Raw genomic sequence first — 51,786 nt, 5'->3', positions numbered from 1 at the left:
AAATACACTGTGTACTCCAGACTTAAATGCTACCATGTTCCAATCCATGTAGATGCACCACAGCTGTGAGTCCTGACGAGCTGCACGTGATCAGCCTCAGGTGATCAGGGTGAGGTCCTGATAAACTCAGCTACACAGCCACTCAGTCCCAAATGTGCACCACCTGGAAGGAAAAACAAAGACAGGACAAAAGACAGAAACAAAAAGGCAGCCAGGCCCCCCCAGCCATACAACACAAGAACCACGAAAAAAAACCAAACAAAAACAAAAAGCAAAATCCCAGGCGAGCGAGCAGAAATGTAATGCAATGTCATTCTGTTGAGCCACTGACACTTTAATACCAGTAGGGGGGGCAGCCAAAAATAGCTCTGAGGAGTGAATGACAGATTTTCAAATCCAAAATCTTTGAGATTATGTTGGACAATTACAGACACAATCAAAACATCTGGGTCAAGTTACAGGGGGTCCTGGAACACTTGATCATTCCTCATCTTGTTTGCCTGGATCAAACTTAGTAAGTCTGGCCTTACTATATTGAATTCTATGTAGTACTTAATATATTGAGCTGAGTCTGGCACAGCTGGAGGAGGAATAAACAGATATACAGGCTCCCTTCCAGAAGTCAGTCTGCAGCTCACCCTCCCAGCTGGCATATATTTATTAATGACTGGGTCAGATGGTGAAAGATGAAGAGATGGGTCAGAGATGAAAGGTTACAAAAGAAAGTCATGTGTCTCTTACATAAAGGCTCAGCTTTAATGATTAAGTCTACTCCTCATGGGGTTGAAATTTTAGGAAATAAAGAAGAGTGAGTCCTCACAAAGTCACGTAGCTGAAAAGGAAATCTGAGATAATCAAATGAGGTGAGCGCATAATTGTCCAAAACTAGCAAATGTCTCATCCACATACATGTCCTACAAATAGTGAAGGCTGTTTTACTCAAAACACCAGCACATCTTCAAAACACAAGTAAAGCAAAATCAAACATAACTCGAACACCCAATCCTAACATACCAACCACAGGCTCTATGAGACAATAATAATAATAATAATAATAAACTAGAAGCACTCGGAGAGTGCAAACCTCTGCCAAGGCCATAGGGTCACTGACGTCACATGGAATACCCTTTGGCAAAGAGACTTATTCCACGTTGTTTCACACATCTACCGTCATGTTTCAGATTCAGTGGTTAACCCTCTGGGGTCTGAGGGCATTTTTTGGACAGTTCACTTGCCTGGCATAAATGTTTTGTTATTGCTGTTAACAGCTCTTCCTCCATCTCACAATCAAGTTTTATGTCTCTTTTTTTCAGGACAACCTGTACTTTCAAAATATATCTGCTATAGTTGTGTTTTATAAGTGTAATAAAGGTTTACAATCAGAAATATAAAGGAAAAAGTAAAGCGGAAATTACTTTCCACACACATTTATTCAAAACACACAGCAAACTATAATAAACTAGTAACACATCACTCCTAAAAACAATCTTTGGTGTGTCACGTGAGGTGAATCTGCCCTACGATTGGATTTTGGAAAACCATGTGATGGTGAACCAATTCCGATTGGACACTCACATTGCTCACGTCATCACACAGCTTCTATGAGGAGTACAAAGATGGTGGATGGTGGCTCGAAAGTCAGCGGAGTTAACTTTTCAGCAAAAACTAAGTTTCTATCTCATATCATTAAAAAGTTATTTATAACTTAGTAAAGCTTGGTTTCAGCCGACAGCATCAGCTCCAAGGGTTAAACTTTTAGGTCTTCAGCAAAAGTATTTATAAAGAGAAACTGCATGAACTACATGTTTTTTTTTTCTAATAAGTTTATTCAATGAGGAGAAACAAATGCTAAATTATTGTTGTGTCATAACTTAATTTTTGTTCAGCCTTTGTGACCCGTCTTCATGAAATTAGATGCAAAAATGTTGAAACTGGCCCTATCCTGCAATGATAAAGAATCCTTAAAAAAATGACTGGATCCAAATCGTGTTCCGGATCTTTACCAGAATTTAATGACTTCTAAGTGAGGCCAGGATACACCCCTGGTAAAAAATTTCATTGAAATACATTGAGAATTTTTTGAGTAATCCTGCTAACAATTCAACCAACCAACCAACAAACAAACGGACGCGACCGAAAACATAACCTCCTGTGTGGAGGTAAAAATACACACACACAACTCTCCCATGACAATCAGTCCAAAAGTTTTCAATGATCAAAGATAATCGATAAAAGGTTGTCACAGTTTTAGAAACCCATCAACCCTCACTCTGACTCTAAACTTGATTTTTTTTTTCCAAGTTAAAAATGAGATCTTTCAACCATAAATAAATAGCTGGGGAATGTGCAGTCTTCCAGGATAATATTCTGAGTCGTGCTAGCAATGAGGTAAAGGCGATTACATCCACCTGCGAGTTAGTAAAGGACACAGTGGGACTCTGGGAAATCAAAAAAATAGCGATCAGTGGACAAGACCCGAGCCTGACCCCAAGAACACAAGACAAAACATCAAAATGTGAAATCCAAAATGGCTGAAGTTTGTATAATTTGGACTTTGACAAATGCAGCCTGTGTACTACTTTAAACTGAAATAGGGAAAGTCTTGCACATGATGATGACATATGAATTCTGTCAACTGGTTTATCCCAGAAACCTTCCCCAAATTCCAGACCCAAATCTTCTTCCCAATTACAGAGAGCTTTATTGACTGGATGATTGTCCATTGAAAAAGAGTCCTCCCACGTATGTTTTGGGGCTGAGAGGGGAACTCTGGAAAAATAGTAGATGCACAATGTTTAATTTGAAAAGACTAAATTGAGATGAGTGCAGGCCATATAAGGAAAACATATCAGCAAAATTAAGAAAGATATTATCCTTATAAAGGTCACGGAAACTTTGAATACCCTTCTTACCCCATAGATAAAATGCAGTGTCCTAGAAGGAGGGAGGAAAGAGGTGATTACTACATAATGGCCCAAGAGCAGAAGCAGAAACACATGTGAAGTCAAAATTGATACCATATTTTAAGAGAGGCAAGTACAACAGGATTATCTGTGTAAGGAGACAGGGACACAGGCAGGTATGAAAAAGAGGCAGAGAGAGAAGAGGTAGACAAATATGACTGAGCTTCCAATTGACTCCAAGTTGTATGAGGATGTTTTTCCAGTAAATGTATTTTTGAATATTAGGGCTCTGTCACACCAAGATGATTTAGCCAGCATATGCTTCTTCTTCTTCTTTGTCTTTCGGCTGTTCCCGTTAGGGGTCGCCACAGCAGATCAATCGTTTCCATCTCACCCTATCCTCTGTATCTTCCTCTGTCACACCAACCACCTGCATGTCCTCTCTCAGCACATCCATGAACCTCCTCTTTGGTCTCCCTCTTCTCCTCCTGCCTGGTGGCTCCATCCTCAGCATCCTTCTCCCTATATACACTGGGTCCCTCCTCTGCACATGTCCAAACCATCTCAATCTCACCTCTCTGACTTTGTCTCCAAACCGTCCCACCTGAGCTGTCCCTCTGATATGTTCATTCCTAATCTTGTCCATTGTTGTCACTCCCAAAGAGAATCTCAACATCTTCAGCTCTGCCACCTCCAGCTCTGCCTCCTGTCTTTTTGTTAGTGCCACTGTCTCTAAACCATACAACATAGCTGGTCTCACTACTGTTTTGTAAACTTTCCCCTTCACCCTGCTGATATTCTTCGGTCACAAATCACTCCTGCCACCTTTCTCCACCCACTCCACCCTGCCTGCACTCTCTTCTTCACCTCTCTACCACACTCTCCATTACTTTGAACAGCTGACCCCAAATATTTAAACTCATCTACTTTCACCACTTCTACTCCTTGTAACTGCACTATTCCACTGGGCTCCCTCTCATTCACACACATGTACTCAGTCTTGCTTCTACTGACTTTCATTCCCCTTCTCTCCAAAGCATATCTCCACTTCTCCAGACTAGACTCAACTTGCTCTCTACTCTCACTACAGATCACAATGTCATCTGCAAACATCATAGTCCATGGGGACTCCTGTCTGATCTCATCCGTCAACCTGTCCATCACCACTGCAAACAAGAAGGACTCAGAGCTGATCCTTGGTGTAATCCCACCTCCACCTTGAATGAGTCTGTCATTCCGACTGCGCATCTCACCGCTGTCACACTATTCTTGTACATGTCCTGCACTACCCTAACATACTTCTCGCCACTCCAGACTTCCATGCAATACCACAACTCTTCTCTTGGCACCCTATCATAAGCTTTTTCTAAGTCCACAAACACACAATGTAACTCTTTCTGTCCTTCTCTGTACTTTTCCAACAGTATTCTCAGAGCAAACATTGCATCTGTAGTGCTCTTTCTTGGCATGAAACCATATTGCTGCTCACAGATCTTCACCTGTTTTCTAAGCCTAGCTTCTACTACTCTTTCTCATAACTTCATGCTGTGGCTGATCAGCTTTATGCCTCTGTAGTTACTGCAGCTCTGCACATCACCCTTGTTCTTGAAAATAGGAACCAGCACACTTCGTCTCCATTCCTCAGGCATGCTCTCACTTTCCAAGATTTTATTAAACAATCTGGTTAGAAATTCTACTGCCATCTCTCTTAGACATTTCCATGCCTCCACTGGAATGTCATCTGGACCGACTGCCTTTCCACTCTTCATCCTCTTCATAGCAGCCCTCACTTCTTCCTTGCTAATCTCTTGTACTTCCTGATTTACTCTCACCACATCATCCAGCCTTTTCTCTTGCTCATTTTCTTTATTCATCAACTCTGCAAAATATTCCCTCCACCTTCTCAGCACACACTCCTCACTTGTCAGCACATTACCATGTGCATCTTTTACCACCCTAACCTGCTGCACATCCTTTCTAGCTCTGTCCCTTTGTCTGGCCAATCGGTACAAGTCCTTGTCTCCTTCCTACTATTCAACTTCTTGTACAGCTCGCAATATGCCTTTTCCTTTGCTTTTGCCACTTCTCTTTTCGCCTTACACCGCATCTCCTTGTACTCCTGTCTACTTTCTTCATCTCTCCGACTATCCCAAAACTTTTCGCCAACCTCTTTCTCCTTATGCTTTCCTGGACCTCTTCATTTCACCACCAAGTCTCCTTGTCTTCCTTCCACTGTCCAGATGTCATACCCAGTACTGTCCTAGCTGTCTACCTCACCACATCTGCAGTACTTTTCCAGTTGTCCAAAATTGCTTCCCCTCCAACCAGTGCTTCTCTCACCTGCTCGCTAAATTTCACACAACAGTCTTCCTCCTTCAGCTTCCACCATCTGATCCTTTGTTGAGCTCTCACTCTCTTCTTCTTCTTTACCTCTAAAGTCATCCTACAAACAACCATCCTGTGCTGTCTAGTGACACTCTCTCCTGCTACCACCTTACAGTCTGTGATTTCTTTTAGCTTGCATCTCCTATAAAGAATGTAGTCCACCTGTGTGCACCTTCCTCCACTCTTATATGTTACCCTGTGCTCCTCCCTTTTCTTAAAGTAGGTATTCACCACAGCCATTTCCATCCTTTTTGCAAAATCAACTACCATCTGTCCTTCCCCATTCCTATCCTTGATACCATATCTACCCATTACTTCCTCATCACCTCTGTTCCCTTCACCAACATGCCCATTGAAGTCTGCTCCTATCACCACTCTTTCATGCTTGGGCACACTCTCCACCACCTCATCTAACACACTCCAGAAATCTTCTTTCTCCTTCATCTCACAACCAACCTGTGGGGCATATGCACTGATGATATTCATCATCACCCCTTCAATTTCCAACTTCACACTCATCACCCTGTCAGACTCGCTTAACCTCCAACACACTTTTACCATACTCTTCCTTTAAAATGACCCCAACACCATTTCTCTTCCTGTCCTCACCATGGTACAACAACTTGTACCCACCGCCAATGCTCCTGCTCTTACTTCCCTTCCACTTGGTCTCTTGCACACACAATATGTCTACCTTTCTCCTCTCCATCATATCAGCCAGCTCTCTCCCTTTACCAGTCATACTACCAACATTCAAAGTCCCCACTCTCATTTCCACCCTTCTAGTTTTCTTGTTCTCCCGCTGTTCGTGGCAACGTTTTCCTCCTCCTCTTCGTCGTCTTCGCCCAGCAGTAGCCCAATTTCCACCGGCACCCTGTTGGGCAATAGCACCGGTGGCGGACGTTGTTAACCCGGGGCGCGACCGATCCGGTATGGGAATTCGATTCTGAGTCTGCATAGTTCGGTTGGCTTGTTTTACGCCGGATGCCCTTCCTGACGCAACCCTCCTCATTTATCTGGGCTTGGGACCGGCACTCAGAATGTACTGGCTGCACACCCCATGTGGCTGAGTTTATGCTGGCGTATGAAAAATATGTTGCATACATTGAATACATTAACGCAGCTGTCACACCTTGATGATTTAGCCATCGTATGCAGACAGCCTTGTTTCCACTGAGTGGTTCGAGAACACGGTATGCATGGTATGGTACGGGTCAGTCGGAACAGTTAAGTCTGTCTTGGTTTGCATTGCCTTCGGCAGAACCCTTTTTTGGCTGGCAGAACATGTAATATTGACAAGCACATCATAGAGCACACGTACACTGTTGTGTGCAATCTTCTCTCCCACACGGAGGCCAAGCAGAGTAATTTAACATTTTTAAATTTGTATTTTATTTAGTTTTGTCTTGGTGGATCATGGGATTTATTTCAATGTGTGCAGAATGTTGAAGGGTCAACTGATGTCTGTGATAAATGCTGACATGAATGAATGAGGCGCTGTGACTCTTTCAACTTTTAAAATAAGTTAATTTTCTTGTTGTGGCACAAGCACCCATGTTCTCTGGTTCAGGCTGAGAAACACACAAAATACAGAGGGACTTATTTTAATCGCTATGTTTTTGTTCAACCACAACAAGGAACTAAAGTATTTTCAGACACCGCTTTCCAAAATCGGGGCACTTTATTTGGATAAGTTTTGGTCAGGCTGTGATGACGAATTCCGAATGAAACGTCATAACAGATATGATTAAGACTTTAGTTTACTCCATGTGTGAATGGTTTAAATATTTGTAACAGTCTGAACTGCATGAGGACTGCAGCTTTGAGCCAATCAATGGCTGTATTTCAACTTATGAGTAACTTACAAGAAACATGCGTCAACAATTGCTTAACTTACCTACAACTGATGGCCCGCGTATGTGGGATGTATGAGTCATACGCTGGCATATGTCGAAAATATTGTGCATGTCCAAAATCTTTTGACTTACTCCGCCATATTATATATACATATATCAGCGTGCTTCACCGTGTGCTTAACTTATACAAACCAAGCCATAACTTATTATACATATGCCAGCATTTTATACGCTCGGCATACGCTGCCTAAATCATCAAGGTGTGACAGAGTTTTTAGCTGCCCAGTAATAAAACATCAAAGTAGGTAAAGACAGACCTCCACTGAGCCGACATTTTGTATTAATGATTTACGTACTCTTGGAGTTTTTACCTCCCCATATAATGAGGAAATCATTTGATCTATCGATCAAATGATTTCTTAGATCTTACCCAAAAATGGTTTGGGTAAGAACAGAGGAATACATTGAAATATGTATAAAAACTTGGGTAAACACTAATTTTCACTCTATTAATCCTACCTAAAAGCGATAGTGGTAAATTGGACCGTCTTTTAAAAACTGACCTTATATTGGACAATAAAGGACTAAAATTTGGTTCACATCAAGCTCTGTGGGCCGTAGTCACATTCACTCCCAAATGCTTAAAAACAGAATTAGTCAGATGGAAAAGAAATCAACTGGTCTGAGTTGCTGTGCAGCTACATTTATAGGCAAGCATTCACTTTTTTGTATGTTAAGCCTATATACAGAAAAAACCTGCCCAAAATTTTGGAGTACTGCCATAATAGATGTTAAATGGCTAGTGGATTTGTGACATATAAAAGCAAATTGTAACATACAGAGCAACCCTATGTCTGTACTCCCACAAGTCACACTCTGGAGCAAGGAAGAGGTTCTGAGACTTACTGATAGTGGCTATTGCTTAAGGAAAAAAGTAAAGGGAGAGGGGACAACCTGACATGTACCACATGATAGAGTAAATAGTCAGAATTTACATTATTAGTACAGACAGATGCTATAAATAAGTTTACAAGAGATGGATCCAAGAATTAATGTATCGCCAAAACCAAAGTTCTTCAGGACAAGGTACTCCCATTCCACTGTATCAAATGCTTTATCGGCATCCAATGAACTTACCATTCAGGGAGATTACTATGGTGGTTGGGGTAAAGTATATGAAAAGGGTGTGTGTATATTAAAAAAGGTAGATAAAGATAAAACCAGTCTGTTCATTTCATATAATACACTGAACAAAAATATAAATGCAACACTTTTGTTTTTGCTCCCATTTTTCATGATCTGAACTCAAAGATCTAAAACATTTTCTATGTACACCAAAGACCTATTTTCTCTCAAATATTGTTCACAAATCTGTCTAAATCTGTATTAGTGAGCACATCTCCTTTGCTGAGATAATCCATCCACCTCACTGGTGTGCATAACAAGATGCTGATTAGCCAGCATGATTATTACACAGGTGTGCCTTAGGCTGGCCACAATAAGAGGCCACTCTACAGTGTGCAGTTTGTTTTATTGGGGGGGGGGCCCTCTGGAGGGATTTCCCATAATAAAGTATTTGAGGTGGCATCAGATTTATTAGTAATTAAAAAGTTATCGGTAGAAGATACTCACAGAGGTAGAGTCAGTGAGTAGCAAGAGGTTTAACCTCAAGAAGGTTGAGATGTATGGTAAGGGGACAAGGCAATATCAAGAGCCAAAGGTGCATGATCTGAGATCACAAATGGAAGATATTCTGAATTCTGAAGTTTTGAAATTAAAGAGCCATTAATTGAAAAAAATAAATAATCGATACGAGAATATGTGTGACGAACATGCAAGAAAAAAGAATATTCTCTGGTTTGTGTCTTATGAAATCTCCAAGGATAAATGTATCTGTTTTGGGTCATAAAGTCTGAAAAAGATTTGGACATAGCAGAGGGGGGTTTTATGCTGGAGGTAGACCTATCAAGTGTAGGATCAATAATGCAATTTAGATCACCACCAAAAAACAGAAGGGGTGTATTTAAATCTACAAATGTATTCACAGCTCTTTGGTTCCAGTTAGCATTAATTTTGGTTCCATACGTTTTACTCCATAGAACGACTCCACTACTTTTTCGTAAAAATGTGTCCATTATACTATAGCAGGTGGACTTGCCTTGGCTAATGCTTGTAGCATTGATTGACAGATCTATTTAGGTGTCATATGATACAAATAATGAATGTTTATAAGTGCAATGGTAAGAGCATTTGCATGAATTGAAAAATGAAACGTTCCATTCAGCTCATGAAAATATTCATTCCACTGCACAAATAAAAAAGCTTCATTATTTGTTTTCTCTTTATTATCTGTGTACCAGTTGTGCATCTTGCTGAACTGTCATTCATTTTACACTGTTTTTGCACAGCTTGTCCCATTAAAAAATGTGTTATTGATGGTTGAAGGCTGCTGTGTGTCTGTAAATGTAAAACAGTAAAATATATTGTACTATAAAAAAATCATGGTTATTTTGAAGAGGCACACCATCATAAAATGAACACTTACAAATCTTGCACCCTGCTGTCTCATGTGTCCCTTTTAGATCATTTTTCTAACGATAATGAGTAAGTGGCATGAGCTGTGTTTTTGCTGTGTGCACACATCAGGATGGTGTCACCTGCGATCGCTTGGCCTTCCTGCCCCTGCTGCTGACACTGATCATCAGGTACCGTTACTACTTTGTGTTTGTTCTACCGGGCCGTGCTGGTTCGGCTGTGGAAGGACTGTGTGACTGGTCTGAGCAGGGAAGGAGCGAGCATTTCAGTACGTGCTCACACATGCCACCCCAGGAGACCCAGACAGCATCTTGGAGGCTTTTGACATCTGGTGCACTAAGTTGGAGTTCATCAGCAACATTGGGCCTAAAAAAGGTGAGCAGATGAAAAAAAATTGAAGTACTTAAAAAATGCTTATGAGAAATCATTAGGGAGGGATTCTCAAGAGGGATTCTCTGAATTTCTTTTTCATCCCTCTTGAAATGTGTAGCAATGTCATCACAAACTTCAATGTGCGTGTTGCATCTGTAATCCAAATAAGAGGAGCGTGGACTGAACATGTCATCAATTATTGAACTGTGTGGGAAAACAAGAGAGAAAGTGGGAAACCTTGGTATCAATTGTTAATTTGATGCTTCTATTACAAGTCTGTAAATAAAATTTTTGAATAAGTTTTCATTTCAAAAACTTGTATACGATCAAAAAGTTTTAACATTTTATTGGCCCACCCTGTATAATTTGTCAGCATTAAAGAACAAGAAAAACAGAAGAAATACTAAGGTGATCGCCGGCCACTAGCCCTAAGCTTCACTAACAGACCCAGAATTTAGGTAAAGTTGAGGCCGCGGCACGCTTCGTTTCCTAATAAAATGAATTAAGAGTAAAAAGCATAGAACTATACTATGCCAGTATGCTAGCTATATGAAAGGGAAAATAAGTGCGTCTTAAGTCTGGACTTGAAAGTCTCTACAGAATCTGACTGTTTTATTGATGCAGGGAGATCATTCCACAAAACAGAGACACAATAAGAGAAAGCTCTATGACCGTAGACTTTTTAATTCACACAAAGTAGTAGGGGAACATTCCATTTTCAATGTAGGTGGCCATAAAAAGTACAAGTCACTGTGCAGATTATGATTTGGACAGTTCTGTTTGAAGTCATAGACATGTAAATGTCCCTGAGACTTTTAGAAATACTCATTTCTGAGTCTCAAAATGCAGGTTTACGAGGGTAGGCTGAAAAGTTCTAAGGCTGACTATGATGCAGTTGTCGAATTGAACAAATTCAGGGTTATTTTTCTACATAGTCTCCCTGTAACTCCACAGACTTCTTCCAGCGGTGCTTGAGTACTTCGATTCCCTTGGCATAGAAGCTTTCATCTTGAGAGTCAAAATAGTCCTCAGTGGCAGCCATCACCTCATCATTGCTCCGACAGTGCTTCCCAGCCAAGTTTTTTTTTTCAGGTTTGGGAACAGATGAAAGTCCGAGGGTGCCAAGTCAGGGGAGTATGGTGGGTGATCTACCAGTTCGAATCCACACTCATGGATAGTGGCCATGGCCACTGTTGACTTGTGAGCTGGGGCATTGTCTTGATGGAACAGCACCCCTTTCGTCAGCTTTCCTGGTCGCTTCTTTTTGATAGCCTCGCGTAACTGTCTCAGTAGGTTAGAATAGTACTGTCCATTTATGGTTTGTCCCTTTTCAAGATAGTCCACGAACACAATGCCCTTGACATCCCAGAAAACTGAAACCAGGACCTTCCCCGCAGACGAAACGACCTTGTGTTGTGAAAGTGTAGGAACACGGACCCACAACAGGGGGCGTAAATGAACGGGCAATGGATAAGCCAAAACAGTAACAATTTAATGTTATGACGTGCACAATGGAATATAGACAAAACAGGTTTGGAAAAACAGTCAATTATACGTTGAGTGACGTGTGGGCAGGCTCGAGGATAGGAGACGTCCGTCCAGAAAACAAGCCGGATCCCACATGGCTTCCACCACCAATGGATCTGAAGAACACCGGAGCCGCCAAGTCCTGGGTCCCCAGGTGGCCACCGTCTCCAGCTGTCAGACCTGGTACTGCTGGCAGAGAGAACAGAAACAGTGCAGGTGAGTGTGAGTTCGCACACTCAGTAATTCTTCAGTCTGTGTTCTGTAAGGAGGGAGAATCTCCACCTCCAATAACACACTCGTACAGCTCCTGTGAAACCACTTATCTGGTTGGGGTGTGAGGCGAAGCCGTCGCAGTCCACACCAAACGCCAATACAGCAGATAGGAACACGTCACAGGAAAACGGCTGTAAATGAGATCAGACTCTTGTTCAGTTTAATTTCAGCAGAGAAATTACCTTTAGGGTAGCTGATTTCTCGGCGGGGAGGTGGAGTTGCAGTCCGGCCTTTATGGTGATGGTGATGATTAGTGGATGAGTGACAGCTGGTACTGATGATAAGTGACAGCTTTCACTCCCGGTCGCTCCGACGCCCTCTCGTACTTGAAGCCTGCACTTCAAGCAGGGCACCATCTTGTGGTGGTGGGGCAGCAGTACCTCCTCTTCAGCGGCCCACACAACACCTTGGCCTTCTTTGGAGGTGTGACCTTGGGTGTTTCCACTGCATTAATTGTTTTTTTGTCTCTGGTTCAAAGTGGTGAACCCAACACTCATACTGGGTAAGAAAACGTTCCATGTAATTGGCTGGATCCTCTTCAAATTGCGCCAAGTCTCCCTTTGACATGACTAGCCTGGTGCATTTCTGATCAGGCATCAGAAGACGTGGCACCCACCGAGCTGACACCTTTGACATTCCAAGTTCGTCATGCAGAATGTGTTCAATTCTCTCACGGGATATTCCAACAGCATCTGCTAGCTGATTAATCGTCGATCGTCTGTCGTCCATCACCATTTCATGAACAAGGTCAATGTTTTTCTGGGTTGTGGCTGTTGCAGGCCGCCCAGACCTTGGGTCATCTTCAAGGCTCTCTCTGCACCTCTTAAATTCAGCTGCCCACTTCTGCACTGTAAATATGGAGGGAGCTTCATCCCCTAATGTAGCAACCATATCCGAAAGAGAGTGATTCTTTAACTACGGGCACTATTGGCCTTGTAAATGTAATTTCCACCACACCATTGCCTTACAATATAAAGCGCCTTGGGGCAACTGTTTGTTGTGATTTGGCGGTATATACATGTGCTCTGATGTCACTGTTTATCTCCATAGAAACTACCCAAACAATCTTTCATACAAACTGTTTAGGGACATTACAGTGTTGTGGTTGAAATTATGGCAATAGTGTGGGACAACTACATTTTGTTTTAAAAAATCACAACAGTTGTATGACATTGAATACCCCAATTATGTTTTGATTATTTTACTGATATTTTATTCAGAGATATTTTAAAACATTAGAAAAAACGTTTCTTTACCATTCATTTTTATCATTGAAGATCAAAAGTCTGGGTGTGGGACAAGCACAAAATGGCAATATTTGCATATAATGATGCTGAAAAAAAGGTGAAAAAGTCAACATAGACTACTAGAACAAATTTCTTAACACACTTTCATTGTAAAGATAACTATAAAAGTGTGAAATTTCCCCTTTTTTCTGTTTTTCATACAATATGTTCAAAGGACATAATAAGTGCCCGTAGTCTAAGAATCACCCATGAATGTCCTTGGGCTTTAACCCCTTCTTATGCAGGTACTTAATCACACTGCGATGCCAGATTTTGTCCATTTTTGCCGTTTCCCTCTACCACGAACTTTCAAACTTGGCTATGAACCACAAACTACCTCACAACCTGGAAGAAAAAACACAGTTAGTCATCAGAAGAGTTGAACTTAATGCATGCCAAGTTTTATTGAAATGGCATTTCTCCTTCTTGGTGAGCCTTAGAACTTTTCAGCCTACCCTCGTAAGATGCACTCCAAAGAGACTTTTCTTACTGTGAAATAATCTGCCACTTCTGATTACACAGTGTGAGTCTTGTTGAGACTTTTAAATCGACTGAACTCAGTTTTGTATGATTTGATTATTATAACGTGTGATTTAAAGACAGTATGTATATATACCCTCTGCTGGTAAGAGCACAGATGTTTACAGCAATGCAGAGGAGTTGGGGTGAGTTATACATTCAAGTCTGTGTAAACAATAACTCAAAACAATAATGCTATGAGATCATATGATGACGAAGTGAATAGATTATGATTAACTTTGTTGAAGTATATTAATTTAAAAGCAAACAGCTTTGTTTTCTGAAGGAGTTCAAGTACCTCAGGACAGCGCAGCGGGGCTGTGTTGCATTCGCTCTACCGTACTGTTGTGATGAAAAGGGAGCTGAGCCAAAAGATGAAGCTCTCAATCTACTGGTCAATCTTCGTTCCTACTCTCACCTATGTTCATGAGGGTTGGGTCATGACCAAAAGAACTAGATCACAGGTACAAACGGCTGAAATAGGCTTACTTGGGGGGGCTGTGTCCCCCTTAGAGATAAGGTGAGACGTTTGGTCATCTGTGAGGAGCTCGGAGTAGAGCAGCTGCTCCTTCGCGTTGAAATGAGCCAGCTGAGGTCGTTTGGGCATCTGGTAAGGATGCCCCTCTGTGCGCCTCCCTACGGAGGTGGTCCAGGCACGTCCATCTGGGAGGAAACAACATTGAAGACCCAGGACTAGGTGGAGAGATTATATTTCCACACTGGCATGGGAACACCTCAGGATCCACCAGTCAGAGGTGGTTAATGTGGCCCAGGAAAGGGAAGTGTGGGGTCCCCTGCCGGAACTGTTGCCCTCGCGACCCGATCCCGGATAAGCAGTTGAAGATGAGTGAGTGAGCTTTGTTTTACCTGTGGAATGTGCCATGAACATGTTTGCCACCTGCTGGATGGCTAGTGGCTGCTGGATCGATTATGGAAAATTCTAAGCATCTGTGGTGGAATTTACACGTGGTTTGTCTGCCACCTGCTGGACACTGTTTATGTTATGCGCTCATCAGTGCACTCCACCAGCAGCACCAAACTTCACAGGAGTGTCATCTAACAACCTGCTGGGGGAAACATGCCTAATATGTAGGCAAATATGCAACAAAATATACAACAGAATAGTTCAGTAAAACCAGAATGAAGGGCTGTATAGAAGGTGACGCTGGGGAACAGAACTAAACTATTTGTCAGTACAGTATATTAGTAATGGCAAACTGGAGAAACACTGTTCCAGAATAGTTCAAAAACATAACAACACCCATGTTTCAGAATATTGTTCCAAAGTCCTCAAAAGAAGACACCACATGCTAAATGGGGCCTCAATACATCACAAACTGTTCCAAAACAAATGTTTGAAAACCTTCAAGGCTACAGTCAGCACAGGTTCTGTATGTTGCAGGTTGCTCAGTGGAACAAGGAGTTGGGGCTACCAGAATGTAGACTTAGGCCCCACTTCCTGGTTTACACCACCTGTCCTTGACCAAAATGCACTGTCTCAGTCCATCCAGTTTTAAATGGGTACCAGCCTTGGTTGGGGAAGTAGCCTGTGATGGACTGGCGTCTCATCTATTGAGGCCGTAGCCTCTCATCTGCCTCACATATGGGGATATGCATCAGCACCAAAGGTCCTATATGAGACATATTTCATCTGTATTAACTTTGTTCCCTGTCTTGTGTTTTAAACCTCCCTTCAGCTTTGTTTTAATTAAACAGTCGGATTCCCCTGGTCCGCACCAGTTCTAAGTCAGCTGCTAGGCGCCAGCCGAGCTGAGGCCTTTTTGGTCACATGTCACTGGGAATTGTCTTGTATATCAGTTTTTTTGTTATTGTTGAGTTTGTGTGCCAAAATAAATAAATTCATTCATTCATTCATTCAACCTGTTGTTGATACTGCTGGTGAACGCCCCATACAAACAAAGGTCTGATTATTACAGTCATTATTCATGTTGATGTGAAGGGGAGATCCTGGACCGGCTGCTGATGCAGCAGAGCCCCCTGACCATTCTGGAACTGGGTACCCACTGTGGGTACAGCACCGTGCGGCTGGCCCGGGCTCTGCCTCTAGGTGCCAGGATCTACAGTGTGGAGATGGACCAGAGAAACGCTATCATCGCTGAGAAAATCATCCGCCTCGCAGGGTTTGATGAGGACACGGTGAGAAATCATCAGTACTGCTTTTACACAGAACCTGTTTGTGTTTATTCCACTGAAGACAGAGACTCATTCACACATTTTGGGTTCTAACACCTGTGTTTCCTCCAGGTGGAGCTCATTGTGAATCCTTCTGATGAGGTGATTCCTCGCTTGCGGTCTGACTATGGCATCGACAGGCTGGATTTTGTCTTCATGGACCACTGGAAGAAATGCTACCTTCCTGATCTTCAGGTGCCAAGAATTCATCTCTGAGAAAACAAAAACCGTTTTGCATCATCTTAAATTCTGATTCTGTCAGGAACGTGTTTTATGTCCTATTGATAACAAATGAACACATACAGCAACAACATACATGACAGAAAAATTACAACACATATACGAGTTCTGTTAGAAAAGTATCAGACCTTTTTATTTTTTTCAAAAATCTGATGGATTTGAATCACGTGTGCTTGCATGAGCAAATCTTGAACCTTCATGCGCATGCGTGAATTTTTTCACGCCTGTCGATTGCATTATTTTCTGGTAAGCAGCCTTTGTGTGGGACGTGTGTCGTGCGCTCGGCGTTTTTTCATTCCACGGAAAAAGACGGAACGACTGGAGTAGTGCCGCATCAAATTTTGCCAGAAACTGGGCGACAGCCAGGTGGAAACCATGCAGATTATTCAGACGGCTTTCGGTGACGATGCTATGAGCATCACACAGATTAAGGAGCGGTACAACTGGTTTAAAGACGTCCATACAACAGTGGAGAGCGAGCCACGCTCCGGTCGGCCATCAACACGCTGAAACGACCAGATCATTTCCAAAGTGAACGCTGTGGTGATGCAGGACCATCGTGTGACTATCCGAGAAATTGCGGAAGAGGTGGACATTTCGGTACATTCCACTGTGAAAGAAGATTTTGCCATGAAAAGAGTGGCGGCGAAATTCTTTCCTGAAGCTTCTGACGGCGGAGCAGAAGCGCCTTCGTGTTGAAGTCTCACAGGACATGCTGTGACATGCCCACCTCTTCCACAATTTCTCGGATAGTCACATGACTGAAAAGTCACCGAAAGCCGTCTGAATAATCCGAATGGTTTCCACCTGGCTGTCACCCAGTTTTTGGCAAAATTTGATGCGGCGCTGCTCCAGTTGTTCCGTCTTTTTCCTTGGAATGAAAAAACGCTGAGCGCACGACACACGTCCCACACAAAGGCTGCTTACCAGCAAATGATGCAATCAACAGACGTGGAAAAGTTCACACATGTGCACGAAGGTTCAAGGTTTGCCCATGCAAGCACACGTGATTCAAATCCATCAGGTTTTTGAAAAAAATAAAAAGGTCCGATACTTTTCTAACAGACCTCGAACTTGAAAAGCCTGCTGGATTTGAAACTGATTCAAACTGTAGATTTGAGGTACTTTTACTTGACCATTTCTACTTTCAGCCATTTTACTTTTACTCCACTACATATCAGAGGCAAATATTGTACTTTTTACTTCATCACATTTCACTGACTGCTTTTGTTTATAGTTACTTTTTAGAGTCATGTGAACAATACACAGTAAAATAATAATAAGTTAGGAGTGGTACCTGGCTGTGCTTTGGTTTTGGGATTCAGAAAGTTTATACAGTGGAGTAAATCTGAGGCACTCAAGAGGATCCAGGTTAAAGTTAAAAACCCTTTAATTCTTCATGGCTAGCAGTAAAAAAAACAAACATGCCAGTGCTTTTTAGTCATTGCAGGAACACCTGAAACATGTTGGTATGTTTTTACTGATTCTATATAATAAGAGACACCTGTATGTGTTTGCGTGTATACAACCCCTGGCAAAAATTATGGAATCACCGGCCTCGGAGGATGTTCATTCAGTTGTTTAATTTTGTAGAAAAAAAGCAGATCACAGACATGACACAAAACTAAAGTCATTTCAAATGACAACTTTCTGGCTTTAAGAAACACTATAAGAAATCAAGAAAAAAAGATTGTGGCAGTCAGTAACGGTTGCTTTTTAGACCAAGCAGAGGAAAAAAATATGGAATCACTCAATTCTGAGGAAGAAATTATGGAATCACCCTGTAAATTTTCATCCCCCAAACTAACACCTGCATCAAATCAGATCTACTCGTTGACATTGACCCTATGCCATGACATTGACCCTATGTGTCTTTTTACAAGGAATGTTTTCGCAGTTTTGCTCTATGGCAAGATGCATTATCATCTTGAAACATCCCCAAACATCCTTTCAATTGATGGATAAGAAAAGTGTCCAAAATATCAACGTAAACTTGTGCATTTATTGATGATGTAATGACAGCCATCTCCCCAGTGCCTTTACCTTACATGCAGCCCCATATCATCAATGACTGTGGAAATTTACATGTTCTCTTCAGGCAGTCATCATTATAAATCTCACTGGAACGGCACCAAACAAAAGTTCCAGCATCATCACCTTGCCCAATGCAGATTTGAGATTCATCACTGAATATGACTTTCATCCAGTCATCCACAGTCCACGAATGCTTTTCCTTAGCCCATTGTAACCTTGTTTTTTTTCTGTTTAGGTGTTAATGATGGCTTTCGTTTAGCTTTTCTGTATGTAAATCCCATTTCCTTTAGGCAGTTTCTTACAGTTCGGTCACAGACGTTGACTCCAGTTTCCTCCATTCGTTCCTCATTTGTTTTGTTGTGCATTTTTGATTTTTGAGACATATTGTTTTAAGTTTTCTGTCTTGACGCTTTGATGTCTTCCTTGGTCTACCAGTATGTTTGCCTTTAACAACCTTCCCATGTTGTTTGTATTTGGTCCAGAGTTTAGACACAGCTGACTTTGAATAACCAACATCTTTTGCAACATTGCATGATGATTTACTCTCTTTTAAGAGTTTGATAATCCTCTCCTTTGTTTCAATTGACATCTCTCGTGTTGGAGCCATGATTAATGTCAGTCCACTTGGTGCAACAGCTCTCCAAGGTGTGTTCACTCCTTTTTAGATGCAGACTAACGAGCAGATCTGATATGATGCAGGTGTTAGTTTTGGGGATGAAAATTTACAGGGTGATTCCATAATTCTTTCCTCAGAATTGAGTGATTCCATATTTTTTTCCTCTGCTTGGTCTAAAAAAGTAACCGTTACTGACTGCCACAATCTTTTTTCTTGATTTCTTATAGTGTTTCGTAAAGCCAGAAAGTTGCCATCTGAAATGACTTTAGTTTTGTGTCATGTCTGTGATCTGCTTTTTTTCTACAAAATTAAACAACTGAATGAACATCCTCAGAGGCTGGTGATTCCATAATTTTTGCCAGGGGTTGTATATGTCCAGTTTATATCTTCAAGTTCTGAAGGCTCCAGTTCGTAGTCTTTGAGGTCATCTGACTCGAAACCCAGGAAATCGTCATCGGAATCTTCTGTCAAAGATTTCCCTGAATAATTCCCTATTCTCCAGTTCTGTGTTGTCAAGAATGCTGTCTTCATCGACAACAGTATCTGCAGTCGCCGCCATGATTCAATCTCTTTCATTGTTCTGACACACACGGTCAGACAACCCCATCTGTATTGGGGAAGAGACTTGTCTAACCAATGTAAAATGAGCATTCAACCTGGATGTACAACCCCAATTCCAATGAAGTTGGGATGTTATGTGAAATGTACAGTAGTGTTCAGAATAATAGTAGTGCTATGTGACTAAAAAGATTAATCCAGGTTTTGAGTATATTTCTTATTGTGACATGGGAAACAAGGTACCACTAGTGTTGGGAAAGTGTAGGAACACGGACCCACAACAGGGGGCGCAAATGAACGGACAATGGAGGAAGTCAAATAACAAAGCTTTACTGTTGTGAAACACGCACAACAAACACAATCAATCAATCAATCAATTTTTTTATATAGCGCCAAATCACAACAAACAGTTGCCCCAAGGCGCTTTATATTGTAAGGCAAGGCCATACAATAATTATGTAAAACCCCAACGGTCAAAACGACCCCCTGTGAGCAAGCACTTGGCTACAGTGGGAAGGAAAAAACTCCCTTTTAACAGGAAGAAACCTCCAGCAGAACCAGGCTCAGGGAGGGGCAGTCTTCTGCTGGGACTGGTTGGGGCTGAGGGAGAGAACCAGGAAAAAGACATGCTGTGGAGGGGAGCAGAGATCGATCACTAATGATTAAATGCAGAGTGGTGCATACAGAGCAAAAAGAGAAAGAAACAGTGCATCATGGGAACCCCCCAGCAGTCTACGTCTATAGCAGCATAACTAAGGGATGGTTCAGGGTCACCTGATCCAGCCCTAACTATAAGCTTTAGCAAAAAGGAAAGTTTTAAGCCTAATCTTAAAAGTAGAGAGGGTGTCTGTCTCCCTGATCTGAATTGGGAGCTGGTTCCACAGGAGAGGAGCCTGAAAGCTGAAGGCTCTGCCTCCCATTCTACTCTTACAAACCCTAGGAACTACAAGTAAGCCTGCAGTCTGAGAGCGAAGCGCTCTATTGGGGTGATATGGTACTACGAGGTCCCTAAGATAAGATGGGACCTGATTATTCAAAACCTTATAAGTAAGAAGAAGAATTTTAAATTCTATTCTAGAATTAACAGGAAGCCAATGAAGAGAGGCCAATATGGGTGAGATATGCTCTCTCCTTCCAGTCCCCGTCAGTACTCTAGCTGCAGCATTTTGAATTAACTGAAGGCTTTTTAGGGAACTTTTAGGACAACCTGATAATAATGAATTACAATAGTCCAGCCTAGAGGAAATAAATGCATGAATTAGTTTTTCAGCATCACTCTGAGACAAGACCTTTCTAATTTTAGAGATATTGCGTAAATGCAAAAAAGCAGTCCTACATATTTGTTTAATATGCGCCTTGAATGACATATCCTGATCAAAAATGACTCCAAGATTTCTCACAGTATTACTAGAGGTCAGGGTAATGCCATCCAGAGTAAGGATCTGGTTAGACACCATGTTTCTAAGATTTGTGGGGCCAAGTACAATAACTTCAGTTTTATCTGAGTTTAAAAGCAGGAAATTAGAGGTCATCCATGTCTTTATGTCTGTAAGACAATCCTGCAGTTTAGCTAATTGGTGTGTGTCCTCTGGCTTCATGGATAGATAAAGCTGGGTATCATCTGCGTAACAATGAAAATTTAAGCAATACCGTCTAATAATATTGCCTAAGGGAAGCATATATAAAGTGAATAAAATTGGTCCTAGCACAGAACCTTGTGGAACTCCATAATTAACTTTAGTCTGTGAAGAAGATTCCCCATTTACATGAACAAATTGTAATCTATTAGACAAATATGATTCAAACCACCGCAGCGCAGTGCCTTTAATACCTATGGCATGCTCCAATCTCTGTAACAAAATTCCATGGTCAACAGTATCAAAAGCAGCACTGAGGTCTAACAGAACAAGCACAGAGATGAGTCCACTGTCCGAGGCCATAAGAAGATCATTTGTAACCTTCACTAATGCTGTTTCTGTACTATGATGAATTCTAAAACCTGACTGAAACTCTTCAAATAGACCATTCCTCTGCAGATGATCAGTTAGCTGTTTTACAACTACCCTTTCAAGAATTTTTGAGAGAAAACACAACTGATTACAATATCGAAATAAGCCAAACGTCAACGGTGTCGTGTGGGCAGGCTCGAAGATAGGAGACGTCTGTCCAAGTCGAACCGGAACCACCCGATTTCCTCCACCACCGAACCCCGGGAATACTGGAGCCGCCAAGTCCCGAACTCCCAGGTGGCCACTGCCTCCGCTCGTCGGATCCGGTACTGCTGGCGAGGAACAGAAACAGTCAGGTGTGGGTGCGGCAGCACCCAGCAACACGTAGGGTGGAAACACCACCTCCACCTCTCGTCAGAAAAATACTGTAGTGTAAGAATGTGAGTACTTATCCAAAAAAAAGTCCAATACAGTCTCCAGCTGTACTACTCACTATCTGCACACAAGCAACAAAGTATTACTGTCAGGAAGACAATAGAATCGGCTGAGAACGTTACCTCTTTGGTAGAGCGATATCTCGGCAATGAGGTGGAGATGCCGTCCTGCTGATATACCCCTGCAGATCCGATGATTGATGACAGCTGTCGCAGGTGATGGGTGACAGCTGTCACTCTGGCTGCTCCTGCAAGGCGGCAGCGCCCCCTAGTGCCTGGAGCCCGCACTCCAGGCAGGGCGCCCTCTGGTGGTGGTGGGCCAGCAGTACCTCCTCTTCAGCGGCCCACACAACAAGTAGATTCAGTAGATTCTCACAAATCCAACAAGACCAAGCATTCATGATATGCACACTCTTAAGGCTATGAAATTGGGCTATTAATAAAAAAAAAAGTAGAAAAGGGGGTGTTCACAATAATAGTAGTGTGGCATTCAGTCAGTCAGTTCATCAATTTTGTGGAATAGGCTGTTATAGGCTGTGTTGTGTTATAGGCTGTTCATCTACAATGAAGACAGTGAAGCATGGTGGCGCAAGCATCATGATATGGGCATGTTTCTCCTACTATGGTGTTGGGCCTATATCGCATACCAGGTATCATGGATCAGTTTGGATATGTCAAAATACTTGAAGAGGTCATGTTGCCTTATGCTGAAGAGGACATGCCCTTGAAATGAATATTTCAACAAGACAATGACCCCAAGCACACTAGTAAACGAGCAAAATCTTGGTTCCAAACCAACAAAATTAATGCCTCGCAGATGTGAAGAAATCATGAAAAACTGTGGTTATACAACTAAATACTAGTTTAGTGATTCACGGGATTGCTAAAAAAGCAGTTTGAACATAATAGTTTTAAGTTTGTAGCGTCAACAGCAGATGCTACTATTATTGTGAACACCCCCTTTTCTACTTTTTTTTTTACTAATAGCCCAATTTCATAGCCTTAAGAGTGTGCATATCATGAATGCTTGGTCTTGTTGGATTTGTGAGAATCTACTGCATCTACTGGTACCTTGTTTCCCATGTAACAATAAGAAATATACTCAAAACCTGGATTAATATTTTTAGTCACATAGCACTACTATTATTCTGAACACTACTGTAAATAAAAACAGAATGCAATGATTTGCAAATCCTCTTCAACCTATATTCAGTTGAATACACCACAAAGACAATATAACAGATATTTAATGGTCAAACTGATAGACTTTTTTGTTTTTGTGCAAATATTTGCTCATTTTGAAATGGATGCCAGCAATACATTTCAAAAAAGCTGGACAGGGGCAACAAAAGACTGGGAAAGTTGATGAATGCTCAAAGAACACCTGTTTGGAACATTCCACAGGTGAACAGGTTAATTGGAAACAGGTGAGTGTCATGAATGGGTATAAAAGGAGCATCCCCAAAAGGCTCAGCCGTTCACACGCAAAGATGGAGTGAGGATCACCACTTAGTGAACAACTGCGTGAACAAACATAGTCCAAAAGAACAATGTTTCTCAAAATTCAATTGCAAGGAATTTAGGGATTCCATCATCTACAGTCCATAATATAATCAGAAGATTCAGAGAATCTGGAGAACTTTCTACACATAAGCGGCAAGGCTGAAAACCAACATTGAATGCCCGTGACCTTCGATCCCTCAGGCAGCACTGCATTAAAAACCGACATCATTGTGTAAAGGATCTTACCACGTGGGCTCAGGAACACTTCAGAAAACCATTGTCAGTTAACACAGTTCGTTGCTACATCTTCCAGTGCAAGTTAAAACTCTGTCATGAAAAGTGAATGCCATACATCAACAACATCCAGAAATGCCGCTGCCTTCTCTGCACCCGAGCTCATTTGAAATGGACAGACGCAAAGTGGAAAAGTGTGCTGTGGTCTGATGAGTCCACATTTCAAATTGTTTTTGGAAATCATGCACGACGTGTCCTCCGGACAAAAGAGGAAGAAGACCATCCAAATTGTTACCAGCGCAAAGTTCAAAAGCCAGCATCTGTGATGGTATGGGGGTGTGTTAGTGCCCATGGCATGGGCAATTTATACATCTGTGATGGCACCATCAATGCTGAAAGGTACATCCAGGTTTTGGAGCAACACATGCTGCCATCCAGGCAACGTCAGGGACGTCCCTGCTTATTTCAGCAAGACAATGCCAAGCCACATTCTGCACGTGATACAACAGCATGGCTTCGCAGTAAAAGAGTGCGCGCACTAGACTTGCCTGCCTGCAGTCCAGACCTGTCGCCCATTGAAAGTGTGTGGCACATTATGAAGCGCAAAATACGACAACGGAGACCCCAGACTGTTGAACAACTGAAGTCGTACATCAAGCAAGAATGGGGAAAAAAATCCACCTGCAAACTTCAACAATTAGTGTCCTCACTTCCCAAACACTTATTGAGTGTTGTTAGAAGGAAAGGTGATGTAACACAGTCATTTGAATTATCTACCTTTGCCACATGTGCATAAGGGCTGGATTGTCATTCCTACACTCATATTGTTATATTTAATAAAAAATAATAAGCTGCCGCTACATTCAAGTACCGTCGGAAATTACACAACTGTTTTGTTGTTTCAAATTCAGCAGTTGCTTCTGGCAAAATAATTAATTGTATCCACACAAAAGATTCATTCTGGCCTATACAAGGTGCCTGAGCCCAGTGAAGCTGACCCCCCTCCCCCCACACTCCCCACCCAGATGAAAAAAAAACAAGCAAACATGCTGTTTGCCGGCAGCAGCTGTGCTCAGAAACGGCTTCTGTACTGTGTGAAAACATTCAGCTGGTCGACTGAAGTCAAACTAAACGCTAACGTTACAAAAACTAAGCAAGCGATAAAAAAGTCACGAACGACAGCAAAATGAAATACGGACGAATTGTGGTTTTCGTTGCCCTTTCAAATTTTTCGACAGTTTAAAAATCCTGATGAAGCAACCTGCAGGAACGAAGCTGACCGAAGGTTAAAAACTGGCAACAAATGTCAACAAAAGTCCAGATTTCTTGTTTTGTTACGGCTTCGTTGCCCTTCGTTAAGTGCCATGTGACTGGGCCATTATATTATCTGTTCAGATATCTCACCACCCAACACGATACATTATTGCAGATATTTGTAATAAAATGCTCGAAACAATAGACAGTCCTCCACAACACCTAGCAGCCAACCAGTCAGAGGGAGGAACTCTCATACAGTTATCATGTAGTGGGAACTACCAATAGAGAACAAAATACCAGGCTGTAAACATGTTTATTTCTGCTCTAAAGTGGGACATTTTAACATGGAATTCAGGGGGAAGCTGCTTGCTTTTGGAGCCAGCCTCAAGTGATCATTCAAGGAACAGCAAATTTTTGTTCTTCCGCGTGTGCCTCATTTGGGACCACTGAAGCTTACCGCTTGGTGAGAGTGAGATAATGCTTCCCTCATTTATAGTCCCAAATGGGAGCAGACAAAACATAAATGTATGAACAAATTTTAAAAATTTGCACCCTTTAAGGTATACTGTGCTAAAAATGCTGTATATACAGAATGATGGTGTTGTCCGATATTGTCATAAGCTCTTTGTGTCTGTTGTTTACTGCCTGCTTACAGTCAGGTTCATAAGTACTTGGAAAGTGACACAATTTTGTTTCTGTACACCAACACAATGGAAATTAATGGATCAGACCTTCCAAATGTACATGTGATTGTGTCATTCCACAACCACAGTACATGGGAGGAATCATGGAGAGGAAAATATACAAGCAAGAAAATGTAGGGCTTGACATGCTTTGTCTGCATGCAACATAGAATCCATTCCACCAGATTGATTTGGCTTGATTAATTTGTGTGCACAAGTTAAATATTTCATTTTTAGTGCATATTGCCAAGGCATTTATCTGAATGCACACAATGCACACACTGTGCAATCAAAATCTATTTTGTGCGCAATAAATGTATTATCCAGATAAACACAATAATGTCCCCCACTCTGACTCTAAATTTTGTATGTACACTGTGCACAAGCAACTCAGCATCCTGCACAAATGAATCAAATGCAGCAAGAAATTATTGTGCGACTAAATTGATTCACTGTGGATTGTGGCCTCTTTACACACACACACACACACAGAGAGAGAGAGAGAGAGAGAGAGAGAGAGAGAGAGAGAGAGAGAATTTTTTTTTTTCTCTCACTCTGGACCTCTGCATTCAGCGCAGACTGGACCAAAATGGTCTGAAGTCCGTATTACCGCTGTCCTTGTTCTCCACACCATGAAATGTGCGTGTGTTTATATAGATATATATATATAGTGGTAAACATACCACTGTCCCAGCTTTTTTGAAACATGTTGCAGGCATCCATTTCAAAATGAGTAAATATTTGCACAAAAATATGTTTATCAGTTTGAACATTAAATATCTTGTCTTTGTGGTGTATTCAATTGAATATAGGTTGAAGAGGATTTGAAAATCATTGTATTATTTACATTTTACACAACATCCCAACTTCATTGGAATTGGGGTTGTATGTCTGACGTACGAATGAGTATTGGGCTTCAGCTGATCCTTAGTGTTCATTGGTTATAACACCGATTCTGAGGGTACCCTCCAAACACTAAATATAGCGGGCCGGCAATCAATGAAGGCTTCTCCGGGAAGTGATACTTTGAGTACTGGCAGAGCATAACGCATAGTGGTTGACTATAGATTGACGACCAGCAGGACTAGACCATATACAGCAAGAATATCTGATAAGATTGTCTTTAGAGCCATCACGATAGTCAGGGCTGCCTTAAAATTGTTGCAAGAGGAAGATCGGTTCAGAAATCGGCATAATTACGTGTGGTCCAGGGATTAGTCATGCCCTAACAGTTCTCTGGAATCTGGGACAGGTAGGAGGTGACGATTTGTTGGTGAAGCTGAATTTTTAATTTCAGTCTCTGAATCTAAGCCGGCCTGGGGCGGGTAATTGTCTAGTTTACTACCATCACGGCTTACTCTTGATTTTGGCAACTTCAGAACAGACTAAACCTCACACACCCCTTATGATCTTTGGTGTCTCCCTGAGGGGGGGCTCAGTTCTCAACAAATGTGACTGTTCTCCTCAGTTACATGAAGCACTGCCTCTGTATGTTCCAGATGTTGGAGGGCTGTGGTTTGCTGGGAAAGGGGTCCATCATCTTGGCTGACAACATTCTTTTTCCAGGAGCCCCAAAATTTCTTCGGCACGTGCGCAGTTGTGGCCTGTATGAGTGGAAGGTCCACCGGGCCACGCTGGAGTACAGCAAAGGCATCAGGGACGGGATGGCTGAGCTGGTCTACCAGGGGATCAAGTAGACCACAAACAAAAAAAGGCATAAGGCATCACGTATGATAATAATACTCATGAGGACAGGTAAAAACAATACTCAAAAGGTGATTGAAAAGTAATTTTCAGTCCTTTTCTGTCCATGTTGCCATCACCCAGTGCAAGAACAGCTTTAAAAAAAAATATAGTTATTTTTCTACAAGCAGTAATCTGCTAAATACATAATTGTATCATGTTCCTCCACATGTCTTAAATGCATCTCCAGTACTGAAAGCTTTTTAGAGCATTTGCAGTTTTTGGTTAAAATTAGACCTGTGTACAATCTTTGCTAAAATTCAAGTGTTTAAATAGTAACCTGACAATGACTTCATATTCAAATATTTGAAAGTCAAACAAGTGTTACACGGCATGTGACAATAACACTAAATTTAGCATTTCTACATTAGCACTGCACTTAATAACATACAATAATTAAAAAAAATACATATTGCTTTGTTTGTCATTCACAAGAAAATTAGATCAAGGTTTATTAAACACCAGTTAAAGCCTTGTTGACAGCAGTGTGTGAATTTCAGTGAATAGTTCCAAAAGTTCCTGGCTGCTGCAGTTTTGACACTTTTTATTAAAAAATAAATAAATAAAAATCACACAACTGACATTTCGTTATTCAGCAAAATTTGTTGAAGAGATCATTATTCTGAATGAGCAACCATAAAATGATCAGAGCTGCACTGTCATGCACAGTAAATAAATCACTGCGCTGACTCAGTGGTTTCTGTGCTCAGTCATCTGAGAGGTCACGCCTCTGTGAAGACTCAAGGTCAAAGTTCAAAGTGAATGAGCTCACTCAGGTGATGTTATTGTGAGGAGGTGTGGCCACAAGGGAGCAGGACTGAGCATCTACTGTCTCCAGCCGCTTTCCAATCTGAACCCCCGTCATCTGCAGCATGACGTTTGTGTTCATAAAGGAGAATGCGCCCCCCCTTAAAAAAACAGGTAAAATTATTCAAGCTAACAAACTTAATTACAATAAAAGAACTAAACAGCAAACTGTGTGCAGACTTCCATTTTTCCATGCTAATAATTTCACACCTGACCTCTATGTAACAGCAGGTTGAAATGAGACATAGGTGCAGCATTCCTTCCAGCCCTCCTCTAAAACTCCAAGGAGAACCATGCTGTGTTTACCCATTTACAGTTACACAAACATGAAAATGTGACTGTGCCACAGACCAGCCGGGCAGCAGTCAGGTCTGAAGTGTGGAACACGAATCCCACGCCAGGCGGTTCGTTCGGGACAAAAACCAAACAGTCTGTTGCCTAAATCATCCACTGATCTTGGTCCTGATCTGGTCCCTCCATGTCCACCTGACAGACATAAACAGAGACAGATTTAACTGAACGTACACACATACGAGCACATGCATTGACCATTAGAGCTGCCACAAATGACCATTTTGGTAGTCGACTAGTCAACGATTATTTTTGCAATTAGTCGACTAGTCGGATTATACATAAATTGCAGCTTATAGCATTTTATCAATATCATTATCGATTCCACTTATCAGATTCCTTATCGATTCCTCCTGTGAATTTTCTGTGTGCTACAAGTAGGCTTTACAGGTTTTCTATGTCAACAACATTTTATTGAATCTTAAAGTAAATTAATATGAAATTAGTCACTGGATCCTTGATCTCTGGAGATACAGTAAATAAACTCTACATGGTGGATCCTTGATCTCTGGACACAGATAGAAAAAAAATCTGTAGTTTTTGTCAAAAGCATTTCCTTTCAGACATTAACAGCATGGATGTCTCTCGGATGATTCTCATTTCTTTCTCCCAGTTAGTCACACAAAAGTGACTCACGATTGATGTATTTTAATGGCTTTGAGAGGGATTAAGAAGTGGAGTTGCTGCTTCTGAAGAGGAGCGAAGCAAAGATCCAACTAAGAAGCAGATCGAAGCACTGCTTCATTGGGTCAAAGCAAATGACTCGTCACCTACTATATTAGCTGTCAACGGTTTCAATAATCGACGTAGTCGTGACTAGCCGACTAGTCATGGCAGCCCTACTGACCATCAACATGAGAACTCCAAATATGTTACAGCGACATTTCAGCAACAGCCAAGAACTTAAAACACAACCTGATAGAACAGGTGGATGCAACAACTTAGTTAATTACTCAAAGAAAAATGATCAGAAATTTAAAAATTAAAAATGATAGGATTTGGTCATTTTAGCAGCAAACACTATTTGTGTCTGTCAGAGGTGAGTCACTGTCAAGTCATTCTCAAGTCATCAATCTGCAAGTCTCAAGTCAGCTTGTAAAGAAATGGTGGTCATTATGATTTGAGACTTGACTTGGGAATTGCTGATTCATGATTTGATGGTGACTTCGTCCCACCTCTGGGATATTTTAATCACAGAGAGCTGAGAACACATGCTGTATATTTTTGTTTCTCCCATCAAAAACACAATATGCATATAATCTAAAAGGTTCCTTCAACTATAGATTTGAAGACGGTCCCTTCAGTGCTGATACTGGCTGGATTGAGGCCAACTATAATCAGGACAGGTTAAACAGATGACTAACGGCGCCTCTTCTCAATCAAACACTTAGCAAAAGCTCAAGTGCTGCCTATTAGGGACGGGAATAACAATGGCTTCACAGACCATCGCCGTCTTGAGCTCAGCCTCAGTGCTGAGCAGAGCAGCACCAAAATTTATGGAATACATTTCTCCAAATTAATGGATGTCATTTTTCATGCACATTTTGAACAATCATTTCTAGACCAGCAGGAGTTATATACTGTTATAGGTGGAAAACAGATTTATCACGGTGTTGAGGGTTTTACATAATCAATATCACGGTGCACAATCACACAATCATTTATGCTAAGGATCCCCCCCATTTGAATTTTGGAGTTGCATGTTCACCTTTTTCTAGGTCCAATGTTGCACATTAAACATACGTAAAGTTTTGGCACTACACACAATTAAGGTGGAGGGAGACTGTTCTAATGACAATAATTCTTATGGAACATAAAAATGACATAACACAACAATATAACCTTTATTATAATATGATGTAATATAATACAGTAGTATGTTATTGTATTATACAATCTTACATTTCTCTTAAGCTGTTGTAACATTTAATTCTCAGGGGTTTGATAAAGTTCTCTCTTGTTGTAAAAGAGGCGAATTAAACTTAATGTTACTCGTGACCTCTGACCTCATTAATCTCGCCATCATCAGGTGACTCGTTGTAATCATTCATCTCATCCATGTCCTGCATGTCTTCTTCATCTTCTGAGTCCTCTTCACTGTCTTCCTCATCCTCGTCATCCTCCTCCTCTTCATCATCATATGGCTGCTGCGCCCAGTAAACACACACGACACAAACGAAAAAACCAAAACCACAAAATCATTTAACCTCAGCTGCTAATGATTATCTCATTACAGGGTAATCTGCTGATTATTTCTCTATTGTTCTATAAAATATCACACAACTGGAAAAAAATGATCATAATTTTCCAGAGTCATGGGTGCTCATAATCAAATAGGTTGTTTTGGACAGAGAATCCAAACCGTACAGAGAGTTGAATTACACAAAAACCAAACTACTGTGCATATTTCAGACAATGGAAAAAGAGAACTGAGGTTTTTTTTTTGATAAATTACTTAAATATTATTTAAAAATGGTTTATTTAATTTTTTTTTGGTTTTTTTATTGCTATTATCCTATTGTTGAACTATCGGGTCGTCAACTGTTTCACAAAAACATTATTGCTTTCAATATTCACTGGTTATTATTCTGTATTTCATCTTTATGAAATCACTAGCTGAGTTACCCGTTCTACGCATGAGTAGTAAAGAATAATTTTAGCCATGTCATTATATATTTCATGTCACTTTAGTTAAGAAGAAGAAGAAAAAAAAACTTTATTAATCCCAAAGGAAATTATTTAAGGTATAGTAAGTTGCATACTGTGTATGTTGTAATCATTAATTTTCTTAGAGCAATTTGTGACATTCATGAGACTCAAGTGAATGATGATAAAAGGTGACAGCATGTCATATCACTGCAATGTTCTGGCATGCTGTACACAGCAGATACATTTTAATTGAGAAAACGTGGTCTTTAGTTAGGCAGCAGAAGCACAAATCTCCTTATAACAACTTTTAACATAAAATTATTAAGGCCCTGCAAATCCTTTGCATTTCTTTTTTTTTTTTTTTGATAACTTGAAAAAGATTGCAAGGGTTAATGAAAATACATTTCTTGGGGCAATAATAGATGAGAAAATCAGTTGGAAACCACACATCAAATATATACACAAACCAAATTATCAAGAAGCATTTCAGTGTTAATCAAAGCAAAACAAGTTCTGGATCGCAAATCACTCTGCATCCTATACTGTTCCATTGTCTTACCGGATTTCAATTACTGTGTAGAGATCTGGGGCAATAACTAGACGTGGACAATAAAATCACTAACTATTCTTCAAAAAAGGGCAATACGGGTCATTCATAATGTCCCTATCAAGATCATACTCAATCTTCTTAAAGAAAAAAATATTAAAATTGACAGACATAGTAAAATTCCAAACAGCACAAATCTCGTACAAAGCAAAAAAATAACCTTTTACGAAAAAATATACAGAAATTGTTCAGAGCTCAAAAGGAGGGACATCAATTAAGAGGAAAAAAAAAAACGTTCAAATGAATAAAATCCATACAAACAAGAAAGGATTCTGCATTTCATTTTGTGGGGTGAGACTGTGGAACAGTGTGGGTGAGGAGTTAAAGCAGAGTCCAAACATTCAACACAGTTTAAAACAAAATATAAAGAATATGTTTTCACAGGATACAGGGATGAAGTGGAGGTGCAAGTGTTACTAGGCGTTCACAGGAAACCGTTATTTATTTCGATATTTATGTTCATTGTTAGTTGGTTTTAACAAGTTATTTTTGTCTTTTTCTAAAATTGTATTGTAGCCTTATTATTATTATTATTGCTGTTGCTGCTATTATTAACAGTTGTACATTTAAGGAAGCAGGGAAGGGATTACATAAGTTTAGACGTCTTCCTACTCCTTTTTGAACAAACTTTATATTGTATGTTGTTGATTTACTTTTTATTATGTAATGATTATATTACATAAATAGAAATAAATGAATATTACAATTTGTAATGCATTTGACTCCAATGCTAACTTTAACAGTGAAAACGCCATAGACATGCTAACGCGTTAGCATCGCTCCCCTTTTTGTTATAAAGTACAACTATAAACTGTTTCAGAAGAATATAACACATCAGTGTAACATAAAAAGGTAAGTATTACTCACAGACATATGCTCTTTAAAGTTTAGCAGGGGAAAATTAAGAGAAAAAGGAGCGCGCTCACGGATTAAAAACCCAGAGGACCCCTTATTAGCTACCCAAAGTGCCTGATGAGGGGAAAAAAACCCCACCAAATTCAGCTCTGAATGCTTCTTGCACTTTCTACTGATCACTGATCTAAAAAATGACCCAGGCAACTGGCAAAAAAAGTGGAAATCCACCAAATGCAGAGATTTTTCATCCCTGGAATAGGTACAATTCTTTCATTTTTAACCATTTTCCCAGGATATCCCACATACATGTACATATCTTCAGATAATACTACAGAGGTGGTCCTGAGACGTATGGGTAGTGTAAAGTAACTAATGTGTATCAGCCTCTTCTTGTGTACTGTTAAATTTCTTCAACAACTTCCTCGTCATTCAGTCCCTCCACTTTGAACAGTCAACTTTTCTCACCAGAACCACTCTACATTTTACACATATGTACTGGCAGTTTAGCAGCTTAATGAAGTTAGGCTTTCCTCATTAACACTTAAATTCAAAAAGTTTTGATCATTTGGGACATCACAGTTCTCAAAGATATGGCATGTGGTAACTTCAGAATCCATTGCACCACTTCTCTGATCAGTACTTTCATACTGGTCAAACACCAAAATTACAGTATCTATTGGTTGTTCCATTTCTGATGCAAGACTGACATTCAGTATAACCATCTGTACTCCACAGCAGAACACCTGCACTGTAGGGAGTTCATCATTTCATCATTATGCAGGTTACCCTGCATTTGTTAAAACTAAAATGGCAAACATAAATTTTCTGGAGCATGCACCTACACACTGACAATTCCTTAAATCATATTGTCTAGTAATTTCAGTGACAATTCCCAAATGGAGTTCATTTTTAGTAATTAGAATAAAAGAAGTGTGGCTTCATGAAGCATTCTCGAATGAATAGAAGGATGCTGCCATCTAAGTAGCTTAGTACTCTGCTTATAGTCGGGCTTTCAAATTGTTTTGGATTAGGTAGGGGTCAGGCTGAAATAATAGGGCACCTTAAATCCAACCAAGGGACATTCACTGAGGTAATTCCACATCCCTGAGAAAGACAACAGTTCATTCGTGCCCTTGGTCACAGTTATATTCTGACTGTATGCACCAATTGAATGTCTAATGCGCTTGATTAAAGAAAAATGCTAATAATGAACACAAATCAAGCATCATATTTTAACTCTTTACCGCCCAACCTCAAATGAGACTGCAGTGCCCTATTACCTCTGGCTTTTTAATAAGTGATTTGTAAATGACTAATAACCTACAAGCTTTTAATACAGAACCAACACCCTCGACTAACCATAATTCACCATAAGACCACACAATTACCTCATAAATTGGTTTCCCAATCGGCATCAGGTTGTTGTCCTTCTCAGCAATGCTCTGCAACTGAAATGTCAAGAACAAAGAAATAAATGACATGGTACGTTTCTCCGACGACACAGGGTATGTATCACAGCATACAACAGGCCATGAGGTCAAAGTGACTACATCAAAGTACAGAGATGGGAGAAAAAAAACCTTTATTTCCCCTCCCAAGTTTTTAATGGTAGAACTTTGGAACAATCTCAATTCCTCCTAAGAACTGGTGATCCTGCCAAAGTGAGCGATCAGATGAGACAGGCCTTGTACAGGGAGGTTACCAAGAACCAGATGGTCTTTCTGACTGAGCTTCAGACAACTAGTCTGTATACCAGAGAACCATCGCTCCAATACTCGATCACTCACATTTGCTTTTCCTGATGTGTACATAGGTTTGGATGAAAGCATGTGCCTAATGCATAAATGTAAATATAGGTTGTAGTTTGGAGAGAAAATTGAATTAAGGTAAGCTTATGGTTTGGGTCAGGACTCAGGAGTACAAAATGTGGTACTGGATCGAGTGTGTGTCCAACTGGAAGTCAGGTCTGGCAGCGTGTGCTGGTGTCACGCATGCCATACACTACTGCATACGTGACACGGCCTTGTAATGCGTGTAACTGCCTTGGGTCATGGATGGCGACCACTGAGGCAGACAACTGGAGGTGCTGAAAGAATAGTCCATTTTGATGCGTCTTGGCCCGGACCTCTTGCAGCAGCTTCTTATTTTAAATAAATGCTGACTACTAGAATATAAATGGCTGACCACCCCATTAAACCAATGGAAAACTAGTTTGAACTGAATTTTAGATCAGTCATTTGACTGATTTAAAATAAACTGATTTTCAACCGGTTACCAAAAAAGAAATTGTTATGAGTACGAATACAAGTAGGTCTGGAACGTACTCCTACATGATGATGTGATGGATGGACACTGGCCCTGCATCCCAGGGAGCTGGATGAACCCCCCCCCCAATAGCTGCATGCTCATCTCAATTAATGCACTTTGTTTTGATGTTACTCAGGTTTTTCTATTTCCCGTTTCTTCAGTTTGGTAAAAACCTTGTAACTGTTAGAATGGCCCAACCAGTGGGTCACCCCTCTGAGTCTGGTCTGCTTAAGGTTTCTTCCTCAATATCATCAGAGGGAGTTTTTACTTAACACTGTCGCCTGTGTGCTTGCTTTAGGGGTTGGTAAGGTTATACCTTACTCGTGTGAAGCTTCTTGAGGCGGCTTTGTTGTGATTTGGAACTGTACAAAGGAAATAAATTGAAATTGAACTGAGGTCCTGGGGAAGATCCAAGACACACTACCTGGCTTGGGAATGCCTGGGGATTCCCCAGGAAGAGTCAGAGGACTTGGCCAAGGACAGAGAAGTGTGGTTGAGCCTGCTTGGTCTACTGCTACTGTGACTCAAACAAGCAGCAGAAAATGCAGGAGTGAATGAACCAAAAACATTTCTGAAATTTGAACTTGTTCGACCAAAGTTGTATATATATATATATATATATATATATATATATATATATATATATATATATATATATACACACACATAGATAGATAAAGAGAGAGAGAGAATTAGCAACAGTGTTACAAAGCACCTAGAGACGCTATACTGACCACTGTCTTTAAACATGAAATTTGCTATAATATGGATGGACATTCCTAAACTGTCTGGCAGGTGGCAGAGCTCTTTCTCATGTGGACAGCAGAACAATGGTCCAAAACTCAAATGTTTCAACAATTTTAAAATGTTTCAGACCAGTGGTTTGAGTCTGCCATAAGTAATTTGCAGTACCAACAAAAAAATTGTGTATCATCCTTATTCACGCAAACTTGTCATGGTCTCATCTCAGTTTTCAGCTGTTTACAACTGCTGTTTTTCCCTGTCTCTGTGAGAGCAGATTTTAAGGCTTATAAAGTTGTTCATGGACTGGCGCCATCTCATCTGGCTGATCTGGTGGAACTTTATGTCCTGGCCCGGGCTTTGCGGTCGCAGGATGCAGGACTTCTCTGTGTTCCCAAGGTGAAGAAGTCAGCAGGTCAAAGAGCCTTTTCTCATAGTGCACCGACCCTGTTGAAAAGTCTTCCTGTGACCGTGAGGCAGTCAGAGTCTGTGGACATTTTTAAGTCAAGACTGAAACCCCATTTTTATTCTCTTTCTTATGAATATTTTTTATTTTTTATCTGTTTTATTCTTTTATTTCTGTTTTTAATTATGTATTTGAATTTTTTTTTTATTCATTTTTAATTATTTATTTAAATTTTATGTTGAATTGTTCCGTGTGAGGCGCCTTTTGTTGTGATTTGGCGCATTATACGCTAATTAAATTGAATTGAGTTTTACTTTCTGGTTTTGTTGTACATTTCATCCTGTTGGTGTCTTCATGTTTTCCCCTGTACTTGCTAGCTTAACTTGTTAGGGCCTTGTCACACCTTGACAATTTAGCCACCATATGCCAACGTATGAAAAATACACAGAATACACTGGATACATCGAATAAAGGCAGGCACCGCATCCAACAGCTAACAGACATGGTTATGGAATATTACATAGGTAATACCTTTGTCCTGGTTCTATGCCCTTTTAATGTGAAAACACAAAAGATTATGGCATATATTGGTTTTGGGTTCTTGTTACACAAGCAGGCTGGGATAGACTAACACACTCACTGATCAACATTTTTACTGTACAAGCACTACGCTCTTACCAGTAATGGAAAGGAAGTGGCTATTCGCACGGCCGCCGTGTCCATAACTCTCATTTGGCTATTCGCACGTCAAGACTCTGGTGGTAAAACTTGGAACTACTTGTATAAACAAACATACTGCATTAAATGAGAGTTATGGACACAGCTGCCGTTCGAATAGGGTCGGCCTTTTGCCGCCGAATAAAAAAAAATTAAAAAAAAATCATCAAAATCGAAAAATATTAAAGGAATTAAGACATCTTGAATGCAGTATGTTTGTTTATACAAGTAGTTCCAAGTTTTGCCACCAGAGTCTTGCCGTGCGAATATACGTACCAGAGTCTTGCCATGTGACTAGCCAAATGAGAGTTATGGACTCAGCCTCCGTGCGAACAGCCACGGCCTAGTGGAAATGTATTAATTTAAAAAAAAAAATCCTATTTATCATGAGCTGAATAACATTTTAATCCATTATGAAAATCATCATAAGCTGTAGCCCTCTTTGTTTCTGGTCTGTTGTGCTTACTGGTGACAGATGACAAAAGACACATGGAGTCTGAAGAAATCTGTTGTTTGTGTGCATGTGACAAACCCAGGCCTGGTGCTGTTGCTCCTGCTGGTGCAACTCAGCCTCATCCACACAGGGCCGGTCCAGATTGAACCACAGGGATTCTGTGATCCGTGGGAATAGAGACGGGAACAGCGTGGACATGCCTCTACATCAAAAAGGGACAACAGAACTTTAAGCAACCAGGATTATAAACATACATATCCCCTTCAGCTCTGTAGGACTTTTCTACTTGTATCTGATCTCCACAGTTTACAGTATATTCTATTCTGTAAATACTGACGCTTGAAGATTTTGTGGATGTACCAGGTCTGTCCCGGTGTTTCAGCTGTTTCAGAAGGATGGTTGTTCCAAAAGCTGTAATCCTTCTTTAATAGTGTTTTTACTGCGATAATTTCTGGCGATCTTGAAGCCATATCCGGTAGTATTTCAGGGCTGGAACGCTTCATACTGTGTAGTTTTGTGTATTTTATCTTTTATGCTCTTGTTTGGTCTCTTCTGTTCACACACTACAAGTTTGATTTACCTCTTGAGTACAAAATAAATGACAGCATAAGCAAACAGTAACACCCTCATCTCCACACCGTTTAGTCATCTGAAGTAAAAAATAAATGAATAAAAATAAACAAGAGGGTTCATTTCCCACGGGTTCGATTCCCACCTGTGGCCTTTGTTTGTGGAGTTTGCATGTTCTCCCCGTATTTGCGTGGGTTCCCTCCGGCTTCCAAAAACATGCAGATTAGGTGGACTGGAAACTTTAAATTGTCCGTAGGTGTGTGTGCGGACGTGAATGTGTTCGCGACAGACTGGCGTCCTGTCCAGGTTGAACCCCGCCTCGCGCCCTGTGACTGCTGGGATAGGCTCCAGCCCCCCGCGACCCATAACTGAAGTAAACGGTTGATATTGAGTGAGTAAGTAGAAAGGTTACCTGGTAATCTGCTTTTCAATAATAATAATAATAATTAAAAAAAAACAGCTAACCGGAAACCATTGGCGTTCACAACAAATCATTCCCCTTCGCTTCAGCGTTTCCTTCACAAAGGTTCCGTTTCCACATAAATATAGTTCGTATTTACTATGAAATCGTTTTTATCTTGCACAATTATTCGAAAATTTCTGATGCTTAATGCATGCTGGAACAAAATAATGTATTTTGGCGCGTTGTCTTTAGTAGTGTGCCTTGATAGATAGAATGACGACATGACGAGTCGGGAAAAATCGGTCACGTGACTCTTCGTATGTTGGTCACTCTGCTCAGAGTGCCGCGGTCATTGGATCGACATCTCTCTTATTTTAGCATTGTGGGATCGCTCGCCCACAGATTGAGCTCACCGGACTACTTTCGCGAAATTGCTCAGAGTGCCGCTCTCGTTGGAGCAACAAACACAGAATGTGTCTCTTCCCAGATCGATCTCTTTCAGTGCAGCTTCTTGTTCTGACTTTAACACGACGTTAACACCCAAGTCTTATTCCGCCATCACACTCCATTGTGTCAATGTTTACAGTGTTCATAAACTTTTAAGTTTCTTAAATATTTATTATGGCCACTCTTAAAACTTCAGTCCTCTTTATAATTTTATTACTGGTAAATTTTATAATTGATTTAGATGAGATATACTCATTATCTCACAGGAACTACTTTTTGCACAGGAATTCATCAAGCACATCGGCCGCTGGCGCGTACTAACACAGAATTCCCAGAAACTGGAATGTTGTTCGGCCAAAACGAGAGCGTCCACTTTTAGCTTGTCATAAGCTAAGCTAGTGGCACTCGTGAGAGTGTGCATGTTGGTTTCAAAATAGCGTTCGCTGTTAATCTAGCTACATGTAAATCCAGCTATTTTATTTATTTATTCACTGAAAATGCCGGGTTGTTGGCATTTGGAGGCACAAATGTCACAGCAAGGGCTTCAAGATGTACAGATACCATCAGATCCAAAACAGATAGAAAAATTTGGTAAAATAAGTCAGCTGTGTGGGATGGAAGCCAACATCATCATCAAAGTTTTGAGAGGTAATTTATTGTTCAGTCCCATGTACAGTAAAACTCACTTAAACCGTAATCGTATAAACCAGATATTTGCAGTCAAAAAGTAGTCCCATAGTTTTTGTATTATTTTCCATGTAATAAACACGTATATAACGATTTTTTGTAAAACAGATTTTCACTCACATTGGATTAAATGTCCCGTCTGATTGCAATGTATTTTTATTAAAACCCCCTTGCATGTGGGACCGGAGTCATTTCCGTGTTTAAAAGCCGACTGTTTTTTTTAAACTATGCTAAGACTCAGACCTGCAATCTGAGGTGTGCGTCAGGCTGCAGGTTGCGCAGTGAAAGCAGCAAACACGTTGCTGCAAACATGTTGTTGCTTTTACATTTTGATAACAGATCAAATACATTTGGCAGCAAAAAACTTTCAGAGGAAATTTTGACCCAGTCATTAAATGAGGCGCAGGTCCCAATTCAGGATTCCCCATAGATGTTCGGTGCCTCCTGACTGTAACTAATCTGTTACATACATTTTGCTCACATCGGATAAAATGTCCCATGTGATCGCAGTGTATTTCCATTAAAAACCCTGAGCAGTCTGGACGTGCAGAGGTACAAATTAAAGTTCAGCTCTGACTCTCGCCGATTTGAGGAAAGTGGGACCGGAGTCATTTCTGTGATTAAAAGTCCGGCTGTTTAGTTTGTGCACCCATTTGTGCACCTAATTATGCAAATTTGTATGTTGGATTTTTTTGAAAATAAATTTGTGTTCAACCTTGAAAAAAATCCGTTCATGCATAAAATTCTTAAATGGTTCAGATACAGCAATGATATTTTTTGTGTCTTTAATGGCAGCCCACAAGAGGTCAATGAATTTGTTAATTTGTTGAACAGTTTTGAACTCAGTCTATTTTTCACAGCACATTACAGTACTGAATGAGTCAGTTTTTTTGGATAGGCTGGTGATGAACACTAATGGTACCATCATTACTTCATTATACAGGAAGGAGACTGATAGAAATACCTTGCTATTAGCTTCAAGCTTCCACCCCACACCGCTCAAAAAGGGTCTCCCTATTAGCCGGTTTTACAGACTCAGACACGTGCCACTCTGATGAAAATTTCATAGAACAGGCAGGGGAAATGAAACAAAGGTTAACAGAAAGGGGTTACCCATCAACCTGGGTTGAGAAGGCATATGATCTGGCTCTAAAGAAAACATTCAGAACTTAAAAAAGACTACAAAACAGAAAAAGGTCAGAAAAATGTCACCTGCATTACACAGTATTCCCCGTGCTCTGCTACCATCAAGGCCATTTTTAAAAAACACTGGCACATCTTGAGATCTGACCCTGAGCGCTCCACAACTTTCAAACACCCTCCCCTTTTTGCGAGTAGGAGGGGTCAGAATCTTAGAGTCTTCCCAGACTTTACTGGTACCTATTCCCAATGGAAATTACCGTTGTGCGAACCGTGCACAATGTAATAATACTTACAAAACTACCTTTTTCCAGCACCGCCACAGCGGCAAAAAAATATCCATTCGGAATGTAATAACTTGCACATCCACACATGTGATCTATCTGTTGCGCTGTCCTTGTGGTGTATCCATGATCCATGAAACATGATCTGTTTCATGGATATGGATGTGGATATTGTGAAATGTTTTTATGGTTATCATGGCAATATCCTGTGATGTAACCAGCCACACCCTATTTAAGATGGCTTCTCATTCACAAAAACTATTTGCCTGATGATGGCCACTGGCCGAAATGTTGCTTGATTAAAATTACACTAGAGTTGCAAGTAAGGCAGTGTGCGAGAGCTTTTTTGTCTTCATGAGGTGATGATTGTAGAAAGAAAAGCTTGTTGAGGGTCAAATTAGTCCAGAATAAAGTATAATCCAGAGACGGAGGACTTTAAAACTGTCACGCACATCATTGCATGACACTGAGTTACGGAGCTGCAGAAGCATAAATCAGACTTTAAATTAATTAAATAAATCATCATAAATTGTAAATTTATGTAAATTTGATAGCTTAACTATTTTTATATTTATTTTGATCGCATCTGTACCTGGATGTGTTGCCGTATGCGGTTAAATGATTTTTTAAAAATGTTGAAAACATTAAAGGTTCGTTCAGTAGTTCAGTGCAGTTGGAACCAAAATGGCGCCATGTTCTGAGTTGACGCCACTCTCTCTATCAAGACACACTTGTCTTTAACACACACCCCCAATTCCACTAGCCCGACAACCGGCCCGGCTATGAATTGGGTCGGATACTGGCCTCCATTTTGGAGTGAGATTTCCCACTCCTAAACGACCAATAGGAGACCAGCGCTCGCGCCCCATCAAAGTGAGGCTAACGTCAGCGTCTCGGCCGCCAACCAATCACAGGCTAGGAGAGAGAGGCCAGTATCTGGCCCAATTCAGGGCCGGTTGTCGGGCTACAACACCACCACCAAAAAAGGACTGTATTAAAAAATGCGCACACACGGTAAGTGGTCTCTACATTTATTCAGTCATACTACTATAGTCATTTAATTTGAATGACTGTCATTCAAATTAAGTTAGAAATACTTTAAAAGGGTATATGTCTTTTAATATTTTAAACTGTACACAGTTTGTGTAGAGTAAGAAATGATAAATACTTAATTCTGGTTTTAAAATTACAGCAGAAGCAAAATCTTCTTACTGAGTGGGACAATGTTGAAGCTTCTCAAACTATTTCTTGTAAATTTGTACTTATAAATAAAACACGTATTTTGAATCATCAGTCTGTTTTTATTGGGGTATGGTTGTACATTAAATTAGCTTTGACTAAATTAGTTAAGAGTGGGAGGTGAGGTGTGAACAGGAGTCTGCCACTCCCCCTGAGTCACAGGTTCATGTTTGAGTGGGACAGAGAAGGATTTACATGCAACAAAACAGATGAGTAATTCTAGGCTTTGAGCTCCTGTGTGCCTTCTGGCAAACTAGAAGGAAATCCTTCTCTGTGCCTCTCCACCATGAAGCTGATTAACTAGTGATGTAATAGCTGAAAGATGCACAATGCACAGTTTCTCCAAATCAGCCACACAAGTGTTTAAGGACTTCAGCGTTGTCTTGGTGGCTTCCTTCATTATTCTCCTTCTTATACAGTCACTCCGTTTTTAATGAAGTGCCTTTTCCATAGAGAGTTACCATCGGGTTTCATACCGTTTGGGTTGCTTAATTATTGATGTAAATGAAGTCCAAGATAAATGCAGTGACATGGAAAGGTTTGTGTATCCATCCCCTGACTTTTCCAAAGAAAACTGGCTGGAAAAACGATGATTAAAAACAGTTCATGTATTTTGTGTAATATGAATGGCCGTAATTTCAAAATGGTTACAGTTTTTCTCAGTACCTTTAGTGCATTATCTCACAGCACCATTAACATTTGCACAACAGTTAGTTCAACCTCCACAAGATTTAGTCATTTGTGCACATCATAGCAGCAGTTTCTCATTCCTTCAAAAAAATTGCAAATGCTTTTGGATATGCATAGATTGTTTTCATACAATTCTCTGCTGTTTCATAACATTATCATTTGCTTATTACATGTCAGTCAAAATGAACTACACTAGTGAATATAAAATGAATAGTCCTCATTTCATTGCTTGAGTCATTACATATGTAGCGGGATGAAAGTCCCGGGTCCCAATTGAAAAGACGTTCCCCCTAGCTTGGCTAACGGGGAGTTCCCCTTTGGCTGACCTGGTCGAGGAACGGTCTTTTGGTGCTAGCCGCGTGGGTTCGATCCCCCACCGTCGTCCCGGCCACGAAGGTCCTGCTGCTTCAATCTGGCATCACGAACAGGATGTGGGTCACAGAGTATGCTAACATGCACCTGTGACTTCGGGACGAAGTCAAAAATGGTGGGGAGATGTGTAGCGGGATGAAAGTCCCGGGTCCCAATTGAAAAGACGTTCCCGCTAGCTTGGCTAACGGGGCGTTCCCCTTTGGCTGACCTGGTCGAGGAACGGTCTTTTGGTGCGAGCCGCGTGGGTTCGATCCCCCACCATCCTCCCGGCCACGAAGGTCCTGCTGCTTCAATCACAAAAATGTTGAACTAGTTGTCAAAATCTGTCAAGCAAATTTTATACATTTATTTATCTTTATTTTTCCTGAAAATGTCTAAATTTAATCAGTACTCTCAGGCGAACCGCAGCTTTCACTGATGAGAAGGGGTGTGTGAAGCATTAGTTGCAACCACAGTGAACCCATGAACCCCCATTTTACAAGCATATATGAACCAAGCAGGACATAGTGTACCATTTCTACAATACTGTGACACAGAAATGGAAGGTCAGCCTCATAGAAGAGGGGTGAGGATGCACGGGGGAAGAGGAAGAAGAGGCCAAGTACGTAGGCAGATTCCTGATGAAATCAGTGCTACAGTTGTGGATTGTGTTGCCAATCACAGCCTCACAATGGCTGAGGCTGGTCAAAGGGTGCAGCCAAATGTTGGGAGAACCAGTAAATTCAATTATTCAAGCATTTCATTAGGAGAACAGGTGTGTATAATGGACAGGAATTCAGCTCTAAACAGTCTGCACCCCACTACTGCCACTGTGTCATCTTAGCCCAGGTGTCCTCACCTCCTTCCATAGAGGAAGAGTAGACAGTGTACTAACCAGTAATATCTCTCTGTGGCATGAAAGTAGCATCCTTGCAGACAGGAGCCTTCCTGTCCTGTCATGCCCTCACAACCCTTACTGGGGAGGGTTGTGAGGGCAGCAGAAAAGATTATTAGGGCCAGGCTGCCAACCATTGGTGAACTGGCAGAACAGCGCTGCTTGTCCAGGGCAAGAAGTATAATCAGGGACACCTCACATCCCTTTAACAATTTTCCCCCTGCCTTCAGGTAGATGGTACCGCAGCCTGAGGTCCAAAACATGCAGATTCAGGGACAGCTTTTACCCAGCCACCATAAGACAGTTTAATACAGATCAATAGAGAGAACTGTGCAATATAGAATGTAGGATATAGAATACATTGTAACATACGGTAGCAACTTTATCCTTGTAGTATCTATGTGCAATATCCCATGTCCTTTATTTATTTATTGTATACTGTGTATATACAGATACAGAGACAGTTATTGATAGTTTTAACAAACCCAATTTATCACTAGCATACACCTTGAACTTTTATTCTGTGCTTTTACTCTGTGTTTTTATTTATCCATGCAGTGCATCAATACTTTGTTCTGTGACAGCATCTGTGATGTTTTTTGCTGAATGACAATAAAAACGAGTCTGAATTTAGTGATACATGAAGCTTGTAGTGGGACAAGAACTTTACATTTAGAATTACAGCTTTACTTGCACACAGATTTGGTGTATTGTAATGTACAGTAGTGTTACAGTAAAGATTTGCCATATTTACTGTAATTTTACTCTGCACCACATAGGGTTGTAAGACAACCTTGCGGAGATGGAAGAGGGCCCCTTTTTACTCCACAACAAGAGGAAGCCATTTTGTGCACATACAGTTACTAGTTACCTGTTGAAAAATGTAGTCAGTAACGTAATTCAAGTACCATAATATTAAAGTAATGTAATTTGATTACTTTCAATTAATTCTGGATTACTCCAATATCAAATATGCTAATATACAACCCCTGGCAAAAATTATGGAATCACCGGCCTCGGAGGATGTTCATTCAGTTGTTTAATTTTGTAGAAAAAAAGCAGATCACAGACATGACACAAAACTAAAGTCATTTCAAATGGCAACTTTCTGGCTTTAAGAAACACTATAAGAAATCAAGAAAAAAAGATTGTGGCAGTCAGTAACGGTTACTTTTTTAGACCAAGCAGAGGAAAAAAATATGGAATCACTCAATTCTGAGGAAAAAATTATGGAATCACCCTGTAAATTTTCATCCCCCAAATTAACACCTGCATCAAATCAGATCTGCTCATTGACATTGACCCTATGCCATGACATTGACCCTATGTGTCTTTTTGGAAGGAATGTTTTTGCAGTTTTTGCTCTATGGCAAGATGCATTATCATCTTGAAAAATGATTTCATCATCCCCAAACATCCTTTCAATTGTCCAAAATATCAACGTAAACTTGTGCATTTATTGATGATGTAATGACAGCCATCTCCCCAGTGCCTTTACCTGACATGCAGCCCCATATCATCAATGACTGTGGAAATTTACATGTTCTCTTCAGGCAGTCATCTTTATAAATCTCATTGGAAAGGCACCAAACAAAAGTTCCAGCATCATCACCTTGCCCAATGCAGATTCGAGATTCATCACTGAATATGACTTTCATCCAGTCATCCACAGTCCACAATTGCTTTTCCTTAGCCCATTGTAACCTTGTTTTTTTCTGTTTAGGTGTTAATGATGCCTTTCGTTTAGCTTTTCTCTATGTAAATCCCATTTCCTTTAGGCGGTTTCTTACAGTTCGGTCACAGACGTTGACTCCAGTTTCCTCCCATTCATTCCTCATTTGTTTTGTTGTGCATTTTCGATTTTTGAGACGTATTGCTTTAAGTTTTCTGTCTTGACGCTTTGATGTCTTCCTTGGTCTACCAGTATGTTTGCCTTTAACAACCTTCCCATGTTGTTTGTATTTGGTCCAGAGTTTAGACACAGCTGACTGTGAACAACCAACATCTTTTGCAACATTGCGTGATGATTTACTCTCTTTTAAGAGTTTGATAATCCTCTCCTTTGTTTCAATTGACATCTCTCGTGTTGGAGCCATGATTCATGTCAGTCCACTTGGTGCAACAGCTCTCCAAGGTGTGTTCACTCCTTTTTAGATGCAGACTAACGAGCAGATCTGATATGATGCAGGTGTTAGTTTTGGGGATGAAAATTTACAGGGTGATTCCATAATTTTTTCCTCAGAATTGAGTGATTCCATATTTTTTTCCTCTGCTTGGTCTAAGAAAGTAACCGTTACTGACTGCCACAATCTTTTTTTCTTGATTTCTTATAGTGTTTCTTAAAGCCAGAAAGTTGCCATTTGAAATGACTTTAGTTTTGTGTCATGTCTGTGATCTGCTTTTTTCTACAAAATTAAACAACTGAATGAACATCCTCCGAGGCCGGTGATTCCATAATTTTTGCCAGGGGTTGTAGACCAAAGAAACTAAATATAAAGTCTTGACCACATAGTACAGTTTATTAAGCAAAAATAAAACTGTTTCTTTTACATGGCATGCTCTGTTTTACTTCACATTATGAATTAAGAGCACCCACAATATTGTTTTAAACACACCCAGTGTTCACCTGCTAAATTTTCAACAAAAAATGCCAAATAAATGAAGGATAATGAAAACTCAGGCGGTGTACGGATGAATTTGTAATTAAAAGTAGCTTGCAGAACAATATACAAAACAAAAAAAAGTCTGCTACTTGTTCAGTAAACATAAAATTATCTTACTTTAGTCTTTCACATAGCATTCGCACCATGTTTAACATATCAGTCCACTTATTGAACTTTCAAAATAACAATAACATAATGAAAACCATTAAGTAAATACTGTCAGTAAGGAGGCGTGATCGCCATTTTAATTCTGGGCAAGTTAGTGATTTGCGTGCATAGAAGTGCAAGAAACAGGTGGAATATGCCGGAAAGCTCCGCATGTTGGCAAAGCCACAAACGGAGGAACAAGGGAGACAGTATTTCCTTCCATAAGTAAGTGGTTTTGGTTCTTCTTGTCACTTTGTCCGTGATATTTGGATGATAAACAGCTGTATGTTTCCTGCTGTGTCGCCCGATGACACGGACCATTAACTCTTCACTTATGTCTAGTTGATATGTCTAGTTGATATGCCGAAAAAGTGCTGATGTCAAACTCTTCTGCCATTTCTGTGGTAGTCAGACGACGTCCCGGATCAACAAAGCGTTTACTTTGGAAATGAACGGCACATTCCACTGTTACAGGAGTTTTTGTCATGAAAAGACGTGCGGAGGACTTCGCACATTGGGACGGAGGCGCAGGGCACAGAACAAAAAGCAAGGCCGTGATGAAGCCTCACAGGACATGTTGTAGCATGTCCAGCTCGTCCACAATTTCTCAGATAGTCACACGACTGAAAAGCCACCGAAAGCCGTCTGAATCTTCCGAATGGTGCAAGAGCTGGGCATGTTAGGGCTTGTCCTGTGAGACCAACACAGAGGTAGTTTCGTCCCGCGCCATGAGCGGCTCCGTGGCAAATTTCTCCGCTCCTCTTTCCATTACAAAAACTCCTGTAACAGTGGAATGTGCCGAAAAAGTGCTATGTCCAGCTGTCTTGCCATTTCTCTGGTAGTCAGACGACGTCCTGGATCAACAAAGCGTTCACTTTGGAAATGATCTGGTCATTTGAGCCTGTCGATCGCCGCTCGGTGCACGGCACGCCCTCAGCCACTGTGGGCCATCTTTAATCCAGTTGTAATTGTCCTTAATCTGTGTGATCCCCATAAGATCTTCACCGAAAGCCATCTGAATTTTCCAAATGGTTTCCACCTGGCTGTCTCTCACACTTTCTGAAAAAATTTTGACGAAGCAAAGCGGCAGTCGATCAGCCAATTTCCTGACAATGAAAATCCGACGAGGGGGCTGGACCACTCCTCCCACAAGGTGTGCTCACAGGCGAATGAAGCAACCGACAGGCGTAAAAAAACTCACGCATGCATGAAGGTTCAAGCTTGGCTGATGCAATCACACATGATTCAAATCCATATAGTTTTATAAATAAAATATAAATTAAATAAAAAGGTCGGATAGTTTTCTAACAGACCTTGTATATAAATGTAATGGTTTTCGGAGCCGCGCTGTGTTGAACACAGCAGCAGCTGCAGCAGGACGCCTCAGCTCAGCAGCTTGAACAGCGCAGATCTGTGTAACTTTCAACACTAATATTTGGGAATGTGTGTGTGTCAGAGTAAGTTTAATACTTTCCTGACATAATTTAATGTAATTTAATTTTACTGGCTCAATATCCAGGTCAAAATGGCATTTTAACACGTATTTTGTGAGTATTTTTCTGAGTGTGTTCAGTCGCGGATCTCCATTGAAAATGCATTAACATCCGGGTATTCATCAATATTTTGCCCGGTTAGGAGACGTCATGTCGCTGTCCATGAAGGGACGTTTTCACTTCAAAGAACATTATATGCAAATAATATCATAAAATGCATTAAAATTGTAATCCCGCGAACTAATATCCATTTTTACTAAATATACCTGTAATCAGAATGTCTTTTTTTCTGTAACTGTAGCCGAATACAGTTACCTTTTTTTGTATCCTAATTACGTAACGCCGTTACATGTATTCTGTTACTCCCCAAGCCTGCTTACAGTTCTGTGTATGTGTATTCACAGTGCATACTGTACAATATTTTGTCCAAAATGCATTATGTTACACAGGAAGGTTGTAGTTTTTCTCGCTCCTTCTTCTGTGATAAAGCGTGTATACTGGAGCTGGGAGACCTGGGAATCACTGCACACATTCATATACCTCCTTGTTTGGGGACAAGATGGCGCCTGTGTTTGTTTTGACTGCTGCTCGTCTGTTGCCGCGTCAAATTTTTGTTTTGGTTCTGATCGTGTGTGCTGTTATATTAGCTTTGACAGGCAGCGGTTGTGTTTGTGCTGTAGGACTTACGACCCGCAGCTCTCTTTTCAGAATTAAAGAGTCAATGGAACTGCCTCTTTAATGACTGGGATCGCTTACAAACAAACTTTTCCTCCCCCGTTCGTCTGCCCTCCTTCCTCCCAGGAATACCTGATGTTGTTGCGATGTCCAGGTAATCCTAAAAGGAGGAGAAGAAGAGGCTGCAGAGCAGGCATCCAGGTTCAGGTCAGGCGTGAAGTATGGGCGGCGGCCCGTATACATCGGAGGTGTAGATGGCTGCGCCGGTCCTCCTCCTGCAGGGTTGTGCTGCCCTGTTTACACATCCCACCACCCATCTGCATAACGAGGTTTGGCCTGTACGTCCCTGGATTCCTGATGGATGTGCCTGGACTTCGGGTTCATCTTGGCTCTCTGTGTGTACATCCACGGAGCAACGTCGGTCCTGCTGGTACAGCTGGGCGTCACGTGATCGTGGGAGATGTCTGCAGGCAATCCCGCTGCGCCCCGTCGGCTCAACGGATTCGTTAACGCTGAGTCGGATTGGACTACTGAATGCCCGCTCCATAGCAAATAAAGCGCTCTCTATTAATGAGCTTTTCGTCAGGAAAAACCTGGATTTTCTTTACCTCACACAAACGTGGCAGAGGGAAAATGAGTTCATTCATTTAAATGAGCTCTGTCCTGTGGGTTGCTTGGCTGTTGGGAAGCCCCGCCCCAGCCGCCGTGGTGGAGGACTGGCTGCGGTGTACCGGGACAGGTACACATGCAGACTCACGAGCGCAGAACACGCCCCCTCTTTTGAGGCACTTATGATGGAAGTTGGTTCCTCGAATAAATTTTATTGCATTTTATTGGATTTTACTGATTTTTTAACATCTATAATTTGTCTGGAAAAGGTTTTGATTATTGGTGATTTTAATTTACACATTGATGATGACACTTCCAGCCCAGCTAGGGAACTTATATCAATGGTTGAGGCTTTTAATTTTAAGCAGTATGTGTCAGGCCCCACCCACACTAAAGGTCACACCTTGGATTTAGTTTTTGCATTCGGCTTGCATATTGCCAATGTGTGTGTGGAGGATGTTTTTCTGAGTGACCATTGCTGTGTTTTCTTTGATCTGATGGCCCCACCTGAGCCTAGATCAGTACTTACTAGGGTGGAGAGGAGGATTATCACAGACGCAGTCGCTATGCAGTTCTGTGATAAATTTGACCCTTTACTTTTTAGTGAATTTACTGAAATTGATGGCTTTATGCACTGTTTTAACAGCCATGGTGCTATTATTTTGGATCAGATAGCACCACTTAAAGCTAATAAGGTTTCCCATGGCCGATTCTGTCCTTGGATCAATGATGTGGTTATGAATCAAAGGAGATTATGTCGCCAGATTGAACGTTTATGGAAATCAACAAAATTGGAGGTCCACAGGCTACATTTAAGAGATCTAATATCCTCCTTAAATAAGATGTTAGAGGAGGCCAGGGAAAGCTATTTTTATTGGCTGATTGCCTCAAATAAGAGAAATCCCAAAGTGCTCTTTGACACAATCAGCTCTATTATGTCACCTGCTGCTGCTGTAACTCCTGTTCTTCCTAAAACAAGTAGTGATGAGTTCCTTAATTTCTTCATTGACAAAGTCAGAGTCATAAAAGATAGTTTGCCGCTCTCATTGCCCTCTTGTTGTGATTCCCGGTATTTGGGACCTCCCACTCAGTGCTGGACCTCTTTTAAGCTTGTTACAATTGAGGACATTCTATCTGTCATCAACATAATGAAACCAACCTCTGGTATTTTGGATGTAGTTCCTTTTAGATTGTTTATGAATGTTTTTGACTCTATTGGGCCTTGTATTGTTAAAATTTTCAATATGTCTTTGTCTACTGGTGTGTTTCCTTGTTCTTTTAAACATGCTGTTGTGGAACCACGGCTAAAGAAAGCAGGATTGGACTCTATGGAACTGAAGAACTTTAGGCCAATATCAAAGACCCCCTTTTTGGCTAAAGTCTTGGAAAAGGTGGTCTGTGTCCAACTTAAATCATTTTTGCAGACTAACAACATCTATGACACATTTCAGTCCGGGTACCGTGAGTTTCATTCCACTGAAATTGCCCTGTTGAAGGTGGCTAGTGACATTATGATGGCCGCTGATAGTGGTAAATGTTCTGTGCTGGTTTTATTGGATCTGTCATCTGCATTCGATACCGTTGACCATGGCATTTTGATTAATAGATTGCGGGATACGGTTGGCATGTCAGGTCCTGTATTAGAGTGGTTTAGCTCTTACTTGGTTGGTAGAACTTTTAGTGTTTCTGTGAACAATGTGATGTCTGAATCTGCTGATCTTTTGTGGGGTGTCCCGCAGGGCTCAGTCCTGGGTCCGATTTTGTTCCTGCTGTATATCCTTCCTCTTGGTAAGCTGATCCAGCAGTTCTGCGATGTGTCCTACCATTTGTATGCCGATGACTTGCAGCTGTACTGTTCTTTTAAGACAACTGAAGCACAGAAAATTTGTTCTCTCATTAGTTGTCTCACTAAAATTACAGAATGGCTTACTGAAAACAGCCTGCAGTTGAATTCTAATAAGACTGAGACATTGATTGTAGCTCCAGATAGTGCTATGTCTGTCATTAAGAATCACCTTGGTAATCTGAGCAGCTCTGTTAAAGGCAGCCTGCGTAACCTGGGTGTCATTTTGGATGGAGGGATGTCTTTGGAACATCACACCAGGCAGCCCGTTAAGAACTATTTTTTCCAAATTCGAAACATTTCCAAATTACGCAAAATGGTGGCTTTTAATGAGCTAGAGATGATTGTGCATGCATTTGTTTCTTCACGACTTGATTATTGTAACAGTCTCTTTACATGCCTCAGTAAGAAAGAGCTGGCCCGCCTGCAGGTAGTGCAAAATTCTGCTGCACGACTTCTTACCCGCGCCCACAGGAGAATGCATATTACTCCTGTCCTCAAGTCTTTACATTGGCTCCCTGTTTTTTACAGGATAAATTACAAAATCCTCATGCTGACCTTTAGAGCTCTACAAGGGCAGGCACCGGAATACATTAAGGACCTGATCCAGCCTTATGTTTCCAGCAGGAGTTTGAGGTCTTCCAGTCAGAACCTGC

General features: G+C 40.9%; 2 protein-coding genes across 2 annotated transcripts; one reads left to right on the top strand and one right to left on the bottom strand.

Annotated features, from left to right (window-relative positions):
* The first annotated feature begins 9,791 nt into the window (after nucleotides 1-9,791).
* On the top strand, nucleotides 9,792-27,229 carry LOC117509211 (transmembrane O-methyltransferase homolog). The gene is given in 8 exon segments (XM_034168938.1): nucleotides 9,792-9,807; nucleotides 9,810-9,868; nucleotides 9,870-9,932; nucleotides 9,934-10,054; nucleotides 15,617-15,813; nucleotides 15,922-16,044; nucleotides 26,857-27,059; nucleotides 27,116-27,229. Coding segments are annotated over 7 exon segments (777 nt in total). The 3' UTR covers nucleotides 27,055-27,059; nucleotides 27,116-27,229.
* A 992-nt stretch (nucleotides 27,230-28,221) lies between these two features.
* On the bottom strand, nucleotides 28,222-38,039 carry anapc15 (anaphase promoting complex subunit 15). Its single transcript, XM_034168194.1, has 5 exons — nucleotides 37,977-38,039; nucleotides 37,073-37,196; nucleotides 33,758-33,817; nucleotides 30,265-30,405; nucleotides 28,222-28,393 (listed from the first exon to the last, which is right to left on the bottom strand). Exons 2-5 carry the CDS (start codon nucleotides 37,190-37,192, stop codon nucleotides 28,346-28,348), a joined length of 369 nt encoding a protein of 122 aa, XP_034024085.1. The 5' UTR covers nucleotides 37,193-37,196; nucleotides 37,977-38,039; the 3' UTR covers nucleotides 28,222-28,345.
* Between the last annotated feature and the right edge of the window lie 13,747 nt (nucleotides 38,040-51,786).

Source organism: Thalassophryne amazonica, chromosome 4 (genome assembly GCF_902500255.1).
Source record: "Thalassophryne amazonica chromosome 4, fThaAma1.1, whole genome shotgun sequence".
Taxonomy (NCBI): Eukaryota; Metazoa; Chordata; class Actinopteri; order Batrachoidiformes; family Batrachoididae; genus Thalassophryne; species Thalassophryne amazonica.
Note: the sequence above shows the minus strand (reverse complement) of the source record. Positions and strands in the feature narration are given on the sequence as shown.

What these genes read in the sequence shown, in the direction of transcription:
- anapc15 (XM_034168194.1), bottom strand. Translation starts at nt 37,192, where the DNA reads ATGTCCACGCTGTTCCCGTCTCTATTCCCACGGATCACAGAATCCCTG. An exon ending in AGCAACAGCACCAGGCCTGG is followed by an intron (nt 33,818 to 37,072) that starts GTTTGTCACATG and finishes TTGACATTTCAG; the next exon opens with TTGCAGAGCATTGCTGAGAA. An exon ending in ATGATGGCGAGATTAATGAG is followed by an intron (nt 28,394 to 30,264) that starts GTCAGAGGTCAC and finishes TATGTCTGTCAG; the next exon opens with GTGGACATGGAGGGACCAGA.